The 72,089-nt window shown below is 37.1% G+C and overlaps 1 pseudogene across 1 annotated transcript; it reads left to right on the top strand.

Annotated features, from left to right (window-relative positions):
- The first annotated feature begins 19,129 nt into the window (after nt 1-19,129).
- On the top strand, nt 19,130-40,068 carry LOC311615290 (serine/threonine-protein kinase RIO3-like; annotated as a pseudogene). The gene is made up of 5 exons: nt 19,130-19,347; nt 34,302-34,416; nt 36,056-36,199; nt 38,352-39,055; nt 39,456-40,068. The product of its transcript is annotated as a serine/threonine-protein kinase RIO3-like (transcript).
- The last annotated feature ends 32,021 nt before the right edge of the window (nt 40,069-72,089 follow it).

The raw sequence follows: 72,089 nt of genomic DNA, 5'->3' as shown, positions 1-72,089 counted from the left end.
ATATGGGTCCTATTTTCTTATCCATTCAGATACCTTATTTTTTGATTGGTACATTTAAGCCATTAACATTTAAGGTTATTATTAAGTAGAGGCTCGGTGCATGAAAATTCATACACTGGAGGGGGTGTCCCTTAGCCTTGCCTGCCCCCTCTCACAGTTCAGGAGCCCTTAGGGGTAGGAGGTGACCTGGCGATCAGGAGAAGGCCATGCCCCATCACACCTCTGCTGCTGCCACTGCTGGCAGTGCAAGCCTTGGCCAGTCTTGGTTACCTGTGCCTCAGGTGGCCCTGGATGGCTGAGCAGCCACCATCTAAGGCTTGCCTATGCCGCAGGCTATTCCTGGATGGCAGGGGGGCTGAGGGGATTGGGGGACTCTGGAGGCAGGTGTGCTGATGGGGCTGAGGGCACTGGGCACCACTATCTTGTAGCTGTGGATGCTGCCACCTTTGAGGGCAGGGCAGTCAATTAGCATATTCCCTCCTTATTGGGTATGGGTGCTGCCACCTAGCACACAAAACCACCCTACCAACTCAGGGAAGCAGCAAAAATGCGGAGACAAAGTAACAGATCACAAACAAAAGAAATGGAGGAAAACAAACAACTGGATATAGAGTTCAAAACCATGGTTATAAGGTTTTTCAAGAATTTCCTAGAAAAGGCCCATAAATTTAACAAGACCCTAGAGGATATGAAAAAGGACCAATTAGAAATTAAACATACACTGACTGAAATAGAAAATATTACACAGAGACCCAACAGCAGAATAGAGGAATGCAAAAATCAAGTCAAAGATTTGAAATAGAAAAAAGCAGAAAACACTCAACCAGGAAAGCAAAAAAGAAAAATAATCCACAATTTGAAGATAATGTAAGAAGCCTCTGGAACAACTTTAAGCATTTCAACATCAGAATTATGGGGGTGCCAGAAGAGAGCAAGCAAGATACTAAAAATCTATTTGAAGAAATAATGACTGAAAACTTCCCCCACCTGGTGAAAATAGACTTACAAGTCCAGCAAGTACACAGAACCCAAACAAAAGGAATCCAGAGAGGACCACATCAAGACACACCATAATTAAAATGCCAAAGGCAAAATACAGAGAGAATATTAAAAGCAACAAGAGAAAAAACAGTTAAATTACTTACAAGGGAGCACCCATATGATTGTCAGCTGATTTCTCAACAGAAACAATGCAGGCCAATGGGAATGGAAGAAATATTGAAAGTGATGAATAGCAAGAACCTACAACCAAGATTACTCTACCCAGCAAAGTTATCATTCAGAATTGAAGGTCAGATAAAGAGCTTCACAGACAAGAAAAAGCTAAAAGAGTTCATCACCACCAAACCAGTATTATATAAAATGCTGAAAGGAAGAAGAAAAAAGTAAAGATAAAAATATGAACAACAAATACATACCGTATTTTCCGGCATATAAGACGACCCCCCAATTTTACAATTAAAACATAGGTTTAGGCCTATATTCGCTGTATAAGACTACCCCCCACTTCAAAGAAAAGACTTACTTTGCCATCAAGATCTACAGGTAATTTTTGTGCAATTTTGTTCTTTTGCCCCCGATTTTCAGTTGACTTTTTTTCGTTTCAAAAGTCGTCTTGTACGCGGGAAAATACGGTTTCTATCAACAAGTGAATCTAAAAATCAAGTGAATTGAAAATCTGAGGAACAGAATGATCTGGTGAATATAATAGAATCAGGGGCATAGAAAGGGAGTGGATTGATAATTCTCAAGGAGAGAGGTGGTTGGGAAGGCGTGAAAAGAGACTGGACAGAAATCTTACACCTAAGGATGAGAATAGTGGGGAGGAGGTAAGGGCAGAGGGTGGGGTAGGAACTTGGTGGAGAGGAGCTATGGGGGGAAAAAGTAGAAACAATTGTAATAATATGAACAACTAAAATTTATTAAATTAAAAAAAAATTAAGCTTAGCCAGGCTGGCATGGCTCAGTAGTTGAGCATCGACCTGTGAACCAGGAGGTTATGGTTTGTTTCCTGGTCAAGGCACATGCCTGAATAGCAGGCTTTATCCCCAGTGTGGGGGCACAGGCAGCTGATCCATGATTCTCTCTCATCGTTGATGTTTCCATCTCTCTTTCCCTGATCCTTTCTCTCTGAAATCAATAAAAAATATTTTAAAAAAATCAGGCCTATGTAACATATTTACAATAGAGCATCACATAAATCATAGTAGAGAAGTATTTTTCCTTAACACATAAGAGAAATATTAAATTTTTTAAAAAATATATTTTATTGATTTTACACAGAGAGGAATTGAGAGGGACAGAGAGTTAGAAACATCGATGAGAGAGAGTCATCGATCAGCTGCCTCTTGCACACCCCCCACTGGGGATGTGCCCTCAACCAAGGTACATGCCCTTGACCGGAATCGAACCCGGGACCTTTCAGTCTGCAGGCCGAGGCTCTATCCACTGAGCAAAACCGGTCCCGGCAGAAATATTAAATTTTTAATAATGGCTGCTTCTTTCCCTAACATTATGCTAGGGGGAAAAAAAGTTATTTTAAATCACCAAGAGGTAATGATATATTTTTCAAACAATGTAATTAAATAATTTAATTTTTAAATGATGCTAGATGTTATCATATTCATTTGTTTCTAAGAGTTATAATCTAAATGTACTCATACGTTAACAATTTAATTACATATTAAATGTGTGTTTAACCTAAACTCTTCTAACTGACATAAATACTGCCTCAATTTTCAATTCTAAATTCTTCTTATTATAAGAGGATGATTCTACCTTACAGATCAAGAGTTTTATCTCCAGAACTGTGTAAATACAGCTATTAATTTTAAAGTAAGAAATCTCTATGCATAAAAAGCCAGCAGGCAGAATGCCATAATGACCAGAACAACTGGTAACTATTATGCCCACTGTGGCCAGCAAACCAGCCAGATTGGGGGTGGGGCCAGCTGGCCAACCTCCTGCAGCCCCTTCTTCCACCTGTCCTGCCCCAGATAGGCCCCCCTACCCCATCAGGACCAAGGTGGACCTGCCAACCGCCTGCGGCCCCTTCCCCAAGCTGGCCCCACCCCTGATCAGACCCCACACACCAATCAGGGGTGAGGCTGGCTGGCCAACCTCCCATGGTTCCTCCCCCAGACACTGACCCCCAATTCCATTCCACCCATTTGGGGGTGGGCCCATGGATCAATCTTCTACAGCCTCTTCCCCTGGCCAGCCCAGCCCTGATCAGCTCCCATCAGGGCAGGCCAGCCAGCCAACCTCCTGCCATCTCTTCTTCTTGAAAGGCTTGGCCCCAATCTGCCCCAATTTGGCTCTGGCCAGCCGAACCCCATCCATGCACAAATTTGTTCACAGGACCTCTAGTCTCGATTATAAAATATTATGAAAATGCTAGAGGCCCGGTGCAATCTGGGACCCCTTGAGGAATGTCCAACTGCCTGTTTAGGCCCACCAGGATTGGGCCAAATGGATAGTCGGACATCCCTCTCACAATTCAGGACTGCTGGCTCCCAACTGCTCCCCTATCTGCCTTCCTGATTGCCCCTAACTGCTTCTGCCTGCCAGCCTGATCACCCCCTAACCACTCCTCTGCCAGCCTGATTGATGTCTAACTGCTCCCCTGCCAGCCTGTTTGCCCACAACTTTCCTTCTCTGCCAGCCTGGTCACCCCTAACTGCCCTCCCCTGCAAGCTTGAATGACCACAACTGCCCTCCCCTGCTGGCCATCTTGTGGTGGCCATCTTGTGTCCACATGGGGGCAGGATCTTTGACCACATGGGGGCAGCTATTGTGTGTTGGAGTGATGGTCAGTCTGCATATTACTCTTTTATTAGATAGGATAGAGGCCTGGTGCACAAGTGGGGGTCAGCTGCTTTGCCCTGAAAGGTGTCCTGGATCAGGGTGGGGGGTTCCCTTGGGGCATGGATCGACCTGAGCGGTAGGCCTGTGGTGGTTTTCAGGCTGGCCATGTTCCCTGGCTACCCAAGTGGAAGCCATGGTATCTGGAATTTATTTACATTCTACAATTGAAACTTTGTAGCCCGGAGCAGAGCCAAGCCTCCTGTTTGCTCCATGGCTGCTGCCATTTCTGTTTGGATTTGTTTACCTTCTATAAATGAAACTTTGTAGCCTTGAGTGGAGTCCTAGGCTGTCACGGGCAGGTGGAAAGCTTGACTTCTTTCATTGCCTGGGCAACCCAAGCCTCCCTCCTGCTCTCTGTGGCTGCAGGCATCTTGGTTGGGATTAATTTTTATACTCGCTCTGATTGGCTGGTGGGTATGGCTGGGCTTGGCTGGTGAGCTTGGTTTGTGAGTGTAGCAGAGTGATGGTTAATTTGCATACTGCTCTTTTATTATGTAGGATTATAAAATATTATATTGGGTCGGCAACTAAGTAATTGCGGGTTTCACACATATATGGCTTCAGTTGAATTTTTAGGTTTGCAGACGTAGTACAAATGTAAAACACATTTTGTATTTGATAGTTGGCTATTCAGCTGTTAATCAGTAAAAAAAGTTTTTTGATCTGTTTTGTAGTTTTTGTTTGGCGTTCGTTGAAAAATGGAAAATCAAAAGGAACATTTTCGTCATATTTTGCTTTTTTATTTCCGCAAAGGGAAAAACGCATCGCAAGCTCATAAAAAGTTATGTGCTGTTTATGGTGACGAAGCCTTAAAAGAACGGCAGTGTCAAAATTGGTTTGCCAAATTTCGTTCTGGTGATTTTTCACTCAAAGATGAAAGACGCTCTGGTCTTCCAGTTGAAGTTGATGACGCCCTAATCAAAGCAATAATCAATTCGGACTGTCACAGTACAACACGTGAGATTGCAGAGAAGCTTCATGTATCACATACATGCATTGAAAATCACTTAAAACAACTTGGCTATGTTCAAAAACTCGATACATGGGTTCCTCACGAACTGAAAGAATCACAGTTAACGCAACGCATTAGCAGCTGCGATTTGCTAAAGAAACGTAATGAAAATGATCCATTTTTTAAATGACTGATAACTGGCAATGAAAAATGGGTTGTTTACAACAATATCAAGCGGAAAAGATCGTGGAGCAGGCCAGGTGAACCAACTCAAACAACATCAAAAGCTGATATTCATCAAAAGAAGGTTTTGTTATCAGTTTGGTGGGATTACAAAGGAATTGTCTACTTTGAACTCTTACCACCCAACCGAACGATCAATTCTGATGTGTACATTGAACAACTAACGAAATTAAACAATGCAGTTGAAGAAAAGCGGCCCGAATTGACAAATCGAAAAGGTGTTGTATTCCATCATGACAATGCAAGGCCACACACATCTTTGGTCACTCGGCAAAAATTAATGGAGCTTGGTTGGGATGTTTTGCCACATCCACCATATAGTCCTGACCTTGCACCATCTGATTACTTTTTGTTTCGATCTTTACAAAACTCCTTGAATGGTAAAAATTTCAATAATGATGATGATGTCAAATCGTACCTGATTCAGTTTTTTGCTAATAAAAACCAGAAGTTTTTTGAACGTGGGATTATGATGCTGCCTGAAAGATGGCAAAAGGTCATTGATCAAAATGGGCAATACATTACAGAATAAAGTTATTTAGTTCCATGAAAAAATTGTCTTTGATTTTCTTTAAAAAATCCGCAATTACTTAGCTGCCGACCCAATATATTCTTTATTACTTTCCTATTAGAAAATTATACACTTACCTAGCCAGCATGGTTCAAGCAGTTAAACATCTATCTACCCATGAACCAGGAGGTCATGGTTCAATTCCAGGTCAGGGCACATGCCCAGGTTGTGGGCTCAATCCTCAGTGGAGGGCGTGCAGGAAGAAGCTGATCCGTGATTCTCTCTCATCATTGGTTTTTCTATCTCTCTCTTCCTCTCAGAAATAAATAAAAAATATATTAAAATAAAGAAAATTATACATTAAAAAGCTTTGCCAAATAAATTTTATTATCTCTTACTATGGTAGGTAAGAGTGTATTTTCCCACTATGTAAATGGGGGCTTGATCATGTCACCTGCTTTACATACATAGATTGATGAATGAGAGAAAAAAAAATCTTGTTTGTTTTGTAAGTCACTAAGATTTGGGGGTTGCTTATTATCTAGGATTATTAGCTATCACCAACTATTACAGGTATTATTTTTTATTTTGATAGCTATGCTTCCCAAACAATGCAAGAAATGCAAAAAAACCCCCAAAAAACAAAAAACAGAATGGTAATAAACCCATGATTTTATTTTAATAAATTAAATGGTAATTAAATGTCCTAATATAAATATATCTCATAATGGTAATAGGATTTTGTTAACTAAAAATATAATCTTCTTTGGAAACCATTTATAGTTTCATTAGGGCCACAAGAAAGGTCAAACTGAAAGGAGATTAGGCTAAACAGTTTTCATAGAAAAGTTGTAAATCATTTGAAATTTTCTACTTCTCAAACTAAAATTTTATAAATTTCACCTTCTTACCTTATAGCACAGCATTAAAAATTTATTATTTATACAGATCATTTATCACCTGTACAGTGTAGGTGCTTTATAATTTAGTTATTAGGGACCATAATGAGGGCATGAATTACTTTTGTTCTTTAAATGGGAACTTACTTAAAATAAATGGCCAAAAGATGTTAACTATACACAAAAGTATTGCAACTTTAAAACTATGTTTAAACATTTGCCAGGAAAAAGTTCCAATGTCATATGAAAATATTCTTATGAATCATAGACCCAATTGAATATATTCCTTAATTCAAAGGAGAGCCCACACTATTCAAATAAGCTCACCTAAAAAAATGAAAAAAAAAGTTGTGTAATTATAGAGTGAATATTTCCATTTCAGATGTCACAGATATCTTGTTAAAAGCCAAGAACTATGAGTATGTGGATGAAAATACTTTGCTTCATAAACAAGTTGGCCTATTTTACTTGGCCTACTTTTTTTAAAAGGCAGTTTTCTTTTATAGGTAAGATAGCAATTATTGAACAATTAAAATATGATTTCACAGTAAGATGGGAAGAAATAAAGAATATTAAGATAATTTATTTTCAATGAGACTAAACAATTTTCTACATATTTATCTATTAATTCATAATATACTCACTAAGTAGATGTTTCTTATTATGTATTTTTAATTCAAATTTCTCAGTTTTAGGAAGAAAATACTTTTGAAAATATTTTGAATAGCTTCTTAGTGAAAGATTTTTGTTTGATAAGATTTCTACATTAAAGTTGAGGTATGATGCAGAAGTGATTTAATAAATCCTATATTTAGTTGGTTAGTTCTTGGATGGGAAAGGAAACAATTAGAGCTAAATATATCACTCTGTTAAGCATATATAGTATTCTTGGAATCTGAATATCGAGTTACTTTGGGTTTTCTTTTTGCAAGATTATAATAAGCTACCTGTATCTACATCTAATTAAGCACAAATATTTATTTAATTTTGTAATTACACATATCTTTAAAAAGTAAAGCATCTAAAAGAACATAATTGTGAAAAATAAAGATTAGTGAACATAGAGTTGAAAAATAGAATTCAAAAACAACTAAATGAACTCTTGCTTTGCATGTGAGTGAAAACCTTTTATTCTTTTCTGGCAGGTGTCTGGATAGACAGAAGTCTTCCCATGTATTGACAGAATGGTGCAAAGCCCAATTAGTTTGTCAGCTTTAGTAACGTCTGTTCTTTAAGAATTCCAAACAGTTCTTAAGCAAGCAGAAAGTTACACATTATAAAAAGTTTAGGAATACTCTAGCTCACTTTTATTTTGGCTGTAAATGCAGGCAGAGAATGTCACACACACCAGCTTTAGACAAAATCTACAGTACATTAGGCCTTCACCCATATTAAAAAATAATCAATAGCCAAGGTAATGGAGAAGAACTATACATACAGAAAGTCAAAACAGGAAATGAGCTGAGAAATAAAATGTTAGAAATGTATATACATTCTAGATCACATGTAAAGTTAGCATTTAGTTTATATTGTACCTGCATTGTTCTGTATTGTTTCAATTATGATAGTCATTTCCTCAACTATGGTGTAAACCATTTTAAACAGGCTTTGTGTATATATATATATATATATATATATATATATATATATATATATATTATTGATTTTTTTACAGAGAGGAAGAGAGAGGGATAGAGAGTTAGAAACATCGATGAGAGATGAGAGAGAACCATCTTTCAGCTGCATCCTGCACACTCCCTACTGGGGATGTGCCCGCAACCAAGGTACATGCCCTTGACCGGAATCGAACCTGGGACCTTTCAGTCCACAGGCTGACGCTCTATCCACTGAGCCAAACTGGTTTCGGCGGGCTTTGTATTTCTTAACACAGAGCCAAGCCTAGTGCTGACCACCAAATTGAAAATTACTGATAAACTGATTAAGACCGTAATTCAAATTACGGTCTTAATCAGTTTAAGACACTGCAATGTTAGAACATTTTTGCAAGCAACACAAACATGGGGGTTCAAACTGAGGCAATATGGACAGCTTTAGGTCACCTCAATATTGTTTATTCCTATTTTAAGATTGCTTTACTTGCAATTGACTTTACTTGCCATTGACTGAAACTTGTCAGACAATTTTCACTATACTTTAAAAATATGTCTTTCCCATTTAAGTGTTCTGTGTACTTCTCTTTATTGTCTTCTCCTCTTTCTTTGATTTTGTGCACAAAGAAAAGTTATATTAACTATTCTTTTTTTAAAAAAAATATTTTTATTGATTTTGTACAGAGAGAAAGGGAGAGAGATAGAGAGTTAGAAACATTGATGAGAGAGAGTCATCCATCAGCTGCCTCTTGCACACCCCCTACTGGTGATATGCCCGCAACCAAGGTAGATGCTCTTGACCGGAATTGAACCCGGGACCTTTCAGTCCTCAAGCCGGCGCTCTATCCATTGAGCCAAACCAGTTTTGGATTAACTATTCTTTAATAATTGCTTTCTTCACTGTCACAAACACATTAAAATCCAGTGAAATGAGAAAATGACCTTTTTTTGACAATCTTTATTTCTTTTTATTTTCCAACTAAAGTTTGGGAAGAAAGAACTTACCCCACACAAGAAAAGGGGTAAATCAAAGAAAGGCATAATAGCACACATTTTGCATTAATAGATGCTCTTTCAAAGTTAAGGGAGAGTGGTGACACAGAGGGAATACCTTCTTTCAGACCTTGATCTTATCATAAAGTTCCAAATTAGAGCATGGTTTAGGGAAGGGATATCCATTCTTTTATGGACCACGTTGTATTTGTGGGACAATTCCTTCTAGAACATTGACTATGCAGTTCTAAATATTTAAGTGTCATAGCTTTGCTTTAGACACACATACTTGAGACTGGCTATTTCACTTGTGTTGAGTAGATATTGGAACTTAGCTCTCTTCTTTTTGGGGCTTATGGTTGGAGTTATAATGCCACGTTGAGACAAAGAAGGTGACTTCAGATATATTTTCTAAATTGTGAATTACTTTTACATACCTTTGTGATAGAAAATCTTATCTTTACAAAAAAGAGTAATAATGATCTTTATTAAATAGGCTATCTGGGAATATTACTGGAGAATTGTGTCTTTGGTGATTGTGTTGTTGTTGGTTTTATATTAACTTTAATTCAAAGGGTATTATTTTGAGGAAAACACAACATTATAAATAGGTCCTGGACAAAGATTTTTCTGGGTCACTAATTATTGAAAAGCTACCACAATTTCAATGCATGGTAACTCACATATTAACTAACATTCTTGCTTATATGTGAATTCCACAGGGAATTACTTTTGGCTCATTGGACATTGGTCAGTGAAAGTGAGTATAATTAGCACTAGGGAGCTTTCCACACTGTATGACTTTAAGCTCAGTGAATTACTCTAACATCCAAAATGGCACTATTATGTACACTGTCTATTCAGGAATATGATTTCACAGCATCGAGTATGCAGCACAACCATAGCATTGCAATTTAGCACACATTTTGTTAATGTGCTTTGTATCCCATCAAAGTCTCATCTTTGTAGCTCAGTGCCATATGTTACTAATCTAGAGTGAACCTCTTAAGCAAGAGAAATAAGATGGAGTAAAATTGGAGTGATATGTGGTATTGGTTACCTATGAACAACCAGTCCCCTCTTCTTTCCTGCTGAAACCGTAATTTTGTTGAACTTTGGGGAGAATGTGCTCAGGGAGACAAGCCCACTCCTAGCCCAAGGCATGAAACATGAAGGAGGTAGGTCATCATCTCATTCCCCATTCACTGGGAGTTTGGATGTAATTGAGTTCTGGTCAACAGGATTTAAAAGAAAGTCTGTTGTTGTAAGGCTTCTGGGAAAGGTTTCTTCCTGGTAAAATAAATATGTATGAGAAGAAAACACCTCAATCCCCTTTCCTTTCAGGCCCTTGGATGTTGTTATGAGGATTTAATGCATAGATTTGCTGCTGTCTTGGGGCTGGGGATGAGAGAGATTGATGACATGCAGAGCATGGCAAAGCCGAAGGTTAGAAAGAGCTTAGGTACTTTAAGGCATTGTTAAGTTGCTGAGCCAATTCTTAGACCTGTTTCTCTGTGGACTTCTTGCTGGATGTCATAATAAATGTCCCTATTGTTTAAGCTGCAGTTAGCAGGATCTTCTGTTACTTACAGAAAGCATTCCAACTGATAAAAGAATTTAGCTATGAGAATGTGATTCATATTGGTGTGGTTGTTTCTCTCTCGGGCAAAGAAAAGAAAAGGCATTACTGGTTTACTAATGAGCTTTTTGTGGATATTGTAATTTAGAGCTTGAAATGATTTTCCCCATAGAAAAGTATAAATGATGTCCAGGTTCCAAAGGTAAACCCATAAGGCCTATTTAATCCAATAATGTCACAAAATCTGTACAGTCTAGTAGAACTGAATCACCTTGAAAACCAATGTTTCCTTTGAGTCAAAAATGAATTCAGGGGAAAAAATGAATTCAGAGATTCAGCTTGGCAAAACAGAAAATCATCACTCCAAGAGCAATAAAACTGAGGATTTTCCTCTCCTGAAGGACTGGGAAGTAGGAACTGTTATTGACCCATATCCCAAAAAGCAGTGGCAATACCTATTGCCAGGGAGTCTGTCTGAGAGAGGTCAGAAGCTAGGCAGTGATCCAGAAGCAGGATAGAAGCTTGCAAGGGGCAGAATTAAATGCCTCACCCCACTACTTTCAGGAGTGTACCTGCCTGTATATTTTTCTATACCACTACCTACTGTTTCTACTAAAACAGTTATCTTCCCCTCTTTTCCCTGAAGCATTCAAAACGTGTGGCACATTCAGGCCGAACCAACAGCGTTCTGTTAATATCACTGCCTATCTGGTTTTGTTCACTCTGAACACTAGTTCTTGATGCTAATAGTGAGACATTGACCACTAGTTAAGAAATTTATATATAAAAATAGCTATGGGGAGGAAGTATTTATTTATTTTTATTTTTATTTAAAAATATATATATTATTGATTTTTTACAGAAAGGAAGAGAGAGGGATAGATAGTTAGAAACATTGATGAGAGAGAATCATCGATCAGCTGCCTCTTGCACACCCTCTACTGGGGATGTGCCCGCAACGAACCTGGGACCCTTCAGTCCGCAGGCCGATGCTCTATCCACTGAGCCAAACCAGTTTCGGTGGGGAGGAAGTATTTAACTTGGGATGAAGTGGCAAGATTCTCCACTGATACTAGATTAATTTGTGCTGTGTTGTCACCGGTGATGTTGGAAGACACTGCTCACTTCTTGCTGAAACTCAGTGAGGTTGCTAGGTATTGTCTTCTGAGTTCTGAATTCCTTGCCTTGTGAAACTCTTGGCCACAGTTATGTGCCAACTGCTAAGGTTGTTAGGACCCCAAAAGACAACTCCTGCTCCCACTCTACTCTCTTTGGGTTTGTTTTCTTTTTAAGCTTAAACTTTTGGAGGGGGTAAAGCAGAGAAACTGAAGAGCAGAGAGACTTTCCAGAATTTTTCTCAGAAACTTAGAAAGTAAGTTAGGATTTGGGGGTCTTTAGTGGAAAGATGAAAATCTAAGGCCTATTCCAAGACCTCTGATAGGGTGATACTGGGATGTGTGCAACTCTCTGCGTGGTCCCAGAGCCTGCTGCCTTAGTAGCTGGGAGAGGGAGGGAGCAGGGTGGTTGCGGTCAAGGGGTGGTCATAACTGTCACTCACTGTGTGGTTTGGGGGAATATCCAAGGTCAGTCTGGGTGGTGGTGAGGCTGTGCTCCTAGCCACAGCTGCTCTTCCATTCAAGATGACGTGATTTCCATGCCAGTCATGTGAATTTCTTATGCACACCACTCCTTAGAGGATTGTTAGCGATTTTTAACAGATGATAACCATAAAGGGGAGCAAATGGGGCTTAGACAAAGGTTTCTCCTTTGCTATTTCAGCATTTTTTCCTTTACTTAGGGCTTTATTTTTATTACCTGTTTTTCAGTTTATTAAGGCTACTATAATAAAAACATCATAGGCTAAGTGGCTTATAAACAACAGGAATGTGTTTATCACAGTTCTGGAGGCTAGAAGTCCAAGATTAGAATGCCAGCATGGTCAAGTTTTAGCTAGAGCCCTTCTCTGGGTTGCAGGCTACCAACTTCTCATTTCATCCTTAAGTGATGGAGGACAGAGCAGAGAAAGGAAAATCTCTCATGACTCTTATAAGAGCACTTATCCCATTCATCAGGGCTCCTCCTGTCTGAATCCCAATTACTTTCCAAGGTCCCACCTCTAATACCACCACATTGGAGGATATACTTTCAACATATGAATTTGGGGGCCCACGGTATATAATATTCTAGTAGCCCTGCACATGAATCCGTGAGCCAATAGCTCTCCAGTAGCTCGCTGATGCCTTCCAGTAGCTCTCTGCCTGCTGCCCCGCCCTCCTGTAGCTCCCTCCACCCCTTGCTTCCTCCCTATAGCTCGCTGCCCTGCCCCTTCCTGTAGCTAGCTCTCCGCTACCTGCTTGTAGCTTGCTGCCCCACTCTCCTGCTGATCCGTGATCTGGTCGTTACTGAGTTGGTCATTATGCTTTACAGCTTAATGACCATTTGCATAGTACATCTTTATTATATAGGATAATATTCAGTATATAATACTTTGTACTCTGACTCCAGGTGCGGTTTGTTTTCTGCCACCAAATATAGAGACACAGATTATTCCTTGGAATTCTGAAAAATGATAAAATATAGCACTCTGACTACTATAGATTTACTAGTGGCCCGGTGCACAAAATTTGTGCACATTAAAAGGGAATTAATTAGAGGAAATATTTTAGTATTGCTATTTTCCCTTTCTTTATAATAGAAGTGTCAGAAACGAAAGAAAATTAGTAAAATGTATATGAAAATCTCCCTCCTATCAGAGTCTGGGGCACACTGTGGGACCTAGAGTCAAGTTCCCATCCACTACCCACACAGGCTTCAAAATCACAGAAGACCCAGACTTGGCAGCCCCAGCCTCATTGGGTGAGACCCAGACCCCGTTGACCCCACGCTGTCAAGCCCTGCTGGGCAGGGGGCACAGCCTCAGGTCAGAGATGTCCTCAGTGGAGGTTTCCCAAGTGTAATAATTTCTATTGCTGTGTAACCATTTATTTTAAACTTGGTGCCTTGTAAGAACATATTTCTTATTTCACAGTTTCTGTGGGTAAGGAGTCTGGGTAAAGTGTATTGGGTCCTCTGCTTAAGGCTTGACAAGGCTGCAATTGAGGCATCCACAAGGCTGTGCTCTTATTTGGGGAAGAATCCACTGTGAAGCCCCCTTTAGCTTTTTGGCAGAATTCATTTCCTTATAGCTGTATGACTGAGCCTGATTTGCTGGCTGTCTTTTGGAGGCCACCCTCAGGTCTAGAGGACACGTGCAGTCACTAGTGGCCACCTTCAGTTCCTTGCTACATAGACTCCCTTAACACAGCTGCTTCATCAAGCCAGAAAGGACAGTCTGTCTCCACTCTCCAACCCTGAGTCTTGTGCAATCTATAATAATAAAAGCATAATATGCTAATTAGACCAGGCATCCTTTTGGACAACCTTCCAGACGAAGCTGGGGCTGCAAGGGAAGTCCAGGTTCCAGATGCTGGAGGGAAGCCGGCCGATACTGGCAGCCTGGGGAAAGAAGGCCTACTCTGGCACGAATTTTGTGCATCAGGCTTCTAGTGTAACATAATCATGAGACTGACATTTTATAACCATTGCTATATTCTCTTGGTTAGAAGCAAGTCACAGATCCTACACACATTCAAGGAAAGGAGATTACATAAAGACAAGGACATAAGGAGACACCAGGAGGTGGAAATTATTAGGAGTCATCCTATAGTCTGTTCACTACACCAAGTTTCTTAAATCCTAACCATACCCTGACATTCTGAAGTAATTGCCTTAAGTCTTTAAAAACTGCCCTTAGAAATTTTTAGATCTGAGTTTTGGGTTCAGTTTCTTTATGTCATTAGTGTCATCTGCACCATCATATTTCTATAATATAATCCAAAAACAGTCTGGATACAAACACAAGCCATGCTAGGAAGACATTGGACCTGAAAGGTGTTATCAGGGCCCACAAGTCAGCCCTGACTCTGAAGGAAGGTAGAGAGAAGAGATACCAGAAAGGTCCAGTCAGTTCATTGAATATGCTTTTATTGGTTTTAGAAAGAGAGGAAGTGATAAGGATACAGAAATAGAAACATTGATGAGAGAGACATGGGTTGGCTGCCTCCTGCATGCCCCAAACTGGTGATAGAGCCCACAACCCCAGCATGTGCCCTGATGGGGAATTGAACCAGCAACCTCTTGATGCTCAACTACTGAGCCACACGGACCAGGTTCATTGCATCTTTATACCACAGTTACTGTTGAATGTTATTGGTTCTCTAGTGATGGTTCAGATCTTTATGCAAATTATGCTTGTGCTTGTGCTTTATACTTGAGCTCCAAGTTTATAGCTTTCTGTCACTCTTTCAACAGTCATAAACCAGGAATATTTTAGCCTTCCCTTCTTAAGGAACCTCATTGAGCCTGGGTCATTCATATGTTCTTTCTCTTCTGTTTAAGTGAATTCCCCTTAGGGGCCTGTGTGTCAGCAGAACTTAGGGAGCTACCTTACTCCATTACATAGTTTTCCTTAATTTTCACTCCCATAGAAAAGTAGTTGAGTGTTTGCCTCCTTCATTCACCAAGGGTTCCTTGTGCAAATTAGTGCACCTACTTCTGAGGTTCTGATTACCAAGAGTTAGGTAGAGCCTTGCTAAATCTTCAGAAAATTTGTTCAATTAGGAATGACTTTATGCCTTTACACTTGCATAGCTGTGTAACTCAAGCATGTCAACAAAACGGTATGTAAGAAATGTTTTAATAAAATTTTCATAACTTAATTTTTACAATATCCTATTATGCATAATTACTAATAATGAACTACAATGTTTGCTAATGACTGATTACTATAATCGTATTGCATTCATTTTCCTTACACACCTTACTGGCAGGTGCAACATTTCTCTCCACTAATACTAGCAGCAAATATTTTAGCAGCTAATTGCCACGTCATTAGTTTTGTACTGACTTGTTTGGTGTGTGCAACAGGAAATATTTTGCTTTGGAGAACAATAAATATAGGTTTATTTGTGTTACGTTTATTTATTTGTGCAGTTACTCAGTGTCTAGTAAGTCAATGTTCAGGAAAAGTATTAATTTTCATGAAAATGTTCTATTATTTTATGTTAACTATTGCTCATTTATTTCAGCCCTTTGTATTCAGCATGTCTCTATCGAAATAAACGTAGGTTTCTATGAAAATTGAAGCTTTTGCTTTTTTATAGCCCATATAAACTTAGTAGGTGTACCAATTAATAATGCAGACTTTTTTCAATAGATAGAGTTACACATATGTTGATATATATGGTATTTAATAGGTATGCTATTTTGTTGTATTAACTGCAAGTTTCAAAACTCCATATGTGAAATTTGCTGAAGGTGTTAACATCATAGATATTATTATGCTTAAAAATGTCGAGTTTTAATTAATTACTTTATTATGAATAAAAAGTTATCATATACTTCAGGAAGCTCATGGTAAACATGCTCCATCTCAAAATACCTGTGAATGCTGGTTTAAATGCTTTAAAAGTGATGATTTTGACTTGAAAGACAAAGAATGTTCTGGTCAACCGAAAAAGTTTGAAGATCAACAATTACAAGAATTATTGGATGAAGATGCATGTCAATCTCAAACTAACTTGCAGAAAGATTAAATCTTTCTCAGCAAACAATTTCTGATCATTTACAATCAATGGGAAAGATTTTAAAGAAAGAAAAATGTGTGCCACATCAACTGAAGGAAAGACAAAGGGAAAACCAAAAAGTCATCAGTAAAATGATGCTTCAACAGCACGAAAAAAGTCTTTTTTTTTTTTTTTTGCTTAGAATTGTGACTGGCAATGACAAGTGGATTTATTTTGAGAATCCCCAAAATCATGGGTTGATCCAGGTCAACCATCAACATTGACTGCAAGGCCAAATTGCTTCAGAAAGAAGACAATGCTCTTCATTTGGTGGGATCAGGAAGATCTGGTGTATTATGACCTTCTAAAACCAGGTGAAACTGTTCATACTGATCGCTACCTACAACAAATAGTTGATTTGAAACATACTATGACCGTGAAATGACCAGAATATGCCAGAATACACCGCAAAGTAATTTTGCGTCATGATGATACACCATCACACACTTCAAAACAAGTTAAAGACACATTAAAGATCTTGCCAGGGAAGTATTGACCCACCCACTATATTCACCAGACCTTGCTCTTTCAGATTTCCACTTGTTCTGATCAATGGCACACGCACTTTCTAAGCAGCAGTTCAAAACATAGGAACAAGTGGAAAATTGGGTCTCTAAATGGTTTGCCTCAACACAAAAAAGTTCTACTGGGATGGTATCCACAAATTACCTGAAAGATGGGGAAAATGTGTAGCTAGAGGAGGACAATACTTTGAATAAACACTTTTGATGTTTCTCTTGAAATGATCATGTTTTCTTTGATTACAAAACCTGCCATTATTAACCGGTACACCTAGTAAACACTGTTTATTTGGCCCATGTTAGTCTTTGAGTTTGACATGCTTGGTGTAGCTGCACAGAGGATTGAAGAACTGCATTAAGATGACTTTTTTACCACTACCTAACAGAGAAGCAGCTGGTACTCAGCTCAGTAAAACAAATGAAAGCTCTGCCTTACCAGGCATTCCGGGCACCCCATTACACTGCTATTTTATTACACGCGCCTTCAAAGCAGTCTTTAAGTACGAGTCTTTATCAATTGAGTTCTATGGGCAAATTTACTCTTCTCCTTTATGCTCTGCCAAATGCTGGCTGGAGTTGTGTGATGCTACAATTCTCTGTCATCACATCTCTGGAAATCTTTGTCTGCTTTCTTTATGTGTATTGAGACTGTAGGAGCAGTGTTTTAAGGTCTCTGTTGGAAAAAGTCCAACTGAAAACAGCTGTCCCACTGGGCAGAAACAAGGAGGCCATGGCTTTTCCTATGGAGCACATTATAACACTCATCCCAGGTGTTCCTGTTTAATTCCTTAACATAGTCCCAATTTCATATGAGTTTCACAAGCACATGGGACTTCTGAGATTTTTCTAGGACCTTTAATAGCTAATAAGTACAAGAAAGAAGGAAGTGGAAATTGGGTAAAAATTTCCTGCTTTGCTATTTACATTATTCTTTTTATTTACACCTCTCCCTGAAAACCCATAGATGCCTAAATATTTGAAATATTTTTCTCTATTTAAATCTCTAAGCATATGAATGCTGCTGATGACTTTTGAGTACTGACGTTAAATGAGTTTATATTTCAAAACAAATTTTTACTGACCCCTTCCTGAAAATATTGGTACAGCAGAGACAAAGTTAAGTAGCTTGGGTTCAAGAAAAGGAAAGTGGGACAAGTGTCTGAGCTTGGGATGTCCTTGCTTTCCAGATAAAAACTGCATTGGAACTGAAGGACTGGGCTGTGTGAAATGAGCAGTTTTTAATCATTGTCTTCCTCGCTACTATTGACTTTCCTATTATGGGTTAACTTGGGCATATGAGAGAGGAAGAGGAATTATTAGTTAAGTGGAACAGGAATATAAAACTGGGCATCAAAGAGAGTCATGGGAAGTAGTATTAGTTGAATGGAGCAGAAAAGGAAATCAAGAGAGAAATCTCAAAGCCGCAGAGAGAGAAAAGGAGGGGTTGAATGTTCCTGTAGGCTGATATTTAGAGGTGAGGTAGGTGTTATAGTCATTTTTATGTAAGACATGCACACACACACACACACACACACACACACACACACATCTAAGACTGCCAACGTGTTACTTTGGCTGATTCAGCTAATGCAACTCAAGATGGTCAGAGTTTTTAATTACAGAAAACAGAACCCTAGCTAATGAGAGCAAAAAAGTGATTTATTAAAGATAATGGTAACTTTTAAATCACTGGGAAAGCTGAAAAATGGGACTCAATGTGAATGCTATGACAACTCCAAAAATCATACTATGGAAGCGGGTATCCAGAGAGCTGTTGCTTCTGCTATAATCAGAAATTTGCTGAATCAGGAGCTGCTCTTATAATTACTTGTTTTACAATAGCCACATCTGTCAGAAACCATAAGAGTACTATTGCAGATCAGTAATATTGATCTTAGCTGCCTGTTTTTACATGTAACTAGGTTCCAAAAATAGGAATTTATGCCAGTATACCTGAATATGTAAGCCTAAATCATATTTTGGAACTTAGCTACAAGAGAATCTGGGAAATACTTCTTTTTCCTGTTCTCTCAGCCTCTGCATGCTAGTAATAAGAACAAGTGTTGAATAAGACACACTGTTCTATTCTGCCAGTAGTGAACTTAGTAGACTACCAAAGAATTCTTTCTCAAAATAGAGAAGAGGATGACAAGATTTAAGTAAAATGATAACAACAAAACACAGCAAGCTCCAAAGGGACCTCTCAGTACTCACATCATTGTGTACACCTCTCCATATTTCATTAGGGCTAGTCAATAAGATCACTAGAAAATGGTGTTATATCTGGGGCCATGTCAGTCATTGCAGTTTCAACCTTGATCTCTTGGACTGCTCGTTCTGGGGAAAACCACCCTCCACATTGTGAAGACACACAAACAGATTTTGGAGAAATCCTACTGGAGAAGAACCGACTTGCCCACATAAATTCGGTAGCCAGGTGCTTGAGCCACCATGGAGGGGATGACCAGCATCAGGCAGGCCTTCAGATGACTATGGTCCTAGCTGACATGTAATTGCAACTTTAAGATCCTGAGTTAGAAGAACCAACTCAGACTTTTCTAATTGAAATAAGAGAAACATATGATTATTGATACACATCATTGATGTTATAAACCACTACCTTTGGGGGCGTTTTGTTACATAGCTATCAATAACTAACACAGCCTCTTATATAGTGAGGTCAGAGCATGAAAGGCCCTCTAACGAGATGATATTTAATATCACTAGAACAAGGAGTAACTAGCTATTTAACAGATACAAAGTTAAGTGCTCCATGAAAAACAGAAGCAGGAAATGGCCCTGAAGCAGGGGAGAACTTGGCTTTTTAAGGGGCAGAAGGAAGTGTGTGGAGCATTATAAGTTGCATTGTGTGAGGATGTAGGGTGGAAAGGTGTGTAGGAGCCAGATTCTTTAAAATATTGTAGGTCACGGTAAGGAATTGGAATGATTTTTTCTAAGTGAAATAGGAGTTTTAAATCCCTGTTAAACATGTTAGTGATGTGAGGTAAGAATGGGAGATGAAAGTGTTGAGACTTCTTGATATACTCAATTAAGAATTTTTGTTGTGATAGAGGGGTAGATATAGGATTAACTGAGGCTTTTATTCTCTTTTAAAATAGATACACTTAAAGCCTGTTTGTATGCTGATGGAAATGGTTTTAGAGTGAGGGAGAAATTAATGATGCAGGAGATCGAAAGGAAAGGAAAATTTCAGGACAATTGTCTTTAAATAGGCAAGAGGGATGAATTCAGATGACAAGGTGATGCTATTCCTCAGCAGGAGGAAAGACAGAGAGAAGGCCAAATACATGGGACATTGGCAGTCAGACTGGTGAATCTGTAAAAATGAGGTGGTGTTGTCTGATTATATTTATTTCTCAATAAAATGGCTTATGAGTTAAAGATGGGGATGTAGGAGGGTTGAAAAAAGATGAAAGATATTTTTGTTGCATGTCTAAATAAATGGAACACTGTTGGAATTTTTATTGCTTTCCACTTCTAGGGAAAACAACAACAAAAACAAAAAGAGAGAAAAAGCAGTTGATCTGAGTTATTCCAAAAAAGCATGCCTGGTGGCAAGCGAGGATAAAAGGGAGAGAAGAGAGTAAATCTGGAGAAAGGCTGATCTTATTTTATCGCCCACAGAATTGTAGAATTTTAGAGTTAGAAGGAAGCTTTGATCAGTATATTGAGGCAAAATCCTACCCTTTGCAATTTTTCTTTGTCCTTCCTGTTCTTTTTTTAATTTAGTTTGCCCACGTATTGATATTTATAAAATGAACTTATAATTTTTATTTTTATCACCAGTGGGACTAACATGGTCATAATTAGAAATTTGGAACTTTCACTCCAACAAGAGGCACCAATGATTATTTGGTGAGGTATATCCATTCACCCAATCGATTAAATGCCTATTTAGTTCACTAAGTGATAGAGATCTAGGTGATAGAGAAAAACAGTGAGTGAATAAGACATATCATCTCAGCCCTCCTGGGTCCTACTCTGGTCTTCATCTACCATGTATTGTTATCAGGCATGTTTTCTATATTTCAAGTACATGAAATACGAAATACGAAATATGTGTAGCATAAAACATGCCTCTAGGTTTTCCTAGAGACATGTTTCCATAAAACATACTATCTCTAGGTTTTCCTAGAGACAGTATGCATAGGGTATATTCAGGGTGCAGTCTCTGAGCCTGACAAGGTTTGATCCCGTAAACTCTCTGGGTCCTATTTTTTTATCTGTACAATGAGCACAATGATAGAACATAATTAAATAAATTTTCACATGTAAAATTCTTAGTGCAGAGCCTGGCATATAATTAAGTGTTAAATAAGTGATTTATATTATGTAATACTAGAGGCTTGGTGCACAAAATTCATGCACAGGAGGTGTCCTTTAGCCCAGCCTGTACCCTCTCCAATCTGGGACCCTTTGGGGGATGTCTGCCAGCTGGTTTAGGCTGGCAGGGGAAGGCAGTTGGGGTGACTGGGTCAGCAGGGATCAGGCCTAAACTGGCAGTTGGATATCCCCTTACAATCTAGGACTGCTGGCTCTTAACCTCTTGTCTGCCTGCCCTCCTGCCTGATTACCCCTAACCGCTCCCCTGCTGGCCTGATTGATGTCTAACTGCTCCCCTGACAGCCTGATCACCCCCAATTACCCTCCCCTGCAGGCCTGGTCACACTCAAATGCCCTCCCCTGCTGGCCTGGATGCCCCCAACTGCCATCCCCTGCCAGCCATCTTGTGGTGGCCATCTTGTGGCAGTCATGTTGTGGTGATGTCGTGCAAGGGCATGGCACCACCTAGGCTTTTATTCTTCATATAAATTGAAAAGATTCAGTTTTTTTTCAATTAAATTTTTATTTTAGTTTAAACCAGACATAATTTATTTTTATTTTTAAAAAATATATTTTATTGATTTCTTACGGAGAGGAAGAGAGAGGGAGAGAGAGTTAGAAACATTGATGAGAGAGAAACATTGATCAGCTGCCTCCTGCACACCTACTGTGGATGAGCCTGCAACCAAGGTACATGCTCTTGATTGGAATAAAACCTGTTACCTTTCAGTCTATCCACTTAGCTAAACTGGTTAGGGCCAGACACTCTATCCACTTAGCTAAACTGGTTAGGGCCAGACACAATTTAGAAATTAAATGGTCTGACTTAACCCCTTCCCTACTCACACAATAACATAAGAACTTATAAGGCAGGTGAGTTGTGTGTGTATTTGCATATTTCATAATATCTGTGGAAAGTATATAGTCACTAGAGGAATCAGATCCTGATGATGAAATTACTTTTATACTGATGAAGTTAATTTCTACATTACAATTTAGAACTCTATTTTACAACTTAATTCAAAAAATGTGTAACTAAAAACGTGTTGGACCTAAAAACATCAAGTCCAACTCAGCCCACAATTAAAAATTGAAAAATTTAATATACATATGGTTCTACAAAAGCAAATTGAATGAATATCAGAAAGTCTGCTCATTAAGACAATCCAGATATAATAAATGCTTCATATTTACAACCTCCCTTCAACCATGATTATTAAGTTGTTTTTATGTAAGCCCATACAAATTAATTATTTAATTTTTTGCAAGTTCCTTTAAATGAAATTACCTTGAGGAAGAAAGATTAGTTTATGGAAGCTTCTAAGGGATTTGTGCAAAAAAAGAAAAAAAAATGGTGCCCAAATTGCTTTGCATATTTAGAGAGCTTTTCCTCTCAATATTTAAGTACTGCATTATGCAGTTATTCATTCTATACATGAAAACTTTTGATTCTTATTAGCTTATCCAAACGTAGCTTATTGTACCTATTTGCAAATATATTAGTGAATGTTTTTTTTCTCTTTGCTCAAATTGCCTAAATCTGTTACAATATTACAAAGTGCAGCCAAAATAGAAAGTTTTGTGTAAGCTATAAGCATAATAAATGGTATAGTCACTTCGGGTACCCAAAGAGATGTGAAACTATGAGATGGGGGGGAAAGAGCACTCTGAAAAAGTTAAAAGTACAACAATGGTATCATAGATAAATCACCTAGGGGCACCTAATCACTGAAGCACCACTACTGAACAAGAAGGATGTTTGATGAAACTAGACTTTGGGGAATTTCACAATCCCACCCTTTTCTTGCTCCCAAGGTAACTTTCAGCATTTCAGATTCCCTCAGGTCCTCTAAGGTGAGCAAGAGATTTGATGGGACAGATTCTCAGAGACAGAGCAGAGGAAATGGGGTAAAGCTGAGCTACTTAGCTATTCTAGCCTATTCTGTCACTGTATTTTTTTAAATTCAGAATACTCTTTTATTCTCTCTAAAAATATTGTAAGACATATACTTAACTATTTTAAAGTGAATATGAAGTAAACGCAGTCTGCTTTTTAACATTTTGAGGAGCTCTGTACTCCTGAAAGAGACTTTTCTGCAGGTTCAGGAAGGCACGGTAAGAATCATTGTTAGCAACACAGACTTTACACCACTCTGTCACTGTTTATTGAACTGTGACTGTGCTATTAACTCATCCTTCTTCTTTCTTAACTACTCCTTTCATTCTATTAACTAGATTCAAATAACTGTATTTACATGGGACAACATAGAATTCCAGTGATAGGCAAGGACCTGAGAAGAAAAGCTGCTATTTACATAGCAAAGATGTTCCTGCATCTGTTTATCTAGTCTTTAATTAGTCATTATCCTTAGCAAATAGAAAATTACTAGTAAAATAATGAAAGCCCTGGTTCAGTTAGTTGGAATCAATGTGGTTCAGTTGGTTGGAATGACGTCCTGTACACTGAAGGTTGTGGTTTTGATTCCCAGTCAGGGCATATACCCAGGTTGTGTGTATTATCCTCAGTTGGGTTGCATGCAGGAGGTGGCTGATGGATGTTTTTTTTTCTCTCTCTCTCCCTCCCTACTCTCTCTCTAAAAGCAATAAAACAGCCTCTGGTGAGGATTAAAATAATAACAATAATAACACTTGAAGATCACCTGATGTGGCTTAGCTGGTTGAGCCTCTTCCCATGCACCAAGAGATCACTGGTTCGATTCCCAGTCAGGACACATGGCAGGGTTGCGGCTCACTCCCCAGTAGGGGGCATACAGGAGGCAGCCAATCAATGAATCAATATTTTAATCTCTCCCTCTCTATATAGAATTAATAGAAACATATTAAAAAAAAAAGACTTGGAAAGGCCTCTGTGCTATTTATGCATAAGGACTGGAGGTTTTCAAGGGTCAAAGGGATCAGGGAGGAAACAAAATCGGAGCTGAGTGTGGTAAAAAAAAAAATGCTCTTTCCTCTAAGAAAATGGATTTAGATTGGTATCCATTCTAGAGCATTGTTCTTTTGACATATATTGATACAGTGAATATCTCCTCAAACATACACACACCAAATATACCCACACCATACAGAAACAAAAAATATTTATGAGAAAAAACTTAAGATACAATATTAGATAGCTGTTATTAAAACAAAATGTACTTCTAGCTATTTATATACCATTATATTTTTATGATTAAGTATTACAAATTAATGATTAAGAGAACAAAAAAAGAAGAGAAACTTTGACTATTTATCCATGAAGGTGAGTAGACTGAAGAGCATTCTAATATTATTTTTCATATTCATGTATAAAAATATATGTTCTTGGGTGATTTGTTCATTTGCACTACAATATTTACAGTTCTTTACTGTCTTACAGTTCTCATTCTGCCTCTCCTCATTATCTCACTTCCTTCAATTCTCAGAGACATTGACTGATGACTTCCTCCTTTTTGAAGAATGTGAGATTTAGAATATGAAATTTACATTATACTTGAGAATAATGTGATAGTAAAAAAATATAAATTTATAAAAATGTTACAAATGTTTTTGGATATAATTTGGCCCTAAAAAAGTTGTTTTTGTCTACAGAGAAACAAAAAGTATTTTGTGATGATAATAGACATAGGTGTTATTGGGATTCTATAAATAAGCCTAGAATACTTCATATTAATACACTTGTTCAGTGCTAACTTAAGGGAGAAGTACAAATAAATATACACACAAAAAGTTGCTTTCAATGAGGTCTATATAAAGGATAGATTTAAATGAAAGAAAAATATTTTGGTTTCTCGTACACAGCTTGCAGAGATTTTGATTCTCCCAGGCCTGGGTATGGACTAGCAGTCCACTTTAGTGGTCAGAGCAATCCCCACCAACTGCCCCTGGACAACCTTCTTTGGTCTTAGCAGTAGCTGTCTGTATACCTTAGAGTGCAGTTCTCAGTACAAATATGCCCATTTTACAACAGGCAAACATTGCCCTAAAAAGCTGAGACTCCATTGGTCTGAGAATTGCTTTGCATTTCTTTCCATAAAGATATAAAGACTTTTTTATTGTACTCCTATGTCTCTATCTTTATTTTTATTGGGATTTATTCTACAAATATTTATTGAGCACACAGGATATGCTATACTCAATATAAAATAATTAAAATCTGATTTTGATAAAGCTATGAAGACACAAATATAAAGTGAAATCATAATTTACAACAAATAATGACTAGAAACTTTGTCTAACTTATACATTATTTCTATTTGTTATAAGGTGATTCCTTTGATTCTTCCCCCCCCCCCACCCCACCAAAATGCATCTCTTCTTTCTTTCTTGAGTCATAACCTAGATCAATTTAATTTCCTTTCCCTTCTTATAGATATGAAACTTTATTTCTTGTCTGTGTCTATGAAATTGGAGAGCAGGAACTGGGTTATATGTTACTTTTAATATTGATTCAAGAGATCCTCATTTTGTTACTTCTAAGGAAGGAGCCAAAATGTTTTGTTTGTATCTGAAGATTCAAAAGCAATGAAGCAAATTATTTCTCTTGAATGCTGTTAAACATGACAAAGGAGCTAACTGCTTAATTCTAGAGGGTCTGTTATTATTTGTAAACTGGTTCTTAAATAAGGACACTTGCAGATGCCTCTTGCTCCAGATGGTACCATTTAACTGCCGGTGTTACTCATGAGTGGTTTTCTGCTTTAGCTTTAAACAAATATTTAACACAGCAATTCTGTTATCAAGAATTCACTCTTAAAATTGGAACACAATCCTAAAGTACTGCGTGAAGTAGCAACAAAAGCAATTTCCTTCAGCATGGGACATTTGAATTAAAAATAATGAAGCACAAAGGGGATAAAGAAATGTAGCCAAGTGAAAAGAGGGGGGAAAAAAAAAAATCTCTGGACATAGTCTGAAGGTCTGAGTGTGAATTCTTGCTCTGCTACTTGTTAGTTTAGTGCTCTATATAGGAGAAGAAAGAAAGAAAGAAAGAAAGAAAGAAAGAAAGAAAGAAAGAAAGAAAGAAAGAAAGAAAGAAAGAAAGAAAGAAAGAAAGAAAAAGAAAGAAAGGAAGAAAGGGAAAGAAAGAGAGAAAGAGAGAAAGAGAGAAAGAAAGAAAGAAAGAAAGGAAGGAAGGAAGGAAGGAAGGAAGGAAGGAAGGAAGGAAGGAAGGAAGGAAGGAAGAAAGAAAGAAAGAAAGAAAGAAAGAAAGAAAGAAAGAAAGAAAGAAAGAAAGAAAGAAAGGGAAAGAAAGAAAGAAAGAAAGAAAGAAAGAAAGGGAAAGAAAGAAAGAAAGAAAGAAAGAAAAGGAAGGAAAGAAGGAAAGGAAGGAATAGGCTGTCCCTTTCAAAGGATTTGTTTGAGGACCGAAGATAATCAAACTTTTCCAACACTATTTTGGTGGATGTTAATAAATGTTAGGGGGGGTGGTGGAGCAGAGAGTTCCTTTGTTGCTTCCATTTGAGAAGTGTAAAGTTATGCCAGGAAATAGGTTTCTTCATTGAAAGACTTCTTTATCTATAAAATGTAATATGTTTTGGAATTCTCCAAGAAGACATATATCATTGTGTTTCCTAAACTTATCTGACCCCCAGTCAACATTCTTGTTGGGAAGATATTTCTGGAACAAACACATTTTGGAAAATGCTACTCTATCCTCTAATGTGCCGTTCAAAAGTAAGCTGTTAAAATTTAGATATAACACTAAATAGTAATATGGGACCTGTATTTTACTAATGTGTTCTAAAGAACTTTTCTGTCTGATTCTTAAAATTAATCTATTATTAATAACATTTTAAAATAGGTTAAACATTATGCTATTTAGTACATCAAATATTTTAAAATAAACAAACTGATAGATCCTCCCTCCCCCAACTGATGGACAGAGTATGATGTAACCTGCACCTGTGGCCTGGACATTCCTGAGCTCCTAACCAGGCACCTTATATGGACTGTACAGTGAACCACCAATCAGCACCTGCCAAATACCCTAAGCCCCTGATTCCTAAGTACCTAAGTGCTTAATCATGTGCCTTATATAAAACCACCAACCAGCGTGTGCTGAGTTCCCTAAGCCCCATCCCTTCCCATTCCTCCCCTCAAAAGGTGTGTTCTCCTCTGCACGTGTGCGACTCTCCCTTGCGGGGCAGCCCGGCCGGTCCTTCTCTAATAAAGCCTGCAGTCCTGGTTTCAGCCCTTGGTCTCATCTTTCACAAACAAGCAAAACAAAAAAAGTATTTGTGTCCACAGGTTCAGGGAACATTAGCTATATACTTCTCAGCTTAATATTTAATATATAAATGGATATTAATTTGCTTCCTTCATGGGATTTTTAATCTATAATTTTATTAATCTAATTTAAACTGAAGCTGTATAAATATTTTGATGTTATTTTTACATCCCTTTTAGTAATACCTGAAATATATGAGTGTATTAGAGAAACAGCTTAAGTATTGGATAAATCTTGGATTCAATTCCTGAAGGTTACTTCATTGTTCTGTGATCTCTACAAACCTCTCCAGCTTCCATTTTCTCATATATAAAGTGGATATAGTAATGTAACTGGAAGAAATAGGTTCTTCTGTGGTATTTTGGGAAAAGAATTTCAGGCACACTCTTGTAGGAAGAGTTTTAAGTGATAGCGGCAAGATTTATTAGAGTGAAAAGCAACAGGATACTCTAGAACAGTGTTTTTCAACCTTTTTTGGGCAAAGGCACACTTGTTTCATGAAAAAAAATCACGAGGCACACCACCATTAGAAAATGTTAAAAAATTTAACTCTGTGCCTATATTGACTATATATAAAGTAATTCTCTTGAATAGGAATCAAATAAACACAAAGAAAGTATTTTATAATTACTTTATTATGAAATATTAAGTAAACAAAATAGTAAAAAATTATAAAATTCTTGTCTTGTCTGCACCTACGGCACACCAGGCAACATCTCGCGGCACACTAGTGTGCCGCGGAACAGCGGTTGAAAAACGCTGCTCTAGAAGAGTCAGAGAGTGGGCAGGAGAGAGGATAGTGGCTGCCCTAAGATCTTTGTTACATTTCTTTATATTTTCTTGGGTTTGGGAAGGAACAGTCTTTCTTTCAAACTATCCAATCTCTTTCCTGCATTTTCACATTCTTAGGCTCTCCCCCTACCCAATATCTTTCCTGGATTTTCTGGGATTTGTGTCCTTCTCCAATCTAATCCTTTTTCCAAATTTCCCCAGGCTACTGCCCTCCCCTTTTATGGTCACCACTTTGTCATTTGGTTTCCATTGTGCATGAGTTTAGTAGAAAGAAAAGCCATCTTTCCTGACTGGTCAGATGTTTTGTTCTATTTGGCTAAAGGATATCAGTTAATGCTTACTCCCTGGAAGGGATATAAAGCTTTTTTTGTTTTGTTTTTGTTTTTGCTTTTTTTTTTTTTTTTTCCTAATTAGGTTTAATCAGATTTTTATTTGTTGTCTCCTCTTTTGTTAAAATCTAACTAACTGCTTATTCTAACAGTAATACCTACCTTTTAAGATATTTGTGAAGCCCAAAGAAGAAAATCATTATATGAAAGCTACTGACATGTAACTGCTACTTTTGGATGATAATAAGAAGTCATATATTTTGCCTATTTAAGTGAAGACTGGAATTAATATTCTCAGTTTTTATTCATTAGTAAGAAATTTATTTATAAAAAATATATTTTATTGATTTCTTACGGAGAGGAAGAGAGAGGGATAGAGAGTTAGAAACATCGATGAGAGAGAAACATCTATCAGCTGCCTCTTGCACATCCCCATTGGGGATGTGCCGCAACCAAGATACATGCCCTTGACCGGAATCGAACCCGGGACCTTTCAGTCCACAGGCCGACGCTCTATCCACTGAGCCAAACCGGTTTCGGCAAGAGATTTATTTTTAAAAAACAACTCTAATCTAAATTACATGCAGTTAAATTTTAATTTATATTGCAACGAATAAAATAAAACATCAATCTTTGCTTTAAATCTGTATCTATGGGAATCTTTCCTTAACTATTTCTTTCATATTTCTTCTATGTGTCCTTTTTTAAAAAAAATTTATTTTATTTAATTTTTACAGAGAGGAAGAGAGAGGAATAGAGAGATAGAAAATTGAAGAGAGAGAATCATTGATCAGCTGCCTCTTGAACCCCCCACTGGGGATGTGCCCGCAACCAAAGTACATGCCCTTGACCAGAATCGAACCCGGGACCCTCCAGTCCGCAGACCGATGCTCTACCCACTGAGCCAAACCAGTTTCGGCTCTTCTATGTGTTCTTTTGCATGCCCATGCCTACTTTGCTCTTATTTTGGGAATTAAATATTGATAGTTAAGCTTTTAAAATTTAAATTATCTTTTTGCCTCTTATTTTATGTTTGCGATGACTTCAGGAATAATACTGAATATGCTGATTATTCTCATTTTAAATTATTGTCTTGAATGAGCACTTCTACTTTCATTGCCTGCTTCATCAGCCTAGTGATCACTGACATGTATGAAAATCATTGTAAACATCATTCCTTCATTGGTCAAATATTTGAAATTCTTAGATACTAGGTGATAAAGAAATATAGACACAGCTTTGCCAGTTCAGGACTAACACTAATTTTCTACAAACACAGAGCAGATTTTCTTTATCCCCTCCCCATAAAAATAGTAGATCTGTTTTCACCTTCATGCCTATTTAACCTATTGGCATAGTATATCTTTAGTTTCAGTTTTAAAAGTTGCTTAATCTTAGTAAGATAAAAATCTCCAACTAACCTAAAAGAAGAATAGTTAAGGTAAAATATTAAGCTTCAAATATACCAGAAAATTAAACTGATGTTTTAATTTCATTCTCAATAGAATGTGTGTTCTTTAGACATTCTAATAAAATTATTACTGTCATGTAGGATATAACTATGACCCTTGGTGCTAGTGTCTTTTTACAAATTAACTGGTTTGGGTTTATTTTCTTGGTTTCCAAAGACATGTAGAGTTAAAATGCATTTCACATCTCTAAGTTATCAAAAGTTTTTCAAAGCTGAATTTTTAAATGGCATTAAAATACTCTGGTCAAAACTGGTTTGGCTCAGTGGATAGAGCGTCGGCCTGTGGACTGAAAGGTCCTGGGTTCGATTCTGGTCAAGGGCATGCACCTTAGTTGTGGGCACATCCCCAAAAGGGGGTGTGCAAGAGGCAGCTGATCCATGATTCATTCTCACTGATGTTTCTAACTCTCTATACCTCTCTCTTCCTCTCTGAAAAAAATCAATAAAATATATTTTAAAATAAAATACTCTGAAAATCACAAAGAAGGTTGATATAAAGTGCATGCATATTCAAATCACTCGAGAGACAACTTTATTTTTAGTTAATTTTCATTTATGGATGCCTCTCAGTTTTTATTTATTTATTTATTTATTTTATCAAATCCTAGATATACAGAGCCATGTAATCTGGCAATTTCTCCCCCATTTCTGGTGTATATTTTAGAGATCTCTGAAAATAGAGAACTCGGAAAATAGAGAAATCTGTAAATATGGCTTCTTGTTCACATCACGCTATTTCCATAACCCCCCTCCCACAGCATACATAATTTAAAATTATAAATTAAGAACATATAAAAGCAAATACCTGATTTAAAATACCAGTCATTAAATCCTAGAATTGGAAGGCATCATTTTGGTCTAACCATAGACATTCTGGATACATTCCACGAAATCATTATGTAAGGTCATCAGCCTCTTTTGAGATATTTTCAGTAAAATGTATCTCTGGTGGTCAGTGCACATCATAGTGACTGGTCATTCCACTGGTCATTTCGCAGTTTGGTTGATTTGCATATTTGGCTTTCATTATATAGGATTATTAAATTATTTAAAAATATAATAAAAGCTAATCACTTCCTAATTATTTTTATTATCTATGATGAAGATTAATTAGACTAAGAGCTGCATGATAGAAATACTATATATTGTCATTTATACTATATTTTGTCATTTCGTATCTCTCAAACTTTATTTCTCTATAATTTAAGAGCAACTCTCAAATGCCTTCCTCCAGATGCCCATTAGTTTCTATTAGTATCCACAACCTAATGCAAAATTCTAAATGCCCAATAGAAGAAATTCTGCCAATAATTTGGATGTTATTTTTTATATGACCTAAGAAACATAGTTGTTATTTAAACAACATTGAGCAGTATTCTGCATAAATTGCTTCATAAATATGTCACATTATACTATTAATATTTTGAGTTGATTCCTTTATTTAAACTTATTTTTAAATAGCTATGTGTTCCTATTGCAAATAAAATACCATAAATATAAGATAGATATTAAATAAATAGAAAACTATGAATATTAAATAAGAGAATGCTACATATCACTGAAAATGGACTTTTATACAATTAATAATTCATGCAATTCATTTTGGGAAATACAGAACTAGGAAAAGCCACTCTGTATCTATCTATCTCTCTATATAAAAGACTGAATGACTAAATAGTTGAACACGGTCAACTGGTCACTATGATGCACACTGACCACCAGGGGGCAGGCGCTCAATGCAGGTGCTTTCCCTGGTGGTCAGTGCTCTCCCATAATCAACCTCCTGTAGCAGGTCTACCTTCCAAGGCGGGTCAACCTTTCGTAGTTCCTCCCCCGAGCCGGCTGGCCCCAATTGGCCCTGATCAACACTGGGTGAGATGGCTCCAACCTGCCCCAATTACTGGCTAAGCCAAGGGATTCCACCTGTACATGATTCATGCACTGGGCCTCTAGTATATAATAAATACTAAAAGGAATTGAGTTTGGGGGAAGAAAAGACAATCGATATTTTGTGAGCAGACTGGATATAATGGCTTATCCTTGAAGTGCACTGTAAGAATTGAAGATGGAGGATCTACCTTTGAGTTACAAGAACTGAGTACTTACTGATGCTTAAACTTGAATTGGATATTTGCATAAGAACATCTGAGAGATGGTAACTTTCTCCTATCAAACGTGATGTTGCATTTAGCATTTTATGTAGTCAGTTTTCTAATGATCTTTCATCACCACTGGAAGATTTGTCTTCTTTTTTAAAATATATTTTATTGCTGAAATCGGTTTGGCTCAATGGATAGAGCGTCGGCTTCGAGACTGAAGGGTCCTGGGTTGGATTCCGGTCAAGGGCATGTACCTTGGTTGTGGGCATATCCCCAGTAGGGGGTGTGCAAGAGGCAGCTGATCGATGACTCTCTCTCATCGATGTTTCTAACTCTCTATCCCTCTCCCTTCCTCTCTGTAAAAGAATCAATAAAATATATTAAAAAAATAAAATATATTTTATTGATTTTTTTACAGAGAGGAAGGAAGAGGGATAGAGAGTTAGAAACATCGATGAGAGAGAAGCATCGATTCAGCTGCCTCCAGCCCACTCCCTACTGGGGTTGTGCCCGCAACCGAGGTACATGACCTTGACCGGAATCCAACCCAGGACCCTTCAGTCTGCAGGTGGACACTCTATCCATTGAGTCAAACTGGTCAGGGCAGATTTGTCTTCTTCTTCTTCTTCTTCTTCTTCTTCTTCTTCTTCTTCTTCTTCTTCTTCTTCTTTTAAAATATATTTTATTGATTTTTTTACAGAGAAGAAGGGGAGGGACAGAGTTAGAAACATTGATGGGAGAGAAACATCAATCAGTTGCCTCCTGCACACCTCTTGCTGGGGATGTGCCTACAACCAAGGTACATGCCCTTGACTAGAATCAAACCTGGGACCCTTCAGTCCACAGGCCAATGTTTTATCCACTGAGCCAAACTGGTCAGAGCCAGATTTGTCTTCTTAAAAAGTCTTTCTTGGCAAGAAATGAAAGCATGTTGCAATAGAAGACTACACAAATAAATTTACAGTATAAAGCAATAGTTTTAGATTTGATATAACTATTTAAAGAAATCAATTTTGTTTATTTAGTGTTGGTGGAAGCTATTAGAGGAAAAGAAATGTTCAAAACTCACATTTTCTTCCTTTTAAAACCCATATTGCTTTTCGTGGGAAAATAACCTCTCTTTTTATGGCTGTTTGCAAAATTGAAGGAGGAAGGGCTCTTTCATGGTAAAAGGATATGCTACAATATGCATGTCCTTCCAAATGTTGAACACTTACTTAGATTTGCAAAGAAATTGTCTTCATACAATGAAAACCTCTCAGGAAGTCCAACTGCTTATTTGCTTGTTCTTTCAAGGGAAACAAATCATCATTAAAAAGGTTTAACTTCAAATTAAGACCTTTTAGAAGCTTAGAGGGTCTTGCTCACAGTTCAAATCCCTTAGAAAATGCCTCATTGCTGGCTTGGAGCAAGAGAAAAATAGTACTGATGAGATTCAAATCATTCTCTATCTTCTCTTTCATTAATTTTAAACATAATTCACAGGCCATTATGCTCCTGAAATCAAAAGAATGATTCCTTATTATAGCACACCATTTTTTATCATTATACACACACAATGTCTAATCTCACCCCACTCATTCAAAATGGCGCTTAAAGCTGGCAGAAATGATTAACTCCAATATGTTCATCTGGCTTTAATTTATAGCTTTCTAAACAGTTCTACTTGTCTAAATATGTATTTACACAATAGAATATGATGAGTCATTTCTAAAATATAAACATACTAGTTTAAAAAATTGCTTAAATATGTATTTCTGCCTAAGTTTCTCTCAGGATATTTCTATGAGATTCACAACAATAACAATAATAATATTTTATTATTACAAATAATAAAAAAGAGTAAGCAAGGAGCAAAGATACCTCTCAAAGTAGTTAAAATATTTTTAATCCTTAATCTTTCTTGATATTGGATAGCCATAGGGCTACTGCCCCCTATTTCAAATGAAATCACCTCAATCTATTGTGACTAAGCTTTTAATGGTGCTAGCAGGTTGCTGTTTAAAACCTCTAATAATCAAACACCTGGGCAGATGTTTCAGAGAATAATAGTGTTTGTTTTCTATAAACAAAAATGTAGCTCAGCACATTGGCTTTTGTTCTCAGCTAGACACATATGTCACTATATCATCAGTCTCTCTTTTATTTTAAACAGTGTGCTGCACATTAAAAAACACCTCTAAAATTCTTTTCTGTTGCTAGTGAGGATGATGATGAGTACATTCTGGAGGCCAGTATCAATGTCATCCTGTGTCTGAAGTTGGTATTTCTGCCTCAATATGCCACTGCCAGTTCCAATTTTTTTCAAGATGAAGAAGTAAATTAGGGTGGCAGGGTAAGGCCAAGTAGTAAGACTTATTTGGTTTTCAATACCTATGTATGAATTGACATCTGTTTCTACAGTTGGACAGTCTAATCTAAACATTATTATCTCTCTTCCCCTCCCCTTCCTTTCCTCCCTCCCTTTCTCGCTCGCTCCCTTCCTTCCTTCCTTCCTTCCTTCCTTCCTTCCTTCCTTCCTTCCTTCCTTCCTTCCTTTCTTCCTTCCTTCTTTCCTTCCTTCCTTCCTGTTTTCCCAGTTAAAGTTTTGAAATTTGGGCTCATGGACTCATTTGCTATGGACTCATGTCTATGATTACCATTCCCTTTCTTTGTGAATAAAAGTGTTAATTGTAATAGCTTTGTCCCTGTATCGCTGTTGAATATTGGTTATGCAAGGGTCAGATAACTTGCATTTTTAAGTTCAAAGGTTTTAGGTTAAAAGGAGTTGTATCTGATGAATCTCATTTATATCTGGGCATAATTAAAATAATGAGATCTTGCATTTTAAGTCAGAGCTTAATGCCATGATTGAACAAAACTGGGGTCTTATTTTGAGGTGAGTACATTTTGCATAGGAATAATGTGAATTTTGGCCAAAAACAATTGTTCCAAGCCTAGACATGCTACTTCTCTTACAAAGCAGAGGGCATTTTTGAATTGTGCTGGCCCTGTGATCTACTTCAGTCAATGGAATGCAGAGGAAATGATGTTGTGCCTGGCAGCTTCTACTTTACATTCTTAGAGTCCTGGACTACTGTGTCAAATGTCTTTCACGCTGCTGAAGAGAGAAGCGGAGCACTCCCCAACCATTCTAATCAGCCTAGCAACTATGGGCGTGAAGTCATCTTGGAAATTTCCATCTCCAGCAAAGCCACAGGCAAAATACTGCTTTATAAGTGACCCCACCAGGAAGAGAGGAGAAACAGCTCAGCTGACTCCAGTCAACCCAATGAACTGAGATAAATAATAAGTTATTACTGTTTTTTGCCACCAACTTTGTGGTGGTTTATTATGCAGTAATTGATAACTGGGAGGCAAATAAAAGAATGAGTGAATGAAGAGGTAAATGATTGGCTGGAACAAAAGCCACTAAAAATGCAAGTAGATGGTATCACTTCGATTACTGGGTGTGTTATCAGAAAGCTGTGTTACCCTTTTCTTCCACCTATCAACTTTTGTGAAGCTTTACACCTACGATTGCCTATGGGCACCAAGGTCCTATGAAAAGGTTCTGCTTCTCTGTGTATGTTTAGACCATATTTTAATCTTTTTTTCAGAGCATATCATGCTCATTACTTTTTTAAAAAAAACCTTCATTTCTACCAAATATTGAAGTTATTTTTAAAAATGAGCTAAAATAAGAAAGAAAAAAAAAATAAAGACATGGGAAATAAAACTTTTATGTTGTGGGAGAAAAGTGGTCTAAGATAATAGCTAAAACAAATTTAAAAGATCTAATACACTAAAACCATCAAGATGTAATTGAAGGACTTTCTTATTCAAATGCTATGAATAAACCAAATAAAAAGCTTGGGATAGAAACAAAGTGATGGGGAAAGTATACTTCAAGATAGAGAATCAGCTGTAGTTTGCCTAAGGAATTTGCATTTGCAACTGGTTATTTGGTGTTTTAGTATCTCCATGACAAGTCTGCAAATGATAGAGAAATAGTGAAGAGGGAAATAGACTTTATAGATACCACTAAAAGAGCAATAATGAGGAATGATTTAACAAAATTCAAAGGTTTAAGATCATTTGAGAGCCTGAAACAGCAGATGGTAAGTATAGTTCATTTCAGACAAACATAAAAAAAGATGCATAGCAATAGAGAACTACAAAAGAAGGCTGTGAAAACATTCCAATAAACTAATCACTCAGTCCACCAACCAGAAAATATCCCAAAACTTTTAACTATCAGCTTAGTGCAAAGAAACCAAGATGAAGGCCTGAACACAAAGGTGCTATTGAGGGAAGTGGGAGTGAGAAAAAATACTTTGAAGTAGGAAAAGATAAAGCCACTTAATAAAACATGGGACTTTAGTCACAAACTCCAGGGGATTTATTTTTTTTCCATGGAAATAAAAAAAGCATTTTGCTAGGTGTGTTAACTTATTTAATGGGATACATTTTAGTACCTAATGTAAGAGGGTGTCTAAATATAGCCAGGAGAGCTTTTTTTCCAAGTGAAAATAGATTATACAGTTGTAAACTGCCAGTTGTTTACACTGATGGTTTTAGTGACAGAAGGGTCCATATATCTTTATAAGGACAAATTGGTTGGCACATTTCAAGGCATCTGCTTCCATGTGGTTTCTGTAGTGAGATGGGTACCTTCCTAGAGGAAGCTCAAGTAGAAATTTATAGCCTCACTCCTGCCCTGTTAACAAAAAGATCTCAGGCTATTCTCCCAGGTCCCACATTTTACTCAAGGACAACAGAGTTGGTCTTTCTAACAATAGCATTTTCAGTATGTTATTAGATTGACAATCACTTTCTTTTTCTTTTTGCACAGAACAAATATTTTGGGACAAAATGGAGCAAGGTCATCCTATCTTATTTTTCATTAGAGACAACTTTGGCTCTAGCAGGCATGCTAGTTATGTGTTCCCGATTTAGGCTGCAATGTCATGGTGTGTGTGGTAGTTTGGGACTAAACTTAGAACTGTCCTATGAGGAGACACCAAAAAGAAGATAGAGAAATATAGGAATATGGAAGATTTTAAATCAGGAAAACCTTGAATGGATGGATGTTTATGTGGATATCTCTCCAGATATTTAAAAATATAGTTGCCTAGCCAGTTTGGCTCAGTGGATAGAGTGCTAGCCTATAGGCTGAAGGGTCCCAGGTTCGATTCTGGCCAAGGGCACATACCCCGGTTGTGAGCTCCATCCTCAATAGGAGTGGGTATTGGAGGCAGCCAATCAATGATATTCTCTCATCATTGATGTTTCTACCTCTCTCTCCCTCTCCTTTTTTTCTCTGAAATCAATAAAAACATATTAAAAATAAGTAAAATAAAAAAATAAAAACACAGGAGTTACTAGAATATGTTTATAAATGTTTATGAAGTACTCCTGAATAAAGTCTAGAGATGAAAGCTGATGGTCTGTAAAGAAATCCTCCACACTGATTCTTCTTTTTTATAAAATTTCTTTAAGAGTTTAATCGCCACTAGAATTATCTGCAAGTTAAGGAGGTAAGAAGTTTGACTTTTTAAACTTCAGAATGAACTTCCCTGCTTTCACTGACTATATTTTCCTATGTGAAGAACTGTACCTTTTTACAATGAAGTCATAAACTTTTAGTGTACTTTGAGTCTCTGCTTTATCCCTCATCCATCTGCCACATAGGCTCATCCTGGTTGGCATTCTTATAATAGCCAGCATGTATATTATGTGTGGTTTTAAAGTTATTACTTACCATGTAGAAACTGAAACAATATAGATATATTTTAAAATGTATTTTTGTTTAATAAAAATAGAAATGGTCAGCCGGGACCGGTTTGGCTCAGTGGATAGAGTGTTGGCCTGTGGACTGAAAGGTCCCGGGTTTGATTCCGGTCAAGGGCATGTATCTTGGTTGCGGGAACATCCCCAGTGGGGGGTGTGCAAGAGGTAGCTGGTTGGTGTTTCTTTCTCATCGATGTTTCTAACTCTCTGTCCCTCTCAATTCCTCTCTGTGTAAAATCAATAAAATATATTTTAAAAAAATAGAAATGGTCAATAACAAAAAACCCAATTTTAGAATCTTTAAATAAAATACAGGGGCAGGGATGCAGAGCTGGCTGCTGACATCTGTCACCACAACTCCTCCCCCATTCTGCTCCCCTCCCCATCACTCGGCCCCCCTCAGGTCCCCTGTGGAGGCTGGGAGGTGCCATCTCTCCTGTGCTTGTGGCTGTCTTCTTACCCCCATGGATCTGGTCTGAGTGTCATCGCTCAAACCCAGGCTGGCAGTCACCTGGGACCAAAAAGTGTTCATGGGCTACCTTTCAAAAAATATCCTGCTCTTTGGCTAATGTCATGAGTGAGCAGTTGACTAAAGAGTTGCAATTAGAAGAAGCTGCTGGTTTTCTTAAAGTTGCTATTGCTGAAGGACCATTTTTTACTGGAGAAAAATACTGATATTTACAGAGACCTAATGCTGGCTTAGATGCTACAGATGGAATTTGATAGAGGATGCACAGTTCAGGTGTAAAGAAAAATTTAATGGCGATAGCAAAGTTTCTATTCCCTTTGAAAATTATCAAAAAGTGTATCCCTCTGAAGACAGTGATAGATATGAAGATGAGGTTGACTGGCAGGATACTCGTGGTGATCCCTATAGACCAGCAACACCAGTTCCTACTCCCAAAAAGGGTTTTATTGTAAAAGGAAAAGACATCACCCCTGAACATGATGAAGTATTCTGTGGTAGAAAGAATATAGCCAGAATGGAACATTTTGCACATGGATTTCAGGAAGGAGATGGAATTGGAATGGATTTAAAACTATCAAACCATGTTTTTAATGCTTTAAAACATCATGCCTACTCAGAAGAACATCGAAGTGCCTCCATGACAAAAAAGAAAACTACTGCAGAGAAAGCAGTTGACCCTAAGACATGGTTACTTATGTATAAGACTAGAGGGCTGGTGCATGAAAATTCATGCACTGGAGGGTGGGCAGTCCCTCAGCCCAGTCTCCCCCTCTCACAGTCCAGGAGCCCTCAGGGGTGGGAGGTGATCCAATGATCAGGGGAAAGAATGCCCCATTACACCTCTGCTGCTGCCACTGCTGGCAGCACAAGTCTCGGCTGGCCCTGGTTACCTGAGCCTCTGGCGGCTCTGGTGGGCTGGGCAGCTGCCATCCGAGCCTTGCCTGCACCTCAAGGCGACTCTGGGTGGCTGGGGGGCTGAGGGAACTGGGGGATGCTGAAGGCCTTGCTGCCCTGGCAGGGTGGAGGGGACTGGGACTGCCATCTTGTGGCTGTGGGTGCTGCCATCTTTGGAATAGTGTGAGGGTCAATTAGCACATTCCCTCTTTATTAGATAGGATACTAAATATATTAAATATATTTAAGGTGATTTCAGGTTCAAAGATCGCTTCAGTAAACTATAAAATCCACATAAGATTATCTGAATGTGGGCAGAAAAAGAAATGCACAACCTCCTCAGAATGTAGAAAGAGGAAATTCCTTGTCCAGCAGTGGTACTATGCAAGAAACACATTTTAGTTATGTCTTTTATCTGCCACGATCAAGGTCCAGCCTACAAACTCTTCACTTGATGCATCAGTTGTGTAATGAGCGCAGGCTGGTGCATGCCCACCTCGGTGAATGTCACACGCTGTGGCACGCTGGGAAGGATTGGTTGACCCATGTCAGTCAGTCGGTAAAACCGACCCATCTTCACTGCCTGGAGTTCTTGTTCGGTGACTGTTGGAATGTCTCCCCAGTTTTTCCAGAAAGGCGGAGTGGAGGAAGCCCTTAGTGAGCGAGAGCTCTTCAATGCTGTCAAGTGTAAACATCTCACAGACAATGAAGCTGATTTCGTGGCTGAGATAGACGCTTTGGAGAAAATGAATGAAGATCGTGTTCAGAGGAATGGAAGGAAAGCTGCTTTGTTTTTGAAAGGCGATGAAGGTCCTCATCCCATACGATGAATAGCACCAGTACCCACTGCTTTCACTGTTGGCCCAGCGGCGATGGCCAGCTGCAAATGCCAAATGAAGTTACAGGTGAATTGAGATACCAACACGAGCTGTGTACTGTGGTGCTTCCGTGCTTTCCCCCTGGTACCCCATATGCCAGATGTGCGGAGTTTTTAGCTCAGCATCGAGAGAATAAAATGTCACTGCCTCTCCTCTTATGTACAGGATCATATAATTCTTTAACAGCTACAGGTTATGTAATTGAAATCAACCTGATTTTATAGGATTCGTGGTATAAAATGTTTTGATGATGATTTTTTAAAATGTAGGTAACATTTTCAAATACAGGAGGAAAGGCCAGAGGTGTTTACAAGGGAGGCCTTCATTACCACCTACTTGCTCTGATCACCTCTCTGCTTTGAGTTTCATCTTTCCTCAAATATCTTATTGGCCTTAAATTAGCCCTTCTCAATTCTTTTTCCAGACTGTGACCATGATTCTAAAGGAAAATGTCTTCTTTTAGCAGGTGTCTAAAAGGAAATCTGGTTTCAGAATTGCTGATGGAAATAAACAAAAGCAAAATATGTTTTTTGGGTACATCGTGAATATGAACTGAGTTCTTTACCAAGTTCATATCCAAGAAAAGGATTGTAGTTTCTAAAAGATAATTATATAAAAACTGAGCATTCCAAATTGTTTAATATTAACTTTTGACATTTAGGTGAAATGGATAAAGTGTAACTCATGGTGCAGCTGCTCTGCATTTATAAGGAAAATGTAAGATATCTGGAAGGGCAGAATGTTAATATTTAACCATGTTTGAAATATTTTAATGAAGTCAGTGATACCAAGTTTAGTGTCCATTTCACTCAAACTATGTACTTACTGATTCATTTTTTAAGAAATACAGCAAGTCAAGTGATGAACACTAAGTTTGAAAAAAATTGGGTACCAAATTAACCAACTCATTTGAACCATCTGACCTCACTTTTAATAATTTTTAGAGTGGCTGGATGCCACTTCTTAAATAAAGCAAGCACTGTATTGGCTTTGTTAGAACTGAAGTTCATAAACTGAAATGTAATTATTCCTCCTATTGATGATTTCAAATTAAAACCACTGGAGACCCAATCTGGTCATTGAGAGTAAAAACTAAACATTATTTATCCTTGAAAGTTTCTCCTTTAACATTATTTTATTTTATTTTATATTTTAATTTAATTTTTAATCCTAACCCAAGGATATTTTTCCATTGATTTTTAGAAAGAGTGGAAGAGAGAGGGAAAGACAGAGAAACATCCATGATGTGAGAGAAACACATTGATTGGCTGTCTCCTGCATGTGCTCTGATGAAGGCCAGGGAGGAGACTGCAATCCAGGTACATGCCCGTGACTGGAATTGAATCTGGGACCCTTTGGTTAACAGGCGAACATACTATCCACGGAGCAAAACTGGCCAGGGCTAACATTATTTTAAAATCCAAATACGTTCTTTCTAGAAAAGTATTTATTTTTGTTTCTGTTGTATACTTTATAGAGAAGTGTGATTTGGGTTTGATACTTACTACATTTCTGAAGTGTTTACTATGAAACAAAGATTTTAATGAATGGTGATTATTGCCTTTACAGAAATTTCAAAGACCTGATTTTTTTTTTTAAACCATTAACCATTTAAAATTTATTTTGTTTTGTTTTCTGAAATACTCTAAGAGCAGCAAACCATTGCTGTATAGCATTCTTGGAGTGTGCTGTGAACAGGTTTTTTAAGAAATTAAAAATGAGGAAATTATCAGGGTGGGGCAAAGTAAGTTGTTTGTATGGAAAATTAATACAATTATTAATAAATAATAATACAAGAATACTCACAAATGTTTTGCCCTACCCTGCATATTTGGGATTACTAAGCAGAGATTACTTACTTAATGATAAAAAATAAAGTTATCTTAAAAATGTTTGTTGACTTTCTCTTTCCTCTAGTTGGCATGTTAACACAGGTAAAGCTCACTTTCCCCACCTAAAAGGCTGTGATGATGACTTCTCCAAAAGTAGAATTCCTGTCATTTATTACTTATGTATTTACTTATTTTTTTAATAAAGCATTCCTTTAAAAATATTATTAAATTGATTTTAGAGAGAGGAGAAGGGATAAGGAGAGAGAGAAATATTGATGTGAGAGACAAACATCAATGGGATGCCTCCCACATGCACTGACCAAGGTTTGCATCTGCAACCTGGGTGTGTACCCTGACCAGGAATTGAACCAGTGACGTTTTGGTGCATGACACTCAACTACTGAGCAATACCGGCCAGGGTGTCCTGTCACTTACTTTTTGATACTCTGTACTCAGAGCAATGCTTATGGATGGTAGTCTAGCAGATGTTTGCAGAAAAAAGAAATAAACCATAATTTAGTACTTCCCAATAGTTTAAAATATTGTTATAAAATAAAAAAATAAATTTACTAAAATTTTTAGTTTTCTTAAAGTTTTATATACATTTCACCTTTGTGAGAACAGAGAGAAGGCCTCAAAAAATAAAAAAGATGTTAGGCGGCTACATTTTTTTTTTAAAAAAAGCAAAGTTATTGAATTCATAGAAGAACAGAAAGTTATATTTAGAAGTAGACTTAAAATATGACAGTTCATGACATGATATTTATTAAGGAACACACTTCACATATGAGAATTGACTTTTTGCTCTAGCATGACTTGTCTTGCACCTCTTTTTATAGAGAACAAAGAAAAATGCTTTTGTACATGACATTGTAGCAAAGTTCTTAATTTGATTCTCTGATTAGTTATAAAAAGGCTTTTATAAGTTTTGTACTGCATAAGTTTCTGTTTTAATATTGATGTAAGCTACATCAATGCATTATGTCTCCTATAATTTATTCTTGATATTTTGGTTTGTTTATTTCTTATTTAAACATGCCCCTAGTAACAATCAAATACTTCTTCATGGATTGCCATCCTCATGCTCTCGTTGCTTGATTGTAGAAATAGCTAGCTATTCAACAAAATTTTTCTTTATTTCTTAGTGGATTTATTGCTGAGTATGTGGCTGCTCAGCTAAAGGCCATATTTTTTAGACTCCCATATTTGGGATTATTAAGCAGAGATTATTTACTTAATTATAAAAAATAAAGTTATCTTAAAAATTTTTGGTGACTTTCTCTTTCATCTAATTGGCATGTTAACACAGGTAAAGCTCACTTTCCCCACCTATGATAACTTCACCAAAAGCACAATTCCTATTACTTATTTATTTTTATAAACCATCCTTTAAAATATTTTTAAATTTTATAGTTAAATTTTGGCTACATTTTCATTGATGGGATGTGACTAAAAGTCAAAGTGACTTTTCCAGTTATGGGCCTTAAAAATTTGGGCATGTGGATTTTTTATACCTTCCCCTTCCCATTATCTGCAGCATAGTCACTTCTGGCAGCAAACTATAGACATACAGATGAGAAGCATGAAGGTGATGTTGGAATCACAATGTAGAACACTTTAGTCTCTAAATGACCTCATAGAGCACAGCTGCTACTTGCCTGACCTGTTACTTGGATCTGTTACAAAAGAGAAAATTAAGTTTGTGTTTTTAAGTCTCTATATTTTGAAGCACCTTATAGAGTAGTTCAGTTCTCATTAATGCAGTTGGACCCAAAAATTTTAAGTTGCTCCAGTCCAGAAAGAAACTAAATTATAGTTCACTAATTTACATGTTGGCACTTCTTCAAAAATAAAAATTAGCACATCTAATTTTATCTACTGACTAGAAGCCCAGTGCACGCATTCATGCACTGGTGGGGTCCCTAGGAATGGCTGGTGATCTGAGCCAATTGGGGCCATCTTGCCCAGTCCCAATTCGCCAGACCTCAACAGCAAGATAATTTACCATTTGGAGTGTCTGCCTCCTGGTGGTCAGTGCACATTGGTCAGACACTTAGCATATTGGGCTTTTATTTATATAGATAGGAATATCATATTGAGGTGATGTGTTTATTTAAGCAGTGGCCATATAAAAATAATATGCCTGTTTGTATGATTATTGGGTAGAATCTCAGGCCAAGTAGAGTGAAAATATTTAGGTATTCAACAATTATCAGTGCTATGTACAAAGTCCATATTGTAGAAAACTAAGAGTTCCAATTTTATAAAGCACTGCTCTCTAACGATGATTTCAAAAATAAAAGCTAAAAAGAGACTTTATACTTTTACTGGCCTCCATGGCATTTACCCCAAAGTCTTCTAGATGAACACCAGGTCACACAATACTGGCATTATCTATCAACTGCATTTTGCTTAGCAAAGTTGTGGGGGTAGCGCCTTCCTGACTTTAAATAGACATACATGAAGTACATTTAAGTGTTTGCATTCATTCAACAGATGTGAGTTAGATGAATGAATATATATTTGTTGAGAGTTTACCATGATCCACAGATTATTTTATTATCCAAAAACTCCATGAATAAAAATGACAAGGCCTCTGTCCTCATTGAGCTTTTGTTTCAACCTGTAGAGATAGGAAGTCCTATATAATAAAGAGGTAATATGCAAATTGACCCTCACACCCTTGCACAAGATGGCTGCCCCAATGTGATCAAAGATGGCTGCCACAGATGGCTGGCAGAGGAAGGCAGTTTTGGGCAATCAGGCCATCAGGGGAGGGCAGTTAGGGGCAACCAAGTCAGCAGGGGAGGGCAGTTGGGGGTGACCAGGCTGGTAGGGAAAAGCAGTTGTGGGGGACCAGGCATGTAGGGGAGGGCAATTGGGGGTTACCAGGCCTGCAGGGAAGGGAGGGAAGTTAGGGGTGACCAGGCTGGCAGCGAAGGGCAGTTAGGAGCAACCAGGCCATTAGGGGAAGGCAGTTGGGGGACAAGGCCATTAGGGGAGGGCAGTTGGGGGCAATTGGGCCAGCATGAGAGCAGTTAGGAGTCAATCAGGCAGGCAGGGTAATGGTTAGGGGATGACTAGGCAGGCAAGCAGGCAAGTGGTTGGGAGCCAGTAGTCCAGGATTGTGAGAGGAATGACTGCTGGTGTAGCCCTCTGTGGGATCAGGCCTAAAACAACAGTTGAAAATTCCCTGAGGGGTTCCAGATTGGAGAGGGTGCAGGTTGGGCTGAGGGATACCACCCCAAGTGCATGAATTTTGTGCACCAGGCCTCTAGTATATAAATAAACAAGTAAGAGTATTTAGATGCTAATAAATACTATAAAGAAAATAAAAACAAGGTGATATAATAGAGAGTGACTCAGTAGGGAGAAGTATTTTTTTAGTTAGGGTACCACAGGACTCCTATGAGGTCAGATGAAGCTGAGACCTGGATGGCAGGAAGTAGGCAAGCACAACAGAGCTGGGTGGAGAGTGTTTTAGGCATATAGGACAGCAGATGCTAAGTCATTGGGGTGATTTACATTAATTTTTTAATGCCACATATATGCAATTTATCTAATTATTAAATGACTAGAGGCCCAACGCATGAAATTTATGCAAGAATAGGCTATCCTTGAAACAGGTTTGGATCAGTGGTAGAGAGTCGGTCTGCAGAATGAGAGGTCCCAGATTTGATTCCGGTCAAGGGCATGTACGTTGGTTGCGGGCACATCCCCGGTAGGGGATGTGCAAGAGGCAACTGGTCGATGTTTCTCTCTCATCTCATCGACGTTTCTAACTCTCCCTCCCTCTCCATTCGTCTCTGTAAAAAATCAATAAATATATTAAAGAATAGACCCTCCTTTCCCCGGCAGCCGGCACTGCCTTCCCTCTGATCACCAGCAGGCACCAGGACCCGGGCTTTCCTCACAGCCCTGGCTTTATCTGGAAGGTTGTCTGGAAGGACATCTGGTCTAATAGGTAATAAATAGCACACTAGTGATATAAATGTCAATGGAATTGATAGTTTGATTCTTAAAACATTTAGATCTTTACTTGGCTTAGTAATAAATCCCAAGTGATCAAAAGATTATCATCTAAAATGGATTAAAACAAGAGGTCTTGTTCAAAGCATACTAGCTTATTTTCTCTATATTATTTTAATGCAAAGTTAGGTGCTGTGAAGTATAGTTTTGTATGGTTTGGCAGGTACCATTAGGATATAATTACCTTTAGCTACGTAATAAAATCTCATTAATTGTCAGGACTTTTTAACTAAAGGTACAAATATGGCTGGGATAACTGAATAATAAAAATTTTAAGAGGTCTGATGTTTAGATTTATCATTTAATAGATGTAAATAAACTAAGTGACATTGAAAGTAACTTAGCAAAAGGAAGAAAATCTGAGAGCCCCTCTGTTCAATGGTTATTAGGAATTGTTAAAAAAAATACTGGAAGTACAGAAAATGGTTTTTTTTTTTTTCTGTAAAAATCTCCAAAAATCTGAACCTTCAGCACTTCTGAGTATAAATTTATTAAAATATCAGAAGCAATATATTCAGTATCTTGTAGAAACCTGTAAGGACAATTTCACTGCTGAGTAGCTCATATGTGACCTGGAAAACAATTCAAAGATTTTTAACAAATGACTCCCAATAGTTCTTTTAATAAGTTCGGGTAAATTGGAAATCAAGTATGAATATGACTCTTACTTTATTCTATATCTTGTCTTCAATACATGAAAGATAAAAATCATATTTGCAATAATACAGCATGAGCCAAGCTATAAAATTTAATGTCCTAAAGTAGATTCAGCATGCCTGAACAGGAATGCAATGAAGAAAAATTACTATAATTATGAAACTTATGATTATTAAGTTATTTGTTTCATATTATTTCTGCATTTTTGTAAACCTCTAAATAAACAATCTAAGAAAAATAATTTTATTGGAAATGACTGAAATAACCAGAGATAAAAAAAAATTAAAATGAATTATTTGGCAGCCACTGTATATGGTAGTTAGATTCAATTCTACTATTGAAATTGCCTCTGTATTGTAAGCAGCTAGAAAACACTTTCTCAAATGATCAACATCTATTTCCAAAAGTGTAGTTATGGGTAATATGCATAGCTACAAATCATGGATTTCCTTAAAGAAGCAATCCAGGAAGAAGTATTCAGACAAATAGATACCTTTTAATAAGTCAAATTCCAGCTGTGAACTTTAAAGCAATCATAAGAGATAAACATAAAGAGTCCAGGCATAATACAAAATAAATAAGTTCTATAAAACTTGCTATTTGCAGAATTCTAAATCCTCAGGAATCCACAGGATGTCTATAAATGCATTAAGAAGGCAAGAATTTCAGAGTGAACAAGAAATCAGACTCATTATCTTTCTATAATTTAGTATTTCCTTTTATAAGAATTCTAAGTAGAGGGTAGCTAGAACAGCTAAATTAATCTAAAATTTTCCCCATAAAAGTTCATTACAAATGCCCTTGACTGTGTTCTCATCACCTTCATTCCTGCACATCTCTCCTGTATAACTTCAAAGAGAACTTTACACACAAGAGATAGGAAAGTGAGGTGAGTGGATGAGTACAGGGCCACCTCTGTTAAAAAGAGGTTTAATTAAGTACATATTTAAAGAGTGCTTTTGACATGAAAAAGCAGTAAGAAAATTCAGTACTATTAATATTGAATGAGAATAACTTGGTCCTGTGAGCTTACAGAGATAAAGGAAAAAGTTATATTATCCTCCAGGCAAGCATTTTTCAATAGGGTTCTTTATTGATTTGCCATCCTAAGAGAGTCTGTAAATCTAGCATCTGCATATTGATTCCTGGTTTGTATGGAGGAAGGGGAAGCAGAGAATAAAAGATGCATCTTCCTTCAATCTGAATAAAATTGCAGCATGTCTACTTTAAATGTGGACTCATTTCTTCGCAAAAGTACACAATCCATGAAAAATGTGGGAGAAATGTGTTGGCTGTATAATAAGAAGAGGATGTTTATTTTAATTTGTTACTTAATAGAAATTAAACTGTCATTTTATATTATCAAAATGACCAATATTAATGTCATAGCATGTGAAAACTGGAAATTTTGATGGGAGCATTCTAATTCTGCAGGTGTAAAATTCTAAAGTGAGATGCCAGAACAAAAGGAAATCATCTGAGAAAAATAGCTGGCTAGAAGTTTTAATAACGAAAGGATTGAGAAAGTAGGTGGCACAAGAAAGCAAGTATTTGTCCTCGATTTCCTTCAAGAGCTGGTGCTAGAATCTAAGTCCCACCATCCATCCTAAAGGAGGCATGGGAGTCATTCCTTCTCTGCCTTAAACCCAGGAAGAGGGGCTTCATTGAGCATGCTTTGGATAACTTGGCATATGCCACCAACATTTTGGGGACTCTGGTCTGCTATCCATCAAATACCCTGACATTCTCTTTTTAAAAAATCTTCACCCCAGGATATGTCTTTATTGATTTTTTTTTTTTTTTTTTTTTTGAGAGAGAGAAACACACACCAATGTGAAGAGACATGGATCGGTTGCCTCCCTTCTGGTCCCCAATCAGGAATTGACACAACCCAGGCATGTACCTTGACCAGGAATCCAACCCACAAACCTTCAGTGTATTTGACAATGCTCCAACCAACAGAGCCACATCAGCCATGGCTCCTGAAATTCTTCAGATCAAGGTTATTTATTATTATTCTTAGAAGTTCAAACAATCATTTAGTGTCACGCCAATAATTTAAAGACAAATCATATCATTTTAAGATTTACTCACATTGCCCAAACCAGTTTGTCTTAGTGAATTCAGTCGGCCTGTGGACTGAAGGATCCCCGGTTCGATTCTGGTCAAGTGCATGTACCTTGGTTGTGGGGGCATCCTCGATGGGGGGTGTGCAGGAGGCAGCTGATCGATGTTTCTCTCTCATCGATGTTTCTGACTGCCTATCCTTATCCCTTCCTCTCTGTAAAAAAAATCAATAAAATATATTTTAAAAATTACTCACATTGTTAGAAGCAAATTGGAATATATGTTAGACAATAGGAATATGTGTTAGAAAAATGAATACTGTTTTCTATCCGAATAGAGACTAAGCAGCCATATTGTAATAGCTTAAGTAGAAGGTATACAGCCATTGAGTGGGAGGTTGACTAAATGGTCCACTGAAAAAGGTATTCAGAGTTTCTGTTTCTAGTATTTAATGCACTCTTTAACAATAAGAAAACATCTATTCATGGAAATTTAAATATTAACTATCTCAACATGTTGTTTTGTTTATAAATTCTAAGTCAACTGAAATTTCTCTGCCATGATTTGTCAATGATAAACTTTTTTGTGACATTAATGGATTAAATTTATTTGAATCAATTTGGGAAATAACAACTTGTTTCTATTTAATTAGCAGCCATTCCCTGAGTTTCCATTCTCTGCTTTAGAGATTAAGCAAAGCCCAGGACAAAAGACAAAGGAGGGCACTATTGTGGTAATAGTAGAGACAGATAAAGTTTGAGGTATAAAAAACAGTTTCAAAAAAGTGGTTCTGAACAATTTTCAGTTAGTAAATAAGGTCATGCAAATATTTGTGAAACTTGTATTATTTTCTTCTTTTCTGAAGTTATTTTCAGTGTTGATCTAGAGCTTACAAAAATGACTGACAGATGAATCAGTTTGAATCTGTCAGTTTCTATTTATACTGTCTAGAGCAGACTTTCATTTTTCACCGGATCCTGACAATTAACTTATTTTTTCAATACTTCCCTTACTTCAACGTTGCTTTTCTTTCATGGACCATCCACTGTATACAGATCATAGATGAAAAAAAAAATACACACACACACACACACACACACACACACACACACACACATATATATTTTAATGAAAATCTGTTAACATTTCTCCTTTGTGTAAAATAATTGGTCTCCCATTTTCTAAAGAAGTTTTTCTCTACAGGTTTTTGTTTGTTTTGTTTTGTTTTTTCCTGATTAGCCCAAAAGACATATGGCAATCATCTGAGGAACAATCCAGCTTGGGCACACTTAAACTTCAGTCTTATTAATAGTTTGTTATGCTTTTTAAAAAAATAAAATATATTTTATTGATTTTGTACAGAGAGGAAGGGAGAGAGATAGAGAGCTAGAAACATCGATGAGAGAGAGCCATCGATTAGCTGCCTCTTCCACACCCCCTACTGGGGATATGCCCGCAACCAAGGTACATGCCCTTGACCGGAATCGAACCCAGGTCCCTTCAGTCCCCAAGCCGACACTCTATCCATTGAGCCAAACCGGTCTCGGCTGTTATGCTTTTTTCTTTCTACCTCTAAAAAAATATTGAAATTCAAGAATCTGAAAGATATGGTAGAGGGATAAACCTTTTTTTATTTTAAAGAATACTTTATATTTTAATTTATTGCTACTATTAACAAATTACTAACAAAATAGTATATTAACACACTATATTTACAAATCCATTTGGCTATAGAATAAATTTAAACTACTGAATTTGTATCCATTGCCTAGTAAAATTCATTTTGCTTCTTCATCAGCCATACATGCATGGACAGTGAAGTAGCACAAATTACACTGGAGGAGAGAATTTTCTGGGAGGTAGAAGCATGAAAGGAAGGGGTTGGAAAACAACAGACTTTTTGGATCTCACAGTTTACTTAAGACTAGTTCTTTACCCATGAATCTTCTCATGCATTTTCAGGATTATCTTAACTAATACTGAGAAGGCTAAAAAGGGCTAATTCTAATTTAACACTGATATTTGGAGGCTAGTGATCTGTATCCATGCCAGCAACCTCAGTGTACACTCTTAATAACCTATAATTAAGTCACTGCTTCCTTCCCAGATACTGGTCTTGCAAAACCTGTTACTGTGAACAGTGCACTGCCCAAGAGGGAGGGTTATTATCGCTGGCACCAGGCCAGACCATCAGATATGGCTTGGAGACCCCCAACACCTGTGGGTTTTCTTGCAAGGCTTACAAAAAGATGCATATTTGTGGGACAAAGACCACGGGAGATATAAAGGAAAGCACCAGATTTTGAAGGCTGTTCCCTGAGTCCAACAGTGTATTAAACAGTGTCCCTCCTCTTCTTTGAAGTGTTGCTTGGTTTTCCTTTGGTCTTCTGCAACAGTACTGTCATGTTATTGGCAGCCCTTCAGTTTACTATTCCAAGGAGATAATAGAATTTAAAATATGAGTCTAGGACATAGCTAAGTTGCTAAGTAACTGATGAGATTAGAGCTTCATAATTTAAATTTCATAGTCATCTATATTTTTGCTAACATCATTTTAATTTTTAGAGGGTTAGAAAGTCACAGTCAAATATCTAAATTTCAGTTATTAAAATTTCATTTATCATATGCATTTTTAATAAAATATTTAAAATTATATATGTATAAGATTTATAGAAGTAAGATTAATTACTGTACCTATATGTAGATTAATTAATCAGATTAGTTAGTGAATTACTGCTTCTAAGTTAATTTTTTTTATTATGTTCTATTTTATTTTTATTTATTTATTTATTAAATATATTTTCTTGATTTTTTACAGAGAGGAAGGGAGAAAGATAGAGAGCTAGAAACGTCGATGAGAGAGAAACATCAACCAACTGCCTCTTGCACACCCCTACTGGAGATGTGCCACAACCAAGGTACATGCCCTTGACCGGAATCAAACCTGGGACCTTTCAGTCCGCAGACCGTCGCTCTACCACTGAGCCAAACGGGCTTCAGCTATTATGTTCTATTTTAAACTCAGTGGAATTTGCCATTTTGATAGTAAAATAGTTATCTCAACTAAGTACTCAGTAAAACTAGAATAACTTGAGTACAAATTTCTAAAGTTATAATGAAAGCTCATATTCTCAACTTCCACATGGTATATTTTTTTACTAGATTTTCCTTTCTAGGTTTAAGCTTCTTTCTAAGCTCCCATTTAACAATTATATGTCACCTTTGTCTACTTTTTATATGAACTTTTCTATCTTGCTTAACTAAATAACAGTTTCATCAGAAAAAGAAATATGCATTCTATCTCTTTGTGTCATAAATATATAGCATAATACTTCGGGGATACTAAGGAAAATTAGGATTAGAGGAAACTAATTTTGAAAGAATAATTTATCAGAATTTTTTTCAAAGTGACTCAACATCATCGTCAACAAATGTGTTGATGCAAAAACTATCCTAGATATGGAATATGTTTTGTGGCACTTTCTCTCAAAAAAATACAATCTAGTTACAGAGACAGATTATATACACAGACTCATTCATAAAAGAGCTAAATGTGTAGTGTAGACATTCAGTGTTAGAGGAATTCTAAAACAGAAAACTGTAGGCAGGATTTTCTGGAAAATTTTTAGGTATCTGGTAGAATTAAATAATTTTCTATATAATTTTCACACATAACATGAATAAATCTTTTTAAATAAATTTTTACAATAAAGAATAACATTCACTTGTGCATTAAGGTTTTGGACATTTTGAACTTATTTACTCCCCATTGGAGGGGTTTACTTGGCACGTGTATATGTGAATATATCATTAATATTATTTTGAAAATTAGACTCTTTTTTTCATTGCATATACTCTTTCATAAAAAGTCATTCACATTTTGTAATGTAAACTTTTATATTTATAAACTAGAGGCCTGGTGCATGAAAATTCATGCACTGAAGGGGGTGGGGCCCCTCAGCCCAGCCTGCCCCCTCTCACAGTCCAGGAGCCCGCAGGGACAGGAGGCAACCCAGCAATCACACCTCTGCTGCTGCCACTGCCAGCAGTGCAAGCCTCAGCTGGTCCTGGTTACCTGAGTCTTGGGCAGCCACCATCCAAGGCTTGCCTGCACCTTGGGCCAGCTCTGGGCAGATGGGAAGCCTCCATCTGAGGCTTGCCTGTGCCTCAGGCCAGCACTGGGCTCCTGAGAGACTGAGGGCCTGGGGGACTAAAGACAGGCATGCCTACCGCCCCAGCAGGGCTGAGGGGACTGGGTGCCACCATCTTGTGGCTGTCGGTGCTGTCATATTTGAGGGTGGGGAAGTCAATTAGCATATTCCCTCTTTATTAGATAGGATCACTAAAATTAGAGACATTTATTCTTCAATGAAATTTACTACTATTTGCTGAAACTGGTTTGGCTCAGTGGATAAAGCGTCCGCTTGGGGACTGAATGGTCCTGGGTTCGATTCCGGTCAAGGGCATGTACCTTGGTTGCAGGCACATTCCCAGTGGGGGATGTGCAGAAGGCAGCTAATTGATGTTTCTTTCTTATCAATGTTTCTAATTCTCTGTCTCTCTCCCTTCCTCTCTGTAAAAAATAAAAAAATATATATTAAAAAAAAAGAAATTTATGGCTACCTTTGCTTTAGTAGTGAAGAAATCAAAAGGTCAGAAATGGAAAAAATAATATTAGAGGCTATTTATGAAGATTAATGCAAAATACATTACTTCAATGACAATCTGCAATATTTCAATAGCCTTGCACTGTCACAGCAAAGCCTTATTAGTGAGATGATAACAAAAGCCTTTGATTTCCAATTTTGTGTTTTTTAAATACCAAAGGTAAATAAGAGTTCCAGCCCAAAGTATTCTATCATTTGTACTCCAGCCCCAGTTTATTTGTCTTTAAAGTCCATATTCTTTCCACTTTACCATATTAAATTACTGTGGTCACTATATATATTTACATTTATAAACAACATTACACACACACACATACACACACACACACACACTACACACACACACACACACACACACACACACACACACGCTTACACACACATGAGGCTTTTTGTTTTGCTTTCAGGTTTGGGGAACATTTGGGACACCAGAGATTTCTCTTGGTTCATTAATACTATGTTGACAATTATGTACTGAAGATTGCTGTTTAATTGTTCTTGTTGCATTTTTGGACTTCTGGTCATAAATAATTTTTATTCACTTATTCATTGATTCATACATTCTTTTAAGTGCCAAGAATAAATAAAATAGTCTCTGAATTCTAGGGACTTACTACCCAATTGGGAAAATAAATATATAAATAAATAGATACTAGCAGTAAACAAAATAAAAGTAATTTTTAGGCTTAATGAAGCAATAATGGGGGAGAACAGACTGTCATTATATGGGAGTTATAGTAAACTGGAGCCTCAGCTTTCTCAAATCTTTGTGTGTTTGCTGTTGAGATAAGACAGTCTTATTACAAGGTCCTTCTCATAACCACAGCTGACAATGGTCTTGGACGGTGTCCAGAATGGGCCTCTCAAAGGATAATTTAATTCTTTCTGTTGTGCCTTCCTTTAGGCTATGTACAATATAATTCTGTCATACACCTTGAAACACTTTGGTCTTTATTCTTTGTGTAGCTAAAGCCTAACACAGATTCAGACTTAAATAGATATCAGATGAATATTTGTGGAGTAAATAAAATAAATATGCAGAACTCTATAGTTTATAACTATTTTAATAAAACACAGATATATACATACATTTATGTGAGTGTGTATATATATATATATATATATATATATATATATATATATATATAAATTATTGCGAGAAAGATTCCATAATGATATTTAATCTGAACTACTGATATTTTTATTCTAACAGTGATAATTATAAAATAGTTTAGGGATGAATAATTTTATTCCATATATTGTATTAAGAAACTGTTGCTCAGAGAGATTATTATTAGGACAAGTTCAGGTACAAACTTGATACAGGTTTATTGATTTCCAAATCAATGTTCTTCCATTTTACTGCATTAGCAAATGCACTAACACAGAAAATAAGAATAATAACACCTATTTGCTCCTTTCACCCAAGGTTCTCAGCATTCCTTGATAATTGCATCTATGGTCAGAAAAAAGGAACTCTTAAACGACAGGATTTTGTCTAATTCATTCTGCAGCTAGTGACTGAGCCCAAAATACAGCCTTTCCTTCATTTTGATCAAAAGATCATATTGGCTATGCCAACCTATTAGTGTCTAGAGAAGCTGTGAGTTTAATTTCTGTGCTTCACAGGATAAAAAACAACAACAACATTATTTTTGTTTTGAGATGGTATAAAAAAAAGATTGTGCATGTAGGAGGCTCAACCAGCACATAATTCTAACATACTTCTAAGTCTATCTTAAAATAGACATCTGTCTGCTTCCTCTGGATCTTTTATAAATTTATAATGTCAGTACTGAGGATATGTTATTTAGTTAAAAGTTTTAAAAGCAGTAAAGTTTATAAATTAATAATTAGTATGAACAAGACCTCATGTAGATTAATACAATGTTAATGTTTAAGCACTTATATATTTCATCCTCATATTAGTGTTGGGAGATTCTATGTGTAAAAGATGTTTGATGTACTACCATGCCATTCTTTATTTTTATTCTTTAGAGTAGATGATGATAGCAATCAAGCATTTTCAGATAGTATTTCTGGTATAAATATATATGATAAGGTTAATTAATAATAAATTCCATTGGAAATAACAATGATAACTCTAAAATTATGAGAAAAGGTTTACAGAGTTGAAAATTTAGGACAAACATGCTATTAAACATATCCATATATATTTAAATAAAATTAAAATTGTGCCTTTTAAGTCTTTTATTCAAATCTTCTATCATACCTATATTCATTAGACTATTACTTCCTTATTATATAGTTACTTTAGAATAGGCAGACTAAAATAGATTTTTCTCTTTCAAATATTATTGTTAATGATCAAACCCTGAATTTTATTCCCAAATAGTCTAATTTGGTTATAATGGCAAAAATTATGATGTTGTTTTCTGATTTAAGTAGTTACATTATTACGTTTTCTCTACTATTAAACTATAGTACTCTTTGGAAGTCTCCTGTTGGAAATTGGAATTTACTGATAGATCTTGAACAATACCTAGTAATTTTTAGAGCTGATTGTTCCCATGATGCAATTCTTTCTATCATGAACATTCATCGAAACACTAGTCTCTACCTTGTATATTTATTCCAAGGTGAGCACAGTTAATAAATAAATTTAAAAAACACAATTGTTGAGTAACTTAAATATAATAATGGCATTGTATTAATTGTGAGAATATTTCCTCAAGGAAATTATTATAGTTATATTAGAGAACATCTTTAGTTCAACTATTGCAAATGAAAGTTCATGGCAAATAAATTAAGGAGTTATAAATAGAGTAAGAGGAATACATAAAAAAATACTGGATGTAGGATTGAGAGTCAGTATAATGCATTGGTTTTCAATATTGTCCCTTTAGTCAGACCACATCAGTTTAAATTCCAACCCAACCAGCTAGAAGTTGAGTGACATTGGGCAAGTTACTTGAACTTTATATCAGGCATTTATTATATATTACTTTTAAAAGTTATTAAAATAATGATAACATTATATATGTACTTCAAAAGATTGTTGTTAGAATTAAATAAGTTAATATATGTAATATTGCTTCAAACATATATGAGTATCAGCTATTATTATTATACTGTAGAATAAATAAGACAATGTATATGAAGTGCTTAGTTGAGTACTTGTTTTGTAGTAACCAATTGAAAATGTTACCTTTTCATCATCATTATCATATGTGCTGGGTTACCATGCTATGTTTTGAGATAAGTAAAACCAAATCATACCAAGCCAAACAAAAAATATAAATACACAAGGTAAACAGTGACTAATATATCTGTATATTGTTACAGCTAATTGAAAGACAAATCATACGTTGTGATTTGTTTAATGGAGAGGTTTTTGAAGATATATGGTAAAGGGAATGATCTAGGATATTAATACTTGAGTAAATCACTGGGTGGTACACAGAAAACAAGAATAAATTAAAACTATCACACATGATATTACTTATGTGTTTTGACTGTATAAAAAAGGCACAATTCCGATAGTAAACCTCATTTAGTTGTTAAATAACTGGCAGAATAACTACATTTATTCCCAGAAAAATGGTTGAGGGTTATAATATCGATAGTAGAATGAGTGCAAGAAATTCCAAAGACCATAGAACATTCTTGCCTTATCAAAATAGCATAATGGTAATTATAAATGAAATAACATAGACCGTCTCTTCAATAAATGATGTTGAGAAAATTGGGCAGATAAATGCAAAAAAATAAAACTAGACCACCAACTTATACCATACACAAAAATGAACTCAAAATGGATAAAAGACTTAAATGTAAGTTGTAAAATCATAAATATCTTTGAGGAAACCATAGGCATCAAAATCTCAGGCATGTCTCTTGGCAATATGCTTACTGATACATCTCCTAGGTCAAAGGAAACAAAGGAGAAGATAAACAAATGGGATTACAATAAAACAAAAACTTCTTCACAGCAAAAGAAACCACCAACACAATGAAAAGGAATCCCACTGCATGAAATAATGTATTTGCCAATGATACATCTGATAAAGGGTTAATATCCCAAATATATAAGAAATTCATACAACTTAATGAAAGGAAGACAAAAAATCCAATAAAACATGGGTAAAATACCTATATAGACACTTCTCTAAAGTGGGCATACAGATGGCTAACAGACATATGAAAAAATTCTCAAAGTCACTAATCATCCCAAAGATGCAAAACAAAAAGACAATGAGATATCATCTCACACCTGTCAGAATGACTACCATCAACAAATCAACAAATGGCCAGTGCTGGAGAACAGGGAACCCTAGTATGCTGCTGGTGGGAATGCGACTGGTGCAGCCATTGTGGAAAACAGAATGGAGTTTACTCAGAAAAGTAAATATGGAACTGCCATTTGACCCAGTGATCCCACTTCTAGGAATATATCCTGAGAGACCTGAAACACCAATCAGAAAGAATGTATGCACCCCTATTTTCATAGTAGTACAATTTACAATATCTGAGATCTTCAGTAGATGAGTGGATAAAAAAGCTGTGGTACAATTATACCATGTAATGAATGCTATGCAGCAGTACAAAAAGAAGTATCTCTCACCCTTTGAGACAACATGGAAGGTTCCTGGAGAGAATTTCGCTAAGTGAAATAAGTCAGTCAGAGAAAGACAAGTATCACTTGATCTCACTCATATGTAGAACCTAATGAACAAAATAAACTGATGAACAAAGGAGATCCAGAGACATAGAAGCATGGAACAGACTATGTAACCTCAGAGGAAAGGCAGGGAATGGTGTGCAGGTGGGCAAAGAACAACCAAATAAATTTTATGTACATATGCATAACCCATGGACATAGACGATAGGGTAGTGAAGGCCTGAAGGAGGGCATGGGGGGGGGGCTAAAAGAGGTTAATGGGGGGGGGGAAGAAAAGGGACTATGTGATACTTTCAATAATACTAGTAAATATTTAAAATAATACGAAGGGAAAAAAAAGAAAGAAAATAATAATAATAAATGAATTCCATATTCCAAATAGGAACCAAAGACTTGAAAGATGCATCTTTGTTAAATTGCATGTTCACCTTGCCCAGAAGTCAAATAATTTTTGGCAAATGACAGTGGATTATCATAAACATAACCACTAGCAATTCTAATTTCATTTGCTGTTCTAGATGTGTTTTCTTTACTGGAGAAAATTAGTTCAGTATCTGGTAGCTGGTATGCAATTTTGAACTTAGTGAATGCTTTGTTTTCTATACCTGATGGTAAACTACCAGAAGTGGTTTACTTTCATGTGACAGAAAGAGCAGTACCACTAAATATTCCAATTTTAAGACTATGTCAACTTTCCAGGTTTTCTGTCCTAAAGTAATCTGCAGGATCTTGTTTATCATGCTATTTCATATAACATTCAAACTGATCTGCTACTATTGTGATAATACATTTATTAGATTTATGAGTGGGATCTAATAAATAATCAATGTACAGTCCCTATGCCTGGCCTGTGATCAGGGCCATTTCCCCAGCTGCCCGCAGCCAGCCCTGGCTCCTTCCACCACCCACCCAGTTCCCCATTTGCCTTTGTCATTGGGTGATCAGGGCCTGACAGCCAGGGAAGGGACCAAGAGGTCGTCAGTGTACCTCATAGTGACTGGTCCAGCAGTTATTCTTGTGGTTCTGCTGTTAGAGTCAATTTGCATATTACCCTTTTATTATATGGGATAGAGGCCTAGTGCACAGGTGGGAACCCTGGATTGGGGTGGGGGGGGGTCCCTGCTGGGGGTAGGGCTGGCTTGGTGAGGGGCTAAGGGCGATTTTCAGGCCAGCTACACCTCCAGCTTTGTCAGGAAGGACTTCTGGAATGACATGTAAAAGATGTCTGCTCTTTCTTGTCTAATTAGCATATTATCCTTTTATTAGGATAGATAAACTTCCATGTCAGGAACAGTTCTAGCAACCCTCCTAACTATAATCCTATTTTATAGGTGAAGAATCTGTGATACAGAAAGGTCACTGTCTATGATCAAGGTCACAAAGCTGGAAAATTTTTGATGAAGCAACCAGCCAATGTAACCTCAGAGGTTGCACTCTTACTAGTAAGTACTATAAAATTTGAGTATACTTATGATATGACTCATCTATACTAATAAAAGTGTAATATGCTAATTTAGACTGGGAGACCTTCTGGACATCCTTCTGGACAAAGCCATGGTGGTGGGCAGAGGCAGAGGCTGTTAAGAGTGATCAGGCCAGGAGAGGAGGGTAGTTGGGGGTGAGCAGGCTGTGGGGGGCAGTTTGGGGCAAGGAGGCTGGCAGGGTGAGCAGTTGGGGGCAATCAGTCTGGCAAAGGGGGAAATTTGGGGGCAAGAAGGCCAGTGGGGAGGGCAATTGGGGGCGATCAGGCAGGCAGGTGAGTGGTTAGGAGCCAGCTTTCCCGGTTTGTGAGAGGGATGTCTGAATGCTACAGTTTCAGTCAGACATTCCCCAAGGGGTCCAGATTGGAGAGGATGCAGGCAGGGCTGAGGGACCCCCCCTATCCCTGTGCACAAATTTTGTGCACTAGTCCACTAGTTACTTATAAAAACCTAATAACTCTTGGATGTAATTTCTAGAAACAGATTATACAGTTTTTGTTCATTTATTTTTAATAAATAAAAATAATTAGCTTATATTTAAATATGTGATTTTTGAGTCAACTTGTTTCTTTTTTTTAAAAAAGTATGTTTTTATTGATTCCAGAGGGGAAGGGAGGGGGGGGGGGATAGAAATGTCAATGATGAGAGAGAAACATTCATAGGCTGATCCTTGCACATCCTTGACTGGGGTTACAGCCTAAAACCTGGGTATGTGCCCTGACTGGGAATCGAACCAAGACATCCTGGTTCATGGGTTGGTGCTCAACCACTGAGCCTCACCAATGGGCTAGCTTGTTTCTTTAACTCCAGAAATAATTAAAAGTAAATATGAAGTATTATCATGTCTTATTTTTCACCAGTCACAACAGTTGCTTCTCTTTTTAAAAAATATTTTTTATTTTTAAGAATAAATTTTTTGAGTCATAAATTACAAAAAAATATTTAGCAATTTTAATTTTTTAATTTGATGAGTATGATAAAATATGTATAGTCATATATAATTTATAAAATATTTCTGCTACCTTAAAAATTTAACTCATGTCCCATAGCACTCAATCATCTCCTAATCTCTCTCCTCCAACAGCCAAGGATATGTTTGTCTATATAGTTTTTCCTTTTCTAGAATTTCATACAAATAGAATCATACAGTATGTCATTCTTTGTGTCTGGCTTCTTTTACGTAGCACAATGTTGGCTGTTTATCTGTGCTGTTGTGTGGACATCAAAAGTTTGTTTCTTTTTATTGATGAGTAGATTCCATCATAAAAGTTTACCACAACTTATTTATTTACAAGTTGTTGGATACTTGGGTTGTTTCTAATATTAGACGATTATGAATATCTTCTTTGAAACTTTGAGTACAAGGTTAGTCCTTTTATTTATTTTTTTAAAGTTCATTAGTTATTTTGTAAAGCATAGAGAATATAAAATGCCTGGAGTTGTGACTGGGTTGATTTACTTCCAATGCTGCCTTCTTAAGATTACATTAAGACTTTAGATTCTGGTGTTTGGCTTCATGTTCAATTATTTTAACACTTTGTTTTCTATACTTCACAGTGACACTACTACAGTTGTTATAGTCATGTAATCATTATGTTTTGTTTTTAATTTTTACGTGTTCAAATATTTAACTCTCACTTGTAAATCCTCTTTTTAGCTCCATCACATAAGGTAGCTAAGACTAGGGCCAGTGAATCTCTCTAGATACAAATGATGATAATTCTGAGATGGCTTGGTAAATATATCAGCCATGCCTAAAGGTCAATGGTCCTTTGCCCAAAACAGAGAGGGCCAATTAGTAAATGAATGAATTATCCTTTTGTCTGTAATTGAATTCCACATTCTAATTTGTTTAAACAAAGCTGTATGCCTTAATTTTGAGTGTAGTGTATTAAAGTGATGGCTGATCTTTGGCTCTTCCTATGAACTGTAAGACATGGGATTCTAATATTTCAAAACAAGATACAATCTTATTCATTGCTCATCGTAATGGCCAATAATCAGACAAAACCTTTTAAATAAACAGTTCACTTTCAGAATTAAAGCATACACAGAAGAATAATTTTTAAATTTTCTAATTGCTGTTCTTATGATAATGATAGCTAAATATTTTGTCATTTATAATTTGTAGGCACTATCTATTATGTTTCTATCCTGTATACTTTCTTCTTTCTACCTTTCTCAAATAGAAAATTTCTTGAGGGTAATATTAATAGTCCTTCTTATTAAACATTAAGACTTAGAAAAATACTCTGCATTTTATTACTAAGAAAATCTTTACAGATGGTAATTTAAAAAAATATTTAACATTCCCATGCTAATTAAAGATTTTGTTTCAGCCCAATCACATTTCTTATCATTTATCTCTATATAAATATATTTGACATTTTAAGCTAACAATACAACACAGTTCTGATATATCATATCATATTTGTTATTAAATGGTTCAAAATTTTAATTGCACTTTTACATTGGAAACCAAGCATATATTGCAGAAATCTGAGATCATCTTTAAAGTTCAAGAGTCTTTTCATAATGTTAATAAATGTTAAGGAAATGTCAGTTTTATTCTAACCAATCTCAGAAAAAAAATGAAATAGTTAAGGATAACACATTTTAAAAATTAAAAAAACAGAAACAGAAAAATATTGCTTTTCTGATGCACTGTTGACATTGGTAAAGCCCCATAAAGTTTATTATGTATTAACTAGAGGCCCGGTGCATGAAATTTGTGCACGGGGGACAGGTGTCCCTCAGCCCAGCCTATACCCTCTCCAATCTGGGACATCACTCTCATAATCCAGGTCTGCTGGTTCTCAACAGCTTGCCTGCATGCCTGCATGATTACCCTAAACTGCTCCTGCCTGCCAGCCTGATCACCCCCTAACCACTCCCCTGCCCTGCCAGCCTGATTGATGCCTAACTGCTCCCCTGCCCATTCGATTGCCCCTAACTGCCCTCCCCTGCCAGCCTGGTCACCCCTAACTGTCCTCCCTTGCAGGCCTAGTCACCTCCAACTGCCTTCCCCTCTAGGCCTGGTCACCCCTACCTGCCCTCCCTGCAGACCTGGTCTCCCCAACTGCCTCACTCCCCTCACCCTCTGCAGGCCTAGTCAACCCAAACTGCCCTCCCTTGCAGGCCTGGTTGCTCCCAACTGTCATCTCCTGCAGGCCTGGTCCCCCCAACTTCCCTCCCCTGGTGGCCTCGTCCCTCCCATCTGCCTTCCCCTGCAGGCCTGGTCACCCACAACTGCCCTGCCCTGCTAGCCATCTTGTGGTGGTCATCTTGTGCCCATATTGTGGTATCCATATTGTGTCCACATGGGGGTGGCCATCTTTGACCACATGGGGGCAATCATCTTGTGTGTTGGAGTGATAGTCAATTTGCATATTACTCTTTTATTAGATAGGATATTAGATAGGATAATATGTGATAGTGTCTTGTAAACTGGAATATAGTCTCTAGGTATTAATGGGTGTCTGACAACAAGTTCTGCAAAATTAGAAATTCCTATTAAACATCTCAAGATGTCTAATGGTTTCTATGTAGCACAAACATTCATGGTGAAAAAATTCTTATGAAATCCAAGGGACTGTTTACTACTAGATAGCTCAATTTTAACAAAAAGTCAACTATTTCTTTGTAGTATTCCAAATAGTACTGTAGAATATAAAAAGCTGCCCTTCCCCTTGATTCCTATAAGTGACTCTCAATTTTATTCTTTTATTGAATGAGTGCACCTGTCTTCATTTTCATCTCATAAAGCACATGTGAGAAAAAAGCAACCTGGATGAAAATTTGTGCCTTCTTCTGTAATTTTATGAAGCAGGCTTCATCAACAGGGGGCAAAGCAGGGTCTGGCTTTTGTGGGGTCTAAAGCTTAACCAATTTGAATGACCCTCTTACAGGAATAGAGAAAAAATACAAAAATAAGTATGAAAATAAAATTTTATTTAGTGTAAGAGGTCAAATTAAAACAAACCAGGACCCTTTCTTCTCAGACATTTTTAGGCTATTTACTGGAAATACTTATATAGAACTGCTTCATGATTGCAACTTGACTTCTCTACCACCTCCTGGACCTTTACAATTCCCAGCAACTGCCAACAACCACAGGGGCCTGTACAAGGAAGGGACCTTGCAGGTTTTTCTGACCCCGACTGAGGGGAAAATCTATTTAAAGGTTTTTGTTCTGTTTCTCTTCATTAGGGCTAATAGAAACATATGAACTCTTTAACAAACTCTAAAAGACTCTTTGACAAGGATGATAGCCTTTTCATTCAACTTTCCCTCCAGTGTAATTGCCAAGTTGGTATGAGGCGAGGGCATTCAAAGGTTTCCTGTTATAGGTAGTTTCCCGTGCCTAGGAATTTAAATAAAATTTCTCAGGAAATAGTTCTGGAGACTCCTTTAAATAGCCACCTGCTTTCTACCTCAGGGTGACTTTTGTTTTGTCTTGTTTTCCTGATGCCCATCTCCTCTTCTTCTCCCTCAATGATGGGGCATCCTTCATTTTTTGAGTCTCTTTGATTTTACTGTGTAAATCAGTGGTTCTCAAATGTGGCTGCAAATCAACCAGTAAACTTTTAGAATTTCTAGAGTGAGGTTATACTCCCAAGCATTATTATTTAATAGTCTGGATGGTTTCCTTGTGTAGCCAGTTGAGGACCATTGTCTAAAATCCCAATGGATCTTAGTTTTTAAAGATTCACCTGCATTAAAAATTTTTTATTTATTGATTTGTGTGTGTGTGTGTGTGTGTGTGTGAGAGAGAGAGAGAGAGAGAGAGAGAGAGAGAGAGAGAGAGAAAGAGAGAGAGAGAGAGAGCAATTTCTTATTCTACTTATTTATGCATTCATTGGTTACTTGTGTGTGGCCTGACTGGAGGTTGAACTCACCACTTTGGTGCATAGGGATGACACTCTCACCAACTGAGCTACACAGCCAGGGACTTACCTGCATTTTTTTTTTTTTAAGGGAATAGAGATGGCTGAAGACCAGAGATGAATATGCATATAACTCCACTAATTTATGCACTTTTTAAAAAAGGCTACTGGATTATTTGCATATAGTTGAAGGTAATTGAAATCTTCCTCTCTTCAGTTAGACTCAATACCCACCGTGGACTTTAGGCTCAGCAGCACACACCAATTTTCCCATTCAGCCTGTCCCATTCTCTAGCCATTTTACTCTACAGCCCATCTCCCAGCCCTCACTTCCAGGTTTACCCTATCCCATATCCATCTATGACCAGCCAGTGGCTCCCCAAATAAGACAATTATAAAATATAAAGTTCTGAGCAATCTTTAAAAACAAACAAAAACTCTAGCTTGATAAACTCAGCCATTTAGTTGGAATGAAATTGGAAAAGATAGTAAATTTAGACATCAGAATTAAGATAATCTTTAAATTCTGCCCCTTACCAATAGTTAAGAGGATATATACAATATCCAAACTGATTTTAAGATTTATTATACAGAGATCTGTCAGCGGACCATAGGATTGCAAGAATCAAGTTAAAGATTTGAAATACAAATAAATAAAAAACACTCAACTGGAAAAGCAAAAATAAAAAAAGAATCCAAAAATATGAAGATAGTGTAAGGAACCTATGGGACAACTTCAAGCCATCTTTTTTGCTTTTCCAGTTGAGTGTTTTTTATTTATTTGTATTTCAAATCTTTAACTTGATTCTTGCAATCCTATAGTTTGCTGATAGATCTCTGTATAATATTTTTTATTTCAGTCAGTGTATGCTTAATTTCTACTTGATCCTTTTTCATATCCTTGAGGTTCTTGCTTAATTTATTGGTCTTTTCTAGAAAATTCTTGAAAAACCTTATAACCGTGGTCTTGAACTCTATATCCAGTCGTTTGCTTTCCTCTATTTCTTTCATTTATGATCTGTTTCTTGTCTCCACATTTTGGCTGCTTTCCTGAGTTGATGGAGTGGCTTTGTGTGCTAGGTGTCCTATATGGCCCAGTGGCTCAGCCTCCCCAGTTGCCTGAGGTGGACACTCTTGATGCACCCCTCTTGTGGACTGTGTGCACAATCTTATTGTAGTCAAGCCTTGATTGTTGTTGGTATCACTGGCAGGAATTGACCTCCAGGCCAGTTGGCTGTGGGGATCAGCTGTGTCTACACTGGGAGAACTTCTGTGCTGGAGACACCCTTATGAGACAAGACTTGCAAAAGCCTCTGTGCTCAGCTCGGATGGGACGAAGTCTCAGGTTGGAGCAGACAGCATTGGTTTCCCGTCAGCTCTACCCTAATAGGCCCCTGTGTCTCAGTGTCCCATGCTAATCACTGCAAGCACCTCTGAGAGAAAGTTGCCCTTCAGTACCGCCCGCTGCCAGACAGTCCAGTTTCTTCCCGAATGAGCCTGGGTCCTCAAGAGTCTTGCCTGGAATTGGAGTTCAGTGCAGTGGGAAGCTTTTGTCTCCTTTCTGCTTAAGAAAGCTAGCTGCATACTCAGTTACTAGTCCTCTCTGCACACATGTTTCAGTACCTCTGCCTCCTGCAGCTCTTTTGAGTCTCAGTGTGTTTTTCTCTTTACTTCTAGTTGTAGAATTTCCACTCAACCAGCCTTCCTGTGGTTCTGAATGATATCCATTTTGTCTTTTAGTTGTAATTTTGAAATTGTTGTGTGAGGCAGCAATTTAGGTATTTACCTATGCCACCATCTGGGTATCTCCCTCAGAAGTGTACTATTTTAAAACTTTTATGTGGATAGTAGTGTGGGAATACAGAGTGGAAATACGGTGTCTTGGGAGAGAACACAGTGCATCTTAGTTGGAGAAAGAGTTTGCCTATTTTTAAATATTAGTGAAGAATGAAGCTTGTTTATGAGAACAGGAAGAGTGAAGGTAGCCATTAATGGAAGGAAAAGTATACTAGGACGTCCACATTCCCAAGAGGAAAAGGAATAATATATAATAACTTGATCAATCCAAAAAAAATAAGAAAATAAGTGAAAACAATGTAAAATAAGTAATAAACATGAACTAAAATGAAAAGTAAAATAGTTTATATCATTATAACAAATGTAACATTTATTATAAATTATAACAAATCACTATAAAAAATTTCAATTTTTTTGCCGAAACCAGTTTGGCTCAGTGGATAGAGCATCGGCCTGCGGATTGAAAGGTCCTGGGTTCGATTCTGCTCAAGGGCATGTACCTTGGTTGTGGGCACATCAACAGTAGGGGGTGAGCAAGAGGCAGCTGATCGATGATTCTATGTTTCTGACTCTCTAAATCTCTCTCTTCCTCTCTGTAAAAAATCAATAAAATGTAATTTTTAAAAAATCCAATTCTTCCACTGAAAGAAAAATTTAGGCTAGGCTAAACAACCTCTCAAAACTCAGTTAAATAAAGCTTATAAAAACCAAGTAATAAATTATGCTAATGTCAATGTGTATCATACTATTTTGCATGTCAAAAATATTAAAGCCACTGCTTTAGGCTGTGTAATTGTAATAGAGAACTACCCACTAGCTACTTGATGAGTTGCTTTATTTATTCTCCTTTTGTTTGTTTGTTAATTCTCACTCCAGAATATTTTTTCCACTTTTTTTTAAAATTTTTTAATTTATTGTTTTTTAGAGAGAGGGGAAGGAAGAAGGAAGAGATAAAGAGAGAGAGGGAGAGAAACATCAATGTGAAAGAGACATATTGATTGGTTGCGTCCCAATCATGCCTGGACAGTGGCAGGAGATCAAAACTGCAACCTAGGTACATGGCCTTGACCAAGAATTTAACCTGAGACCCTTTAACACTCAGGCCAACACTCTAACCACTTATTCTTTCATTTGCTCAACAAATATTTATTAAGTCCTTAACATATTCAAGCATTGGGAGAAATATTTTAATAAGAACAGTAAAAACATGGTTCCTAATTTAATGGAGTTTATATTCTAATCAGGGAGATAAACGATAAATAAGTTTAGCAAACCAAAAATAATTTCATATTTTGATATAAACTATATGGGAAAGAATAAGAAAGATTGGTATAGAATAACAGGAAGTAACATGATATAGAAGGTGTGATCACAAAAGGTGACTGAGAAAGTGACATTTAGTTGAGTTCAATTCTGTTCAGGATTTTACCTCTGTTATTTTATAGCCTGTTACTTATTTCTCAGTCAAAGACCTCTCATAAAATGAAGAAAGTTACTTCATTTTCTTCTATAAAATGAGAGTCTAATTTTTGCAGACTTATAATGGGCTCATCCACTTAATTATAATATTTTGAATCAAATCAGACCTATTTGCATTTAAGTTTAAAAATACATCTGAAAGTAAAACGAAGGTAAAGGGCCTCTATAAATTTCTCGAGATGAATTGTCTAAAAATAACATAAAAAACAAGTAATTAGCTAAATAGGCTTCATATTCAAAGAGAAATTACCAATTAACCTTCCCTTGGCCCTCTATCAGGAAAGACAGCTAGAGAGTTGAGGAGTGAATTCCTACAGAGGAATGATGTGATCCATTTTGAGGGATGCCCTTGCTGGAGGCAATACTTACTTGAAAGAAAATCCCATGATTCCACTTAAGTTTAGGAACCCCTTAAAGGCTGAAAGAGAGAGCTCTGTTTGCTGAGAGAAAAACAATCAAGACAAGACAAGAAGGGGGTTGGTTAACAAGGCATGCTTAGAGTCAATCTGATCTGTCAGTGGATTTAAGTTTTGTGTTGAATATGGTCAAGAAGATTATGTTTTATTTTGAGCTCAACACTAGTAAGATATAATATGTATAATTTGCTTAAGCTGTATAACCTGCATTTTGCTGTTAGGAGAGTATATTTTATTTGTGTTAGAATCAGAAGCTCTTTTGGAATTTGAATACTATGTGCAGTGCCTACTGCTTTTCCTTGGTAGGTTACAATGTCTGACCTACTTAGAAAATGTTGAATTTAAAAGAAAATTGGGAATGTTTATTCACCTTTGAAAAAAAGAATTATTCCACTCTATCTTAGGCTTTGGCCCCCACCTCTCTGACAAAAACTACTTGTCATATTCTCTAGTGACTTCCAGCATACTAGTTCAGTGACCAATACTTTACCTACCAGTTGCATTGGGCACCATTGGCTATTTATTCCTTTTTCCTGAAAACATTTTCTTTGCTTGGCTTCTGGGATAACTCATTCTATTGTTTTTCTTCCTTATTCAACCAGTGGAGTGATTTAGTGGTCAGTTCTAGGATTCATTTCCTATCACTACTCCCAAAATGATCTCATCTAGTGCTGTCCAAATAGACATCCACATTTATATCTACACCCTGGGGCTCTGCCTTAAATACAGGTATCATTTGGTCAGTAGCTATTACTTAGTAACTTAATTAGTATTTCAGTTTAACCTCTCTCACATGGAAGCCTGACTTCAATCCCTGAAGTCAATATCTTTGCAAGTCTTACTCATTTAGTAAATTTAGCAACTCTATCCTTCCAGGTGCTCAGGCCAAAAATCTTGGAGGAGTCCTTTACATCTTTGTAGTCTGTGTGGGTTTTTTCTTCTCTATCTCAGGAAAATGTTCTGTCATTATTTCTTGAAATGTGTTTTCCATGTCTTCCTCAGTTTCCTTTCCTTCTGGAACCCCTATTATTCTAATATTGTTTTGTTTTGTATTGTCCCAAAGTTCCCTTAGGCTCTCCTCCTGCTTTTTAATTTTTTTCCCCCCAGAAGCTGCTCTAATTGGGTATTTTTTTCCATCTTGTCTTCTAGCTCACTGATGCGGTCCTCTGCTTCTTCTAGTCTATTCTTGATGCTTTCTATTGAGTTCTTCATAGTAGTGATGTCATTTTTCATTTCTTCTTGGTTCATCTTCATTTCCTCTTGGTTCTTCTTCAATTCCTCTTTGTTCTTCTTCAATTCCTCTTGGTTCTTCTTAAATTCCTCTTGGTTCTTATTCATATCGTCAAATTTCTCTTTCATTCTTTTTAGCCATCCTATAATCATTACTCTGAATTCTTGCTCTGGTGGGTTGCTTGCCTCTAACTAGTTTACTTCCTTTTCTGGTGATGCCTGCTTTTCTTTCATGTACGGGCTATTTCTTTGTCTCCCCATGGTCTTTCTTTTCAGGATGTCTGGCTATTGGTATTCCTTCTCCTTTCTGTGGGTGATTGAAGAACTCCTTTGAATCCATGTATTTGCACTGATTGGGGCATCACAGCTGTTCGATGGTCTCCTCTACTGTGGGTTTTTCAGGCCTCAGAGAAGATCCTCTTTTCTTGGTAAGATGGTGCAGCTTTTCCTCTGAGCCCCTAGCTCCGGGAGAGGTCTCCACTGCCGCAGTGCTGGCTGCTTGGTCAGGAAATCCTGTTCAGCAGAACTTTACCTTCCTTTAGAGTTCTGCTACCTCTTATCTTGCCAATCAATACTCCCTGAGCGACTCTCAGACGCTGCTTCTATCTGTTCTGGGACCAGGCTCAGAACAAGTCCGTCTGTTTGGCTGCCATCTGTCCCTCTCTACACCTTTGTATTCTACACCACACATTTAATTTACTAAAACATTCTGTTGTTTACACCTTCTACATATACAGTGGTGCCTCACACAACGAACTTAATTCGTTCCAGGAGCAAGTTTGTTATGTGAAAAGTTCGTTATGTGAAACGCGTTTTCCCATAACAATACATGTCAAAAAAAATAATTCGTTCTGTAGCATAAAATATGCTAAGATGACATAAAAAAAGATAAATTTTTTGTTATTATTTTTATTTAGATACATCTAAAAACATAATTTTTTTTTAAAAAAACACACATTTTTTAAATTTTAAGACAGACTAAGTAGAGTCTACCGAATCTTGCACATCTTCATCCATTTTTTGCTTTTTGGCCGATGGTTTCATGAAAAACCTGTCCAAAGTCGTTTGTTTTTCTCTTTTCTCCAACATCTGCCGGAAATAACGGACAAGAGTATCGGAGTAAAGATCGTTGATCCTGTTTGCTTCAGCTGAATCCGGATAGTGGGCATTGGTAAACTCCTGACCTGCTTTCCATTTGACCAGGATGTTCTTGATGTCAGCAGTTGGGATTGGTTGATTGTTTGATTGTTGCTCCTCGTTATCAGATGATGCTTCCCTTTGAGCATTGTCCTGTTGCTGGACCAGAAGTGCTTGGAGCTCTTCAGTTGTCAGCTCTTCTTCGTGTTCCTCAATAAGCTCCTCTACATCCTCTTCCTCTACCTCTAATTCCAACCTTTGGGCCACTGTGATGATGTCCTTCACCACTTCTGTGTCATCAACTACTGCTTCTTCCTGGGTCCACGAAGGCACAAGCATCTTCCAAGCAGAAATGAGGGTCCTTTGTGACACTTCTTCCCAGGCCTTCTGTATAAGTCGTATTGCCATAAGGACATCAAATTTCTCCTTCCAAAACTTTCGGACAGTCATATTGTCTCCACCAAACTCGCATTCTTCAAACACCTTATTAAAGAGGGCTCTAGTGTAGAGTTTTTTAAAGTTCGCAATAACTTGCTGATCCATTGGCTGAAGAATGGATGTGGTGTTTGGTGGCAAATACTGCACGTTGATAAAAGGATAATTTTCCTGCAATATTTCCTCTAGGTCTTTTGGGTGAGAAGGGGCATTGTCAAGTATCAGAAGGGCTTTGAGCGGCAGTTCTTTTTCCAGCAAGAATTTCTTCACGGCAGGAGCAAAGGTTTCCAGAATCCATTCGTTGAAGATAACTTGGGTCACCCAGGCTTTTTGATTGGACTTTCAATGGGCGGGCAGTTTGGACTTAATAACGTTATTTTTCTTGAAAATTCTTTGATTTTCAGAGTGATAAACCAATATAGGTTTGATCTTGAGGTCTCCGCTGGCATTAGACGAAAACATAAGGGTAAGTCTGTCCTTCATGGCTTTGTGTCCTGGCAATTTCTTCTCCTCTTTTGTAATGAAGGTTCTGCTCGGCATTCTTTTCCAGAAAAGACCCGTTTCATCGGCATTGAACACTTGTTGTGGGCAGTATCCTTCATCCTTAATACATTTTTGAAAGTTAATAGAGAACTTTTCTGCTTCTTTCTTGTCAGCACTGCCAGCCTCACCATGCATAGTAACGCTGTGGATTCCACACCTTTTCTTAAATCTAAAAAACCACCCCCTGCTGGCTTTGAATTCTTCTTCATTATCTTGATTGCTGCTACTTCCAGGGACGTTTTTCTTTAGATCGTCATAAATTCTCTTGGCTTTGTGACAGATAATATCTTGGGTTGTTACGTCACCTTTCACCTGCCTGTCCTTAATCCAAATTGCTAATAGCCTCTCCATTTCCTCGTGGATTGAAGACCTATGTTTTTCATGAAATAGTTTTGATACTCCTTTGGCTACTTTGGCTGATTTGATTGCATCCTTATTTGTCAAAATGGTGAAAATGGTGGTCTTGCTGAGGCCAAACTCTTTGACGAGGTCACACTGTTTTACCCCACATTCACTCCTTCTAATTATTTCCTGTTTCATTTCAACAGAAATCACCTTCCTGCTTTTTTTAGAAGCCATGATATAAAAAAAATACTGAGTTTAACTTAAAAGGACGACTGCCGTGATACGTGCGTGATTTAATTCGTAATGAAGAACGATTGCCGCGATACGTGCTTAA

The sequence above is a fragment of the Pipistrellus hanaki genome (genome assembly GCF_964339955.1).
Source record: "Pipistrellus hanaki genome assembly, chromosome: 2".
In the NCBI taxonomy this organism is placed as follows: domain Eukaryota; kingdom Metazoa; phylum Chordata; class Mammalia; order Chiroptera; family Vespertilionidae; genus Pipistrellus; species Pipistrellus hanaki.
Note: the sequence above shows the minus strand (reverse complement) of the source record. Positions and strands in the feature narration are given on the sequence as shown.